This window comes from Triturus cristatus, chromosome 10 (genome assembly GCF_964204655.1).
Source record: "Triturus cristatus chromosome 10, aTriCri1.1, whole genome shotgun sequence".
Taxonomy (NCBI): Eukaryota; Metazoa; Chordata; class Amphibia; order Caudata; family Salamandridae; genus Triturus; species Triturus cristatus.
In genome coordinates this window covers 256,233,150-256,305,238 of record NC_140593.1, presented here as the reverse complement: position 1 = coordinate 256,305,238, position 72,089 = coordinate 256,233,150, and positions in this window count along the sequence as shown.

Sequence of the window (72,089 nt, the reverse complement as noted above, 5' to 3'; positions counted from 1 at the left end):
AGTTTGGGCATTAATTCAGTCCATCAAAGATTCGGGCAAACAGCTGTCCTGCAGTGTCACCGTCCTTTCCGTCAGCATAACGTCAGAAAATCGAGAAAGGCCAGAAACGAACCCGCCCCAACCTCTCTATTCTACCATAATTTATAGTAAAAATCATTGACAAATTGTATCGAAAACGGGTCTTCAAATGTTCTGATCGGTCAATTGAAATTGTCTGACAGGATTCCCACCAAAATAAAGTCTCCGAGGTCATTATTCTTGATTGTTCTGGGTTTTTAGAAGCACATTATTGTTCTTTCAGAAAAGCTGGCTTGTGTCCCAGGGTAACCTTGAAGGGTACAGTCTGGTTAGGGTCATGACGAGGCCACTGTAGCTGGCGTCAGCGCAGGCGCACTTCACCCAAGCCTTGTTCAGTGTCGCCAGTCGGGTTAGGCACCAAAGGCAGCCATTATACGATAGGCCCAAATGGTCAACTTAAACAAAAGAAAAACAAAACGTAATTAATACATGGAAATGACTAAATAAATGTTATTCCCTCACTAATACCCATATGTGTGTGTATTTATCTAGCATTAAGCAACACTCAAGCGGGTTTATACTTACAAAATAAAGCACAATTCACAAATACATCACAAAAGTGACATATATCATGCAATATGCTACTTGTCTATCATTAGTATGCGTACATAATTTAGTTTACGAATTAATAAAGTCATGCAAAGCAATCCCACGTGTATTTCAGTCATTAATAAGGTTGATTAGTTATTTCCACTTCAATCCATTAATTCGATTACGATTAATTAATTAATCTAATTAATAAAAATGCAAAGTGGGGTGGGTATACAACATTTTTTGCATAACCCGCTCCAGCAATCCCCCCTTTGGTGATTTTATCACCATACCACCCAAAAATTTTGTTCTGTTTTACAGAATCTTTAAAATGTTTTCTTGCTCTTAATCATAATTCAGTTTCACCTACGTCTTCTCTTTTTGCTGATTCGTACATACCACTCCTCCAATTCTATTGCCTCAATTTCCCTTTCTTGTTTCTTATCTTTTCTATTTGATTTGTGATTTTTCACTTTTTTCTCTTTTCTTGTTTTTATTATTCTTACAACAAATACAACCTAATCTTATCACTAAAATTATGCAAATTACACATGTTAATGGAAACAATATTTTGCCCACAAATGTACTACCAAGCTTTACTAGAAAATGTTTAATAGCAGCTATTTTCTTTCCAATCTTTTCCCAAACACCTTCAACTTCCAGTGGTACTATTTCATCATGCAATTCAGTAATATTCTTAATATAAATTTTCAGATCTTTGCTTTCGTCAGGAATGTAAGTACAACAATGTTGAACCTTCAGCATTCCACAGACTCCACCCTCTTTTGCCAATAATATATCAAGGGCAAGTCGATTTTGCATTACCATAGCACGCATGGCAACCATTTCAGTGTTTACCAATAAAAATCCTCCAGCAGTGCTTGTTGACAAGCGATCCACTACTGTTGATAATTTTCTAATTTTGTTTGCATTCAGAGTTATTCCCACTGCTGGTATCAATGCTTCGAAAATGTCACCTACAATTTCTGCCTATGATTACTTAAACTATGTACACAATTTTCTCCTCTATCCATATGAACATTTTTCGGAAAGACCAGGCCTACGTAACATGTGCTATACCAATGGTCTGGCAAACGATAATATGCCCTGTTCCCACAAATAAAATATAATCCAGGAAAGACTGGATCTTTACCACCTTTAAATCCCCATCCACCCATGATTCGGTATGTATCATGGCACTCACTATTACCTAGAAAATAATTATCATACACAGTTTGATTCCTTCGAATGCAAAATTTCCCTTTCTGAGGCCAATATAAAGCTATAGTTTGACTAGCTTCTCCTTTCAAATGTTTTTCTTTTTCTATGTCCCAGACTGTTTTCTCTACTTTCCCTTCTGCTGCCTTTCTTTGAATTTTCAATCTCCTTTCTTCAACCATGTCTAAGAATGTCTTTTCCTCCTTCTTCAAACTGCATGTCAAATTGTTTCTAAAAATATACTCTAATGTTAGTTCTTTAGTTTCTAAGAAAAATTCACCTAATACCCTAGCAAGAAGGCACTTGCGCAAAAATGTTATCTACATCTGAAAAATAATATTCTAATTTCCCTGTCTGATAAAATAAACTAGCTATTACACTACATGTTATTCCATACGTTGCCGAGAGGTGATGATAAGTCACTCCTTCAGAAACAGATGCAGGTAACTGCATACATACGTAGCAGTCCCATACGTCCATTGTCTTTACATATTCATACAATAATTTTGAAAACACATTATTAGAAAAATCTGTTATTGACCTGTCATTATGCAAATAATTATTATCTATTCTAGTTGGAACTACCTTTGGAATCTTCCCTATATTAGTTTTGCTCTCACTATGACCTTCTAATGTATCTATAGTGACCTTAAAAGAACTGGCAAGAGCAAGGATGCTCCATAAAAACATTAATGGTCCTGTACAACAACAACACATTTTACACCATCTTTTCATGAATGTACATCTACCTTTCCTACTATCTATGTTAGCCATCTTTGTTAAAATGGACCGTGTCTTTTGACTTAGCCTCTTTTCACTTCAGAACTAGTTTTCTAACCTAAGGCTCTAACACCTATTTGGTTCTACCAGCATCTATCTTTTGATTTAATTTCTTGTTCTCTTCATCAACAGCTTTCTTGATTTATTCAGTTTGGCATCTCATCATTCTTCACTTTCCTTTCGTCATCCAAATACAGAATTTGCTGAACTTCCGTTTCTTCTTCTCCAATGTCGGACAAGAGAACTCTCAGGATTTCCGATTCTACTTCTTCTTCAACCTATTTCAGTACAGTCTCCTCTGGATTTCCTTGACTATCTGCCTCTTCTCCCTTTTCAGGCAGAGCCACGTACGTCCATTCCGGTGACTTATACTTCTGGTTAGGTTTCCTTGTTCTTTTACTCTCTTTATCCTCAGTTATTTCATCTTCTTTTGATTTTTCTTGACTTGTCACTTCATTCACCTGTTCAGCTCTTGGTGAATTCACTCGTGTCAGTCGATATCTCAGTTTCCTTATTTTATTGGGCCAAACATCATCTCTTGCAACTCTTTTTACTTTACTCCCTTTGTCATTCTTTTCATTCCTCCAAGCTCTCTTTCTTAGAACTCGACCTTCAGGTATTTCATTTTCACTCTCTTCAGACTCTGTCTCAACTTGCTTTGTCTTTTCAACGACTTCTTCTTCCATCGCTTGTTTTGTTTTCCCTACTTCTGTCGAATCTCCGACACGCAATCTTCCTGCTGGCTACTTGTCCCTTCACCTAACTGGATGTTGCAGTTCCCTACACCTCCTCGGGGGTCTTCCGCAGAAATCTGTCCCTCTCTCTCTGTACCTGTCCCTTGTTCACTTAAATTTGTTATTTCAGGTGGAATTTCTCTCAGTCTCTCATCTGGTACTTCCTTTTCACGAATTTATTTTATTGTTTCTTCAGTACTTTTTACTCTTTTCTTTCTGTGTTCTTTTTTAGAACCCTGCGCTTCTTGCTCGTTTCCAGAATCGCTGGATTCAGAAATCTGCAATCTTCTTCTCAGAGAGCTACTTCTGGGAACCAAAGCTAGACTTGGTTCTGTTTCCCCCCTTTCAGAGTTTTCTCGTGTCTTTGATCCTTCGTCATCTGATTCAGTACTTGATTCTGATTCATCAAATTATTATTGTCCTGTGCTGTCCACTGGATTTAGAATTCTCAATGTGTGACTTGCATAGATCCAGTTTTTCAGTCCAGCAGACTTCACAGCTGTTGTCGTGGTCAGAATGACTTGTCTTGGTTTTCCCCACTGTGGAACCAAACAATTTCTTCTGTGGACCTTTATCCTTACCCAGTCACCTGGGCTCAGATCTTGGGCTGGCTTCTTTTCAAGTGTGGTGGCATCTGCTCCAACCTGATGAAACACAGAATGAACTGCGTCAGCCAGGCCTTTACAGTATTCCAACACCATGTCATCAGTTATAGTCATCAGTGTGTTAACTGGTATAAACACATGTCTCATCGCACGTCCCATGATTATTTCACGAGGACTCAATCCTGTAGTTCTGTCTGGAATTGATCTAATAGTCATGAGTACCAGAGGCAAGACATCAGGCCATTTCATACCTGTGGCCAAACACATTTTCCCTATTCTATTTTTGATAGTACCATTCCTCTGTTCAACCACACCAGAAGCCTCTGGTCGGTAGGCACAATGTAGTTTTTGCTGTACATTCAATGCTTCACAAATGAATCCTACAATCTCATTATGGAAATGCCCTCCTCGGTCTGACTCAATTGTCACTGGTAACCCGAACCTATGGATGAGCTCTCTCAGCAGTAGCTTGACCACTGTCATCCCATCATTTCTCCTTGTTGGGAATGCTTCCACCCACCTAGAGAATAGGCAGACCACAACCAAAACATACCTCAGGCTGTTACAGGGAGGCATCTCAATGAAATCTACTTGCATTCTGGTGAAATGCCCTCCTTCTCGCCCTATTGTTCCCAGACTCACTACTGTCTTTCTCCCAGGATTGTATTGCTGGCATATTAGGTATCTTTGACAAAGACTTTCTGCTACAAGTCTGAATTTTGCATTGTACCAGGTCTGCTTAAATGACCTGATCATGGCATCTCTCCCTATTTGTCCCTGGCCATGATACATCCGTGCCATGGTAGACATCATGCTGAGGCATAACTGGTTTTCCATCTCGATAGACCCACACATGTTTCTTTTCCCTTGGGGCACATCCTGCTTTTACCCATTGTCTCATTTCCTCATCTCCTGCCTCTTCTTGCAACTGTCTTACCTCTTCCCAAGTTCCTACAATGTTAGTAAACATCAATGAGCAAGAAAACATTTCTCTTTCCTTAGCCCGATTGACCGAATTCTGATTTTGCGCACAATACTGTGCCATGTCATTGGCGTACCTATTTCCTGTGGCGATATAATCACCACCTTGACTATGAGCAGCACATTTTACAACAGCCAGTTGTCTATGCAGCTGTATCGCCTCAAGCAATTTTCCAACCACTTCAGCATTCTTAATAGGAGTTCCACTCGAGGTCAGGAAACCTCTTTGTAGCCATAGTTGGCCAAAGTCATGGACCACTCCAAAGCCATACTGGCTGTCAGTTATCACAGTCACTCTCACACTCTTCCCAATCTTGCATGCTCTAGTCAAAGCCACGAGTTCTGCTACTTGGGCTGACTTTACTCCTTTCAGATAGGACGCTTCTATTACTGCTGCGACTGTGCATACTGCATACGCTGCACTCAGCACTCCTTCATCTGTTCTCAAACATGACCCATCAACAAACATTACAAAATCACTTTTGGGCAAAGGTACATCTTTTATATCTGGTCGTGGTTTTGTACAAAAGTCAAGTACATCCAAGCAATCATGATCTACTTCATCTCTTACTTCCACAATCTCAGCATCAGGCAACAGTGTTGCAGGATTCACATTCAAACATCTTGCAAGACTCACATTAGTTGCACCCAATATGACCTTTTCATACTTAGTCAGCCGACTGTGTGTCATATACTGAGTACGACTCCTTGTTAACAGGATCGCTACATCATGAGGTACAAACACTTTCAATGGATATCCCAGCACAATTCCTTTACTCTGCTCCAAACTTCGACATGTTGCAGCCACCGCTTTCAAACATCCAGGTAAAGCTACAGCTACTGGATCAAGCATTGATGAAAAATATGCAATTGGTCTTCTCAGTTTTCCATGCTAATCAACACAGAAAGTGCACATCCATTTCTCTCGCTGCAATACAACTCAAATTCTTTCTCATAGTCAGGCATACTCAATGCAGGTGCTTCACACAAACCATCTCTCAATTTTCTAAACACTGCCAATTCCTCTTTATTCAATTCAATGGGATCTTTCACATCACTTCTCGTTAATCGCACCAAAGGTTTTGCGATCAAGGAGAAGTTGCTGATCCACTGACGACAGTATCCAACCATTCCCAAAAACATTCTCACTTATCTTTGAGTCATGGGAGCTCTCATTCCTTTTATTATTCTGATTCTGTCTATGGTTATTTTCCTTAGTCCTTTCTCAATGTTATGTCCCAAATACTGCACTTCCTTCTTACAAAACTGTAATTTCGATGGTGAGACTTTAAGTCCTCCATCTGCCAAATGATTCAGCAAGGCTATCGTGTCTACCTCATAAGCTTCACATGTTTTTGATGCCACCAAAAGGTCATCAATGTATTGAACTAATACAGAGCTTTCAGGCATTTCTAGACTCTCCAAAGACTTCTTTAATAGCTGATTGAATAGTGAGGGGCTTTCTGTATACCCCTGTGGGATTCGGCACCATGCCAAGATACGCTCACCAAAACGAAATGCAAAAACTTGCTGACTGTCGTGGTGTAATGGGATGGAAAAGAAAGCATGACACAGATCAATCACCGTATACCATTCTGCATCATGGGGAATCTGATATAAAATCACTGATGGATTTGGTACAATGGGACAACATGATACCACAATTTTATTCACCTTTCTCAGATCTTGCACTATCCTGAATTTTCCATTAGGCTTTTTCAGTCCCATTATCGGTGAATTACATGGACTACTCATTATTTCTCTCAAAATTCCTTGCCTGATCATTTTCTCTATTACAGGAGTTACTCCTTCAATTATCTCAGGCGTCAATTTGTATTGCAGAACATTTGGATATGTTACTCCTCCCTTTACTGTTATTTTAATTGGATCTACATCTCTCATTAACCCTACATCTTCTCCAGTGAAATCCCAAACTTCTGCTTTTACAGATTGTCTCAATTCTTTAGGTAATTCATCAGGGCTGAATACAGCATATGTTTCAGTAACTTCATTTTCTCTGTTAGCTATGGTCATTTTATACAGTACTTCATCATCCGGTGTTTCAAAAGCTATTCCATCCGAAGTACAAAATATAGTGCAATTCATTTTGCACAACAGGTCCCTACCTAATGAATTCACAGGACTGGTGTCACACACCACAAAGCGATGCATTTCTGAAAATTTCCCTATGCTAACTTTCACTGGTTCTGTAAGATATGTTTTAATCTGTCTGTTGGACACACCAACTACTTGGATCGTTTCATCCGAGAGACGAAGATTCTTAACATCAGCTGATCTAACAGTTGATCGAGTAGCACCAGTATCCACTAGGAAAGTAATATTTTCATCATTAACCTTCCCATCTACAAAAAGTGCTGTCTGGTCTAGTTCTCGAGTTGCGCCAAGTACGCACTCTCCTTCAACCCTTCGGCACCGTCAATAGCTCTCTTCTGAGTCACTCTCATCGCATTGCAGCCAATACTGCGAGACAGCGCTAGCGCGTGGCAGCTTATTTACCTGTTCTTCATTGTAGAATCCCGATTCACTACTATACTTCTGTGTGTTTCTGCTCTGTGGAAAAGGCGGTTTTGGCACCTGATTCTGTGGGGGAACAACTTGCTGCTGTTGCTGCATTTGACCACTCACCTCATGCTGCACCTGTGGGTTCAATGATGGATTTTCATTGTTAGTACTCAGGGGAAACTTACACTCGGATTTCCAATGCCCTATCCTGCCGCAATTATGACACGGAAATTCCTTTTTAGCTTCTTCAATATTCCCTTTATACTTCCCAGGATTAAATTTCGGCTTTGACCCTGCTTCTTCCACTAATTGTGCTTCTTGTCTTTCCGCTACCTTTACCTGTGCCCACATTGCCTTCTCTTTTAGCATCCGCTGTCTTGCTTCAATTTCATCACTGAAGTATTTAGCATGTCTCAATACTTCATCTATTCTCTTGTTTTGCCAATCTACCGTATGCTGTTTAATAATTTCACCAATTTCTGGACGTAAACCATATACAAATCTGTACACAAAATGACTCAAATCCTTTTCACTCAGGTTCTCATCTCCGCTAAACTGCTTAAAAGCAAGTATTAGCCTCTCATAATATGCATGTACTGACTCTTTACTTTCCTGAGGTGTTCGATCAATCTTTACCCAATCTGTCTCTTTAGGGGGCACTTTTTTTTCAAAAATACCATAACCTGCTCATATTTCTTGATTACCTCAGGATCTGGAGCTCCTGTTTTAGGATCCCTAGGATATTCCTGGGTTGGCCAATTAATCATAAGTTTGCACTCTGTCCATAGATCTGCTGGTACAATTATGTCAAACAGACTATTCAAATCAATCCATAATACTTTAGACAATTTCACAAATCTGTCTACCTGCCTGTACCACTCGACGGGCTTCTCACGCAGTCGAGGGAAATCATTTGTAAAAGACAAAATATCCTGTCTTGTCCATGGGACATGTACATATCCTCCTCCTGGAATCTCTCTCATAGGGCATTCTGTCACTACCTTCTCCTTTTCTCTTACAGGAAATGCTGAAAATGTCTTATCTGAGGCATCATGGTTTTCTATACCACCTGCTTCTCCATTTATCCACGTCTCCCCATTTTCTCAGCAAAATGATTATGTCCTTAATTTGACCTATTTGTCCTGTGGTGTTCATATTCTCAATGTCCTTTTCAGTGAAATCTACTCGATATGGTTTCTGTAAGGCTTTCACCTTTTCAATGTCAATGCCCATCTCATTTGCCACTTCTTCTAAACTTTCATGTAAGTTTTTTGCTCTCCAGGTCACACTTTTGCACAAAAATAATAATTCTTCATCCTGATAGGTTTTCAATTTTTCTGTTGGGATAGTGCCTACTATTAATTCTTCCAATACCATTCGTAACTTGGCCACATCAATTGATTAGGATTCTTTGTCTTTCCTCTGCAAGCTTCTTAACCATTCACTTAACTCCTCTGTCGATGGTCCTACAGGTTTTTCTACACTTCCTTGTCCAAAATCTTTTTGTGTTTCTGACACTGTCTCTATCATTGTCATACGTCTCTCTGCACAATTCTGATCTACAAATGGATTATTTGTAAAATTCGGTTCCATTACACTCATAGTCTGCCTCCATGGATTCTCATTCTGACTCACTCTTGGTTGTTCTACTGGTTTATTACTTCTGTAAGGAACTGTCAAACAATGCTCACTGTTCTTCTGTTTGTCAAAAATAGGCATTACTGGACCTATTGTTACTAGAACTGTTACCGCTTCTAGATTCTTGGTTAATTCTCCTATTTTCTCAGTTAATTCCAGGGTCGTTTTCGCTAATTCTACAGAATTTTCTCCATCTGTTTTTTCTTCCGACCTCTTTTCTACCTCTCTAGTAGCACTGTTTTTACCCAAACTTAGGGATTCTGGTTCCAATTTTATAATTCGCATTGTTTCTCTCATTGGGGCACTTGGAGTTAATATTTCTGGTTCTGGTCGATACAGAGGTGGATTTTTATAGAACATATCATCAAGAACATCATCCTCGGACTTATTCACGCCATACCCTCTCGACTCCACATTATGCCTCCTTTCTACACACTTTCGTCCTTCATTCTCTCCTACAGTTCTTACAGGGAACACACCCTCAGTCATACTCGCATCCCGCCATCTTCTCATTCGATCATTATGCGTTTCGTGTCCGTATGGTCTTCCAAACAGGTACCTATATTCTCTACCATTTCTTTGTCTCTCTCGTTCATGCATTTCGTCTTCCCATTCGGTCAAAGCCTCAAATTGCGTCGGTCTAGGTCTTGGTTCTAAATTCATCATTTTCTCTCTCAAGTTTCTCAAAACAGCCAAATTAAATGAACCATGCCGGGAAAAGCTAATACTCCGTCTTCCTTCGTATATCTCACCCAGTTATCTAACCAAATACAAGTATGATACCCATATTTCGCAATCATAAAGGATGCGGGGGTTTTCGGTGGAGTAAGTAACTGTCCTTCCCTAGTCTTAACTGGTTTGTCCTTCTTAAACCACTTCTTGATTCTTCCTAACCATGTTCTTTTCTCTTTTTCTGGTAGATCGTAATACATTTTCTTGCCTTTCGCGTATCACTAGTCTCTCTTTACAACTGTGCCGGTAGTCTATCCAATCACAGCGTGACTCACACTAACGCACCAATAAGGAGCATCTACGTCACTGTCACAATCCTCAAATCCCAGCACGACTCACACTAACGCACCAACAAGGAGCGTCTACGTCACCCTGTATTTCTCCACTCCTAGCGCGGCGTACCATAACGCACCAATCCGAAGCGTTTCAAGTTCTGACCGACTGTCCAATCCCAGCGCGTCGTTCTGACGTCAACAGCCGCTGCAGCAGCTCCTGCTCCTGCTTCTGTCTACCCCTCCTTTACAAATCCGCTCCGTGAGTTTTTGTTTCAATTTCTACACTTCTGTTAGTAACAATGTAGAAACATCTCCATTGTCCGCTTCACTAACCAAAGAACAGCAAAAGACCTTTCTCACGAGAATTCCGTCTTTCCCGAGAGCAGCGCTTACCTCTGCCCTACTACGGAATCATTACTTCTGTTGATAAAGTAGCACATCCCTCTACTTCACCCTTCTATCAAGCATTAGCTAATTGTTTCTCTAGTATTTAAGACACATAGTTGGAGACCCAATGCTCCTGAGAAGTAAACCCAGAGTTTCGCAATTAACTAGGCCTGGGCATAGTTCGCGAAGTAGCACTTCGCGAAGCTACGCAAAGTGAAGTTCGCACTACGCGAGCTACGCGTAGCACTTCGCGAACTGCGTAGTACCTTGTTTGCACTGTGCCAGATGTCGTTTTCAATGATTGCACAGTGCGGACAAGCAACCGGCACTGTGCAATCATTGAAAATGGCATCTTGCACAGTGCGAGTTGTAGTTTTCTGCTGCTCGAGTAGATTTTTACTCGAGCTTCAGCTTTCTCAACGCGAACTGGTAGTTTCTCATCGCGAGCGGTCGCGAGCATACACGACCACTCACAATGAAAAACCTGACCTCCTCGCGTTGGGAATCTCGCCGGGAGGTTTATTTTCCATGCTCGCGATCGCCAACTTGAAGTTGCTGATCGCGAACAAGGAAAAAGTCTCGCCGGGATGTCATTTTGCTTGCTCGCGGTCGCCAACTTGACGTTGAGGACCGCGAGCAAGCAAAAAATGACCGCAGCACTACGCAACACTACGCTACGCGTGTTCGCACTGTGCTACGTGCAGTTCGCGTAGTGCGAAGTAGCGCGAACTTCGCAAACTACGCGAGCGTAGCATAGTGCTTTGCCCAGGCTTACAATTAACCCGAATGCCTTTACATTCACACTCGTTCACACAAGAAAAATTTAGTATATTCACACAGAATCCTGTCTTTCCCGAGAACAGCGAACAGTCTGTTCTACTACGGAATTATGATATACGTTAACAAAGCAGCGTTTACCTCTCCTTTGCCCTTCTAACAAGCTCAGTGAGTACCTATTACCTTTCCAGTGATAAGCGTTATCGGAATGCCAGTTGGATCCCTGGTACCTAAGACCAGAACTTCACAGGTAACCTTCGCTATCATACACTCTTTTCTCACACAGAAAATGTCTCTAATGGCAACACACGACGATGCTACGGAATCGAACCCAGACAATGCATCGTGCAACTTCAATTGTCACACGTTTCCCCTGTGTACCTACAGGGCAACAACAATTCTTACCTCTGCCCTACTACGGAACTGATACAAACTTCCGACTTCCTACATCCCAGAAGCCGTGCAAACAACATATAACTCAACGTAACTCAACATAGAGTGTTAGTACATAAATCAATACCAATCAATAAGCAATGTACAAGCAATAATCACCAAACCAAAACAATAACAACCATCATCCTGCTACCAGAAAAACTGCTCCAGCGTAGAGTGCAAAATCCCTCCCTCCGTCACAGACCAAAGATCTCATATACACACATTATCCATACGTTCGCTGGTGGGGCCCATAACACCAACATTCACTCACCATTAATCCGTGTTTTTCTTGGGAGACGATTGTCTTCCAAACGCTGGCATGAAAGGAAATACCACTTTACCCTAATGAGTGACCAATCTACACAACCTTCCGATACTCATTAGGCCCTGAACTTCACCTTTAGTATTCCTTTCATAAATCGGGATGGATCAGTTAGTTGCAGGTTTAGCTTAATTTCTAATCCTCCAATTAACCTTTTCATTAATACATTTTCAATGAATAAACAACCCAACTCATTTTCTGAAATTAATCAGTTTTAATTTTTTATCCAAATAATGCAATTAAATCGTTCATTTAATCAAGTTGCCATTCATATTTACCTATTCTGCCTAATTGTCGTCCTCTATGTCAAATCTGGCAGTCTCGCAAATCTATGCCCATCAAATTTAGTAAATTCAGTTCATCAGGAGTTTGGGCATTAATTCAGTCCATCAAAGATTTGGGCAAACAGCTGTCCTGCAGTGTCACCGTCCTCTCCGTCAGCATAACGTCAGGAAATCGAGAAAGGCCATAATTTATAGTAAAAATCATTGACAAATTGTATCGAAAACGGGTCTTCAAATGTTCTGATTGGTCAATTGAAATCGTCTGACAGGATTCTCACCAAAATAAAGTCTCTGAGGTAATTATTCTTGATTGTTCCGGTTTTTAGATGCACTTTATTGTTCTTTCAGAAAAGCTGGCTTGTGTCCCAGGGTAACCTTGAAGGGTACAGTCTGGATATGGTCATGACGAGGCCACTGTAGCTGGCGTCCGCGCAGGCGCACTTCACCCAAGCCTTGTTTGGTGTCGGCAGTCGGGTTAGGCACCAAAGGCAGCCATTATACGATAGGCCCAAATGGTCAACTTAAACAAAAGAAACACAAAACGTAATTAATACATGGAAATGACTAAATAAATGTTATTCCCTCACTAATAGCCATATGTGTGTGTATTTATCTAGCATTAAGCAACACTCAAGCGGGTTTATACTTACAAAATAAAGCACAGATCACAAATACATCACAAAAGCGACATATATCATGCAATATTCTACTTGTCTATCATTAGTATGCGTACATAATTTAGTTTACGAATTAATAAAGTCATGCAAAGCAATCCCATGTGTATTTCAGCCATTAATAAGGTTGATTAGTTATTTCCACTTCAATCCATTAATTCGATTACGATTAATTAATTAATCTAATTAATAAACATGCATAACCCGCTCCAGCACCATTGCCTCACAGTGCGGCAGACGTATCCACTCCGGCACCTGATGTGTCAGTGGCACACAGTGCCTCAGCCGGTACTGCAACACCCACAGGTGGGGCAGAGCACACATCCAGGGACGAGGATATGGATGGGTTTATGATCAGGAGGCACTAGCATTCATTTCTGCCTCCTGGCCTGTTTCTGCTTGGTGCCACACATGGCCTCATTACCTTCCACTGACCCCCGATAAACTTTGATGCACTCACCTAGGACAGCGACATGGACTGCCATATCCTGTTTGATGACCAATGACATGGCGACCAGACTGTGGAATGTACCCTTCCTCTTCCACAATACTTGTCATCCCTGGATGGACTCTGGCTGGCCCTCCACGGGCCCATATTGTGTAGTGTGCTCAGCATTGCCCTGTACCACTCCAGCTGCAGAACTGCACTGGATGTGCAATAAACATCCAGTGACGCAATGCTGTGTCATGTCTTTCATCATTCATGTATGAATGTGTGGATGAATGTAGGGACAGTGATTTCCCTTGCGTCAATGATGCTCATCCTGTGGGATGCCAGTCAGAGGGTGCTACCTTGCATATTGTGTACCAGCTCCGAGGGGGGGCCCTCATTGTTACCCGGCGCAGGCATACTCGCTGGTGGTGTGCAGGTCACTGGTCTAGTTGTCAGCATGTCACAGCCACTCCCTGAGGGCAGGTTTGCATGCACACCACACCCATCTGGCACAGGCATCACAGGCCATGTGACTCCGCCAACATAAGGGGCCAACTACGTCACATTCCCCTCTTCCGGTGGTGACTGGATGATGGACGCTCCACGGTTCCCAATCATAAAGGGCCCATGAGTTGTTGCGCACAGGGTTAGTGGCACCCGAGGCGTTTCAGCTGTCACAGGCCTACCACCATGTGACACTGACTGGGGTTGCGCAGGGTTAGTGGCACCCGGAGCATTAAGGCCGGCATGGGACGGTGACTTTGGGTGCACTGAGTTAGTGGTACCTCAAGCTGCTGAGCGGGTGTGCACTCGGTGATGATGCCCCATCCCGCGGTCCGGACAGCTCAGATTTTGTGTGCCCTGCTGGACCTCAGCATAGTCCAGAGCCAGCGACAGCGCGTGCCTACCGCCACGTGGCGTTGCTTCCGGGATCCCAGAGTTAGTGGCACCCAATGGGCTGAGCGGTTGTGCTGCCTGCGATGATGCCGGGTATACTGGTATGTCCTATGCCATGGAGTAATCAAGACCTTGCACCAAACGTGAGACCTGGTGGCCTGTGGAGCGGGGCTGCATGGATTGGCGGGTGCTATGTCCACGGGCCCCGGGCTTGTGGCTTGCAGCGGCATGTGGTGGGACCTCCTGTCTGCCTGCCGGTGGTGGAAGGTGAGCATTTAGGCCTGGGTGTGCATGGGCGGGCATTCTCCGATGGGCAGCGGAAGTGGCTGGGGTGCCTCTGCCTGGATGTGCATGGGCAGGCAATGTTGTCTTGTGCAATTGTGTGTACTGTGCCAATCATGTATCTGGACTCTGTTTCAGATGAGGGCTCTGTCTCGGATGTGTGACCTGGTGTTCTGCTATACATACCGGCAAGTGGTTGGAGACACACCAGTGGCAGAAGGTGAGCAGTGTGACCTGCTCACCTGCTGCCACTGGTGGCAGGGGCGGCACTCTCTCCCTCTCTCTCCCCTTCTCTTCTTCTTCTCTCTCTCTCTCTCTCTCTCTCTCTCTCTCTCTCTCTCTCTCTCTCACCCTCTCTCTCTCTCTCTCTCTCTCTCTCTCTCTCTCTCTCTCTCTCTCTCCCTCTCTCCCCCTCTCTCCCCCTCTCTTCTTGTCTCTCTCTCTCTCCCTCTCTTCCTCTCTCTCTCTCTCTCTCTCTCTCTCTCTGTCCTTTGATGTGCGCAGGACACACCTTCTCATCATGATTTTTGTCTTGTAGGCTGTGACCTACGGATTGTCCCGAGGGGAGGCGCCATGTGTCTCCATTTCATTTCAGTGTTCATTTTAATAAAGTTTCATTTGTTGCTTCGAAAGTGAATGTGTGATGCTCAATTTTGTGACGACACATGCATGTCACCAGTTGTGATTGTGCGACATCAAGCAGATTATTTTGTACATGTTTAGGTGTAGCTGATGTGGCATGTCTTTGATTGGGGGGTGTCGGGGAGGGCGGATCCTGGGGGTGGTGGTGACGGGTGTTGTGGCCCTCTTGGGTGTTTGAGCCACACGACCAGTGGCTCCATGGCATCTGTTACCCTTCCGATGTGGCTGTGGGCTGGGCTCCCTTTTGTGGTGCAGGTTGTGGTTCGACTTTGCACCAGGTCAGAGCAGGTGTTATTTTCCTGCTGCTAACGCACCTTATGCCCTGTTTTGTGTTCTGATTGCAGTTCTAGCTGGTCGTTGAGAATGTTGTGGAGTGGTGTTGTCGCGTATTTTGGCACGGGAACGCCCCCTCTGCATTTCATTAGCGATAGTTGCGTGGTTCATCTGTGGTGATGTTTTTGGCGTCTGCTATCGCGGGTAAACTGGTGCTGTGGGCTGTTAATACCAGCTTGTGATTGGGGTGATAAGTTTATTTCAACTTTGGCTTCGATAAAGTGCTGTTAATTCAGCGATAGATCCTTGTAAATATCCCCCTAGGAGTCTTATTTACAAAGGAGCACAACGGAAAATATGTCTAGAAACTAGTTATGCCTCATTTTACATTTTAACACGCTAACTCATAGTGTAAAGGTCTGCTCAGTCAGGGGCCATATCATGAATGTGTGCTTAGATCAAGTGCTCACCTCTGTGCTTTTTAATGCTATTGCTAGGATACATTCCGACTTAAATGCATGTGCTATAGACATTGTCAGCTGTGCTCTGCAAAAACGCTCACGTTCATTATACTGCCCCAGGAACTGTATTGCAGTTTCGGCCTCTTGATGTAGCACCAGAAAGTATACCAGTAGCTAACTAATTCGTTTTGTGTCTTCGGTAACAGAACCTACCACTTTGGGCCTCATTTATATTATTCAAATACTGAAACTTCAAACAAACCCAATATATTTGTAAAGTGGTGCAATTGCACAGTTGGACTATCAACTATTCTACACTAACTAAACTATTTTATATTCAATTTTTTGCACAAGACTGCCAGTGCCAGCTTTTTTGTTCTCATATATATTTAATGTGCTTCTTTTTGCAGGACAGTTGCCTTTATCTCATATTCTTGGAAATGAGTGTTTGTGGCCTTCCTGGATCTGCAAGGGATGCAAGAGGAGTTTTTGTTTTGGCAAGAAATCTGGCACTGGTTCAAGTTATGTTGATAAAGTGTCTCTTTGTAGAGAGAGGAGGCTGCGTCCAGAAATTGTTGTTTCAAAATCTGCATGTTTTTTCGAGGGGGTTTATGTCTTGCTTTTATGGGAAGCAATGAACAAACAACTCGGTGGGAAACAAAATAGTACATTTTTGTTTAAGGAAAGTAGCATTTTAATTCTTAGGTTACAAAAACAGTCGTTTTAAAATGCTGGTGGTTGGCTTCATTTCGATTTGTTGTTGAATTGCTTACTAGTTGGTTGAATGTACTAGGAAATTTGGGAAGCCTCTAGGATGAGGAAGGATGTGACCCTGCTTGATAATTCAAAAGATTTAAATACTGAACATGTTTATATCAAACTAGCAAGCTTAAGTCAGTGTTTTTTAAATATCATAAATCTGATATGGCAATATAGTACTTTCTTGCATGAGTTAACTGTTAGGTATGTTTTATATTACATGTTTATTGGAGAGTAGGTAGCTTGAAAAATGTGTTATTTGAAAGAGGGAAATAGTCATTGAAAATAGTATGCGCATTATTGGACTATACTGCTTGGTTCTTTATATAGTAAAAAGAAGAAAATAATACTTAAATATGTAGTTAAGAATGTTAAAAAAAAACACTTTTATTGTTAAAATACGGATTCTCACAAGGAAGCGATTTCTGGTGCTGGTCTTTTCAACGTAAAGCTATCAATGGCCACATATTTGGTTGAGAATGGTTAGGTTTTGTATAACGTTCCTGAACATATTGTTGATAAGCACCGGACAGGGATAGTGACAGTATGAGCTTCTGTGTCTGCCGTGTTTACCACATAATTATGGACTTTCCTCACTTGTATATCATTTGCCTCAATACTCGTATATTTCTAAACAAACTGAAGTTTCCAGCTCGAATGGCTCAAAGCAATACTGCCAGGGAATGCGCCTTTTTGAAATAATTAGATAGATAATCCTGCTGCAAAATTTGGTCCTCCATTGCCGCATAACCATAGTAGCAGTGACGCTGGTTAAGCTGTGTAGAGTGGTTTGGGAACTGTCAGTATGGTGATGAAACCCACATTTTACTGGGATCCATGCCATATTTTCCATATTTATGGACAGTTTGAAATTTGATTTTTTTATACTACTGCAATCTGATTTTGTGCAATAAAAGCAAACACACTTAATCTATGTATCTATGTATCTATGTATCTATCTATCTATCTATCTATCTATCTATCTATCTATCTATCTATCTATCTATCTATCTATCTATCTATCTATCTATCTATCTATCTATCTATCTATCTATCTATCATTCTATCTATCTATCTATCTATCTATCTATCTATCTATCTATCTATCTATCTATCTATCTATCTATCTATCTATCTATCTATCTATCTATCCCTGTCTGTCTATCTACCTGTCTATCTGTCGCTGTCTAGGTTTGGGGGACGAGCAGTCACAAATGAAGCATCTCGACTATGGAATGATCTTCCACCTGCCCTGAAACTCTCTGCTGTTCTTTTACATATTAGAAAAGAGCTTAAAATGTGGCTTTTTCCAAAAACCTTAGAGCTTGTTTTAGGATGTTTTAATCCAGTACTATACAGTTGACTAATGTCACATTGTATGGTATCCCCTCTCTCTCCCATCATTGAGTACTGGACTGGTGCAAGGTGCCCACTATAACTAGTGGACAGCATATACCAGGCCAACTTTTCACAGGTAGCACCACGTTTTGAAATCCCAAACTCCAATATGCTTAATGAGTGGGCAGAAAGCAATTTGGAAGCCTCTATGAGGCTAGCTAAAATCCTAATTAAATATGCTCAGATTGTCTGCGAAGCTCTGCTCAAAGAGATTGACAAAATAAATGAAGAGCTGAGCAAATTACACAGCAAAGAGTATGTTTCAAAAATTAGAAATGAAATCAAACTAAGACTGAAAAAGCAAGAAGATACAATAAAAATAAGGAAGACGTTCAAATTTGCCAGAGATAAGGCAGATTATGAAACTGGGCAAATATTCACGTTCTCGAGAAAGTTCGATAACGACAAACGCCAATGGTTGACAACAACAAATTTAACAGGGCAAAATGTGAGCAGTACTAACACTAGAGATGGAAACATGGCAGCATCCACCTCGGACCTCAGTTCAGTGATAAGTGAGATAGAATCAGAGGATGGGGGTGCAACATCAAATAACGTGGGGAATGATATGGGTAGATTACCATTGACTGAGGAGCTCAATGTTTTAAATCTGGATCGCCGGCAAACATTGAGGCCGCAGAACCCCCAACGTGTACCAGAAAAAGGAGAAAGCAAAGAAGATGGGCAAGGAGGAAACGTAGCAAAAACAAGAAACATAAGACAACAATGGAGGAAAAAGTTAATCAAACTGATAATACTGTTATAAACCTGTCAGACACGACGCTGAGCCAAGCGAAAATCCAACTACTATCATCAGGGTTATCTTTTTGCCCTGAAAGCAATTTTAATTATGGACAAATAAGAGTTGACATTTTTAATTTCATCTGAAAATTGAACCTCGCAAAGTAATTTACTATCAAGGAAGGACTGGACCGAAGAATTAAAGGATCCCAGAGTACTAATTCTAATCAGGAGAATCTACAAGTATGGCACTTTTTAATTGTTTGCTTTCATAGTACTATTTTAAGATAATGTATTAATTGCTCGTTTTTAGAGTACTATTCTTAGATGATGTTCCATTTATAATGTTTATTTTTACCAAATGGCACACGTGCACTTTATCCCTGAAAATTGTCAAGTCCTGTAAACTATTTTAAAAATTGAATTAATAATTTTGGATTATCCCGAACTGGAAAAAGTCAATTGATTGTGGTTAATTTTATGCATTGTATCCAGGAATGTTCAATTAGGTAAAGTGTGTGGTTTGTATTTATTTTTGTCCTTTTTTGTAATGGTTTTAATTAATCAACAAATAAATAAATCAATCAAATCCATTTACACCCAACTCTACCGTTATGCCTATGATGGCAAGAGACGCCATTGACATATTTCATGATTAAGTAACAGACGATTTGAAAAAAGTGTATTTTAAAACTAGACAAAATGTCAAAAAACAAATATATCAAGGGCAACAGTATGATAAGTTGATGACAAAATTGAAGGATAACAAAGATATTGTCATCACTAAGTCTGATAAAGGTGGGAATATAGTGCTGTGGCCAAAACAACAATATTTAACAGAGGCCTACAGGCAGCTGGATGACACATCGTGCTATGAGCGTTCTAACATTAAGCACTGTAAAGCATTAAAGGAGAGATTGAAAAAAGTTCTGATGCAATGGAAAAGAGAGGGGCTGATCACCAATTAGGAATTTGCATTTTTACACAATGAATATCCGGTATTTCCAACAATCTATTTTATACTGAAAATACATAAAGGAATTTCCCTGACGCCTGGAAGACGTATCATTTCGGTGAAGAACGGCTTATTTGAAAGAATATCTCAATATGTAAATTTCTTTTTGCAGAAATATGTCCAACAGTTGCCAGCCTTTATAAAAGGCACTGGGGACTTTTTAAACCAGAGAACAAGTTAGAAACAACATTACATCGAAAAGGCACTGCAGGCAACTCAACTCTACATGCTAATAGCTTCCACCCAAGGCACCTAATTAATAGCATGTCCTATGGTGAATTTTTATGACTCAAGAGGAAATGCAGTTCCAAACATGACTTAGAGAAATACCAACAAGAAACCAGGGCGAGATTTTCAGGAGAGGATACAACAATAGGATATTAAATCAAGCGATTGAGAAAGTATGTTGGCGAAAAGCAATAGCTGTTCAAAGGCAATGCAACATAATATCAAGGAAAGGGATTATGAGTCACCAGGAAAACAAGCTGAGGGCAATTGTTAATAAAAACTGGCCAATAGTACTGATGCAGTTATGGGCCTAAAAATGCCAAATAAACCTTCCCTCACATTCCGGCGAGCTCCCCTCATGACAAACACACTGGTTGAGAGCAATCCAGAGATTAGTCAAACTACCACTTGGCTAGCTCCCAGAAAGGGCTTCTATAGGTGCAGCTCCTGCAGGGCATGCACATTTGATGTCACCACCACTCACTATACTGCACCAGTCAGCACAGAACTAGTGCCTATAAGGCAGAATTACAATTGCCGTACAGAATTTGCAGTGTACGTACTTGAGAGCACCTGTGGGTTACGATATGTGGGGAGCACAAAGCTACATGTGTACATGAGAATACTCCAACATGGCCCATCTAACGGATCGCTAACGACCAAATTTCTTCTGTTTGAGGACACAGCTAATTTCGAGTCTTTTCTTGATGAAGTGCGTCCTCAACTTGCAAAAACCTTATATATGAAATTTAGATATGGTGTATTGAATATAAATGCAAATACATCTCGTTGGGCAGCTAATTATGATGGAACTGACAATGATTTGTGCACTTTATGCCCAGATAAAGTCAAAGAAAATGATTTGCATGTTTTACTCTTTTGTCCTGCATATGTTAAGCCTAGGAAAAAATGGATTATACCCATTTGTAAAAACCTAGGAACACGATCTAGCAAAGAAGCAGAAAGAATACTAAAGACCAACACAGCTCAAGTAATTGTTTGCGGTATAAGTAAATTCTTACTAGCTGTAAGCTTCTTAAGGGCTAAAGCAGGACTAAAGTTAAAGTGAACCTGATTAAGCACCTTGGGGAAATCATTGATGAATTTACTTTGCGTATGCTGAAGGGAATCACGGAGTTTTATTACTGCAATAAGGTATTAATTTGGAATAATTATTGAATTGTGTTTTCTTTTTCTTTATCTAACACATGGAAGAACAATCAAATGGACGATGTAATAGGGCTTGCCAATACATCATATCCGCATTTTAATCTTTTGATGCCTTTTTAATATATTTAAAATCATATTTATATTCTTAATTATAGGGCGTTCGGCTATTACAAGCCTCTTTCCATTTATATTTTTCTCATAATTAATTGAAATGGTATTGATGCACTATTTGTATTATGTGTCATATGTACTATTGTATCTTTTATGGTTTAAAAGAACCGAAATAAAGATTTTCTGATTCTGATTCTGAATACTCCAACATTTAAGGACTATTGTCAACTCATTTCAAAGCTGAACACAACACTGACCTCAAATGTCTCACTTATTTTGTAATAGGAGCAATACCACCGCTCAGAAGGGGAGGTATTAGAGAAAAAGTACTAAGGAGAAAAAAGTATTTTAGAACTGGACTCCAAATTCCCATCAGGGTTTAACAATGACAAAGATTTGCACAATTTCTTATAAGCATCTATGTATTTTATATTTTTATATATTTTTATGTGTGTGCTATATTTTAAACATTGGCAGCTTCAATCGTACATTTTGAATATGGCATTTTACAATAAGAGCAAAAGTGAAAATAATATTTTAGAATAAATAGGATGTGAGAGCAAGGGTGCAATAATATATGCAAATGTTGGCGAAATGCATTGTATATAACATACGGTCAACTACATAAAATGACGATTTCCTATTCCAGTTGATGCAATAAGGTACATTGTAATTGATGTATCTCCAGTGAATTTGAAAAGAAGGGTCCTCTTAGGCCAATTAAATGCTGAACCTTGTAGTTTTAATTCTCTGCACTTTATAGGATTAGGCACTTAGCACTTTGGGTACCACTATGCACTTTATTGAATGTTTAGATATTTATGCACAGCACTTTAATACAAAGAAACAATAAAATCAATATATGTGCCTATGTTTGTCTCCAATATATGCATTTAAGCAGAGATGTAAAACGAGGAATAGACTGTACAAAAGGAGAAATATGATATAAATAAATTACACTCCTTTGCCAATAGCATCATAAGTATAAGTGGTAGTAGAAACTAATATGCACTAAGCTGACAGGTTGAGTATTTGCACACTACATATACGAGCTGTCAAGAATTTGTACTATGCAGACAAAGTGTTACGTTTCACATAGGTACCCTAATATAGGCCCTTATAATGTCATACACCTTCACCTACATTATCTCACTTATACTACACAGTAACGAGCCTTTAGGATTGAACCTTTACCTAGTTCTAGTCCTGGGCGCAGAAGGAGGGTTTTCTCCTGAACAATAGCGTTCTATAACTTCATCAATGGACTCATACAGTATTTGTGAATATTCATAAGGGTTCTTGGAAATGAGGCCAGGCAGAGGCTACACCCCCTGCATAATATCTACATACAAGGTTCTTCCCATACGTCATCCTCAAATCCAACAATGGCTGATACACAAAACAAGGGACAAAGAAACCCTAGATACTTTCTGTATAAATACAGCACATCTTGCTAGGGTTGGTAGAGGGAACCGAGACTTCCAGGCCAACACACTGACCAGAGAAGCTGAAGTTCCTGCATGCAGACGCTCCAGATAACAGTGGTCTAACACATCCCTCACGGGGTGTCCAACTCGAGACCAGGACAGGGTCCCACACTCTCTCACTTCAGATAAAGGGGTTAGACTAAATCCTAGAGTGATTGTTGGCTTTACACCTACCCACATGCTAGGTATACTTAGGTACATCTAGATAGTCATTGTAGGAGTACGCGCATACTTTTAGCATGCATTTTATACTCATGTATGTATTCATGATTATTGCAAGATGGTAGAACTGTACTATCCTTTTATTTTCACTATACTGCTAATCATATATATATATAATCACATCTATTTTACACTGGAAGAACTACTGTGCAATAAATTCTTATTGTAACTCGCCCGACTGTTTCTTCTTTGTCACTCTCTTCGACCGAGTAAGTGAGCATGAGTGACTGAGCGAAAAGTAATATTCAACAATATATAGACCAACGCGCTCCGTTGTAATCTGAGTTTTGATTCCTTGTAAATGGGTAGGTGGTGCTGGAAGTTGAATCCTCCTGAGTGAGAGGATAAAGATACTTAGACAGTGCGCTGACCTCACGTAGTGAAGGCTGTCCCCCGTCAGCATTCGAATACAAATCAAACGTGATACTTTTTTAACTGAAGTTCCTTGTGGTTTTCATTTATTTTTCATTTAGTATTTTTCTTGACAAGGTCCTGTGTTATTCCATCATAACAACAATTTTAGAATTCACTTCACTTGGATATTTACATTGTGTATCGGTATGCCCAATGCATTTCGGGCAATAGCCCTTCATCAGGGGGTTTGGTCTATTAGGATAAAAAAAAAAGAACCTGGGTATTTGTACAACCATTGATGTGGTCCTGAAAACATTAATCTATGATGAAGCGGATTAGTGGTGAAGAAGACGACCGAGGTGATAAAATTTATGCTGAGTGGTGAATTCTTGCTTGACTGTAGTGACAGTACTTTCATTGAGATAATGGTGACCGAAAAGAAGTTGAAAATGTAAAAAGTGATGTAAACTAGAAAGAAAAACGTGTGTATTAATCAAAAATGGTGTTTTCATGCAATAAGTTCCCCAAGTGGCTAAATGACGTGGATGAGTCATGCACATGACTTTTCAACCAGATTATTTAACGTATTGTGTTTAAAAGCTGGTGTAAAAAGGAAAGAAACGAAGACCGGTGTCTCTAGTGAAGCAATCTCTAATTGCAGATAATACAATAAGGAAATGTGGCAAATAGCGTAGGGATGTGAAATCGATGTCAATAGTACACACTCACGTAACAAACCGTATTCAGTGAAAAACGACACTTGGAACAATTCGGAGCGTGTCTCTGCGAAAATATATTGACCATGGCAAGAGTAAATACGCAGCGTGTCTCATTAGTGCATTCATCTGTGTAATAGTAAAAGATATGTATGGCACTCATCCCTGTTTCTTGTACACGAAAAGTCGATAGCCGGTGCTCAGATTGGAAGAAAGTAGAGAAGACGCGCGTGCATTGTTAAAAACGTATGATTAACCTGGAAGTGAAAAAACGTCCTCACCCAACGAACATATGATTAACTCGGAAGTGAAAAAACGTCATCACCCAACGAACATAGTGAAAAAAGACTACACCAACGTGTAATACACGCGTGCCAACAAAAAATACTATATCAAACCTAGTATTTGTGTAAGTGTATCCACAATTAAAAAAATATTATACTGATTAAATTAGATGGGCTAAAATTCTAAATCAATCTGCATAGCGGGTAACAAATATATCTTTTTTACAAAAGTGTGCATGATGATACTGCATATGTGCTGGCAGTGTCACATACAAGAAAGGTTGAACACTGTCTAGATTTCATATTGCACAATAAATCAAGTCAACTGCACAGGTTTTCATAATTATACCCAATGTACTCAGACCTAGAGGAAAGAATAAATTCAAGAGAGTGTTTGAAATCAATGATTCGTGAAAACCATAATTAAGATTAATTAAAACCAAGAAAAAAGTGTAGAAATATGGTGTAACAAGCAGGGTATGTATGATTTTAACAAAGTAACACGGATAGCATTTTCCTGTAAAATTAAGGTATGCGCTTTACAGGAACACTTTACTGGATTCTGAGTAAAAACAAATGTAGTAGAAAATTATTGTGTCTCAATGGATGAACATGCTTAGTATTCAGGTACTACAAGATTAAGCAATTATCAGAGAAAACAACTAAGGTCCATTTGTTTGTTTAATGCCCTGGGATTAACAGTGTCCATGAAATTAATCCAAAATATCTCTCTCTGTAAGAGAAATTGTGTGTTATCACGTCCTGGTAATATGGGTACTTGTTCCAAAACTATGAACCGTAGCTGACTAATGTTATGTTGCACATCGTTGAAATGTGTGGCTACTGTTGACTTGAAATTTTTAGTTTTGAGCAAAAAGTAGTACATTATTTCCACAATCCTGGGGGATCAGGGTTCTCATGTTCTGAGGTTGCTAGAAACTATTCTCTCCCCGATAAAAGGAGATTCTAGTGGCACTGTGAGCTAGCTAAAACAGAAAGGCTAACATTTTTGGTGGGGGTGCTCAGAGCCAGTCTGCCACCAAACCTACAGTTTATGTTATTCGGAACGCTCAGATCCTGTATCGGTAATATAGGAACTACACGACTTGGCGCCGCCTACGTTGGTTGGGCACTTATTTAACAGTAGAATCTGAGTAGTTCAGTCATGCTATTCTCAGAGACCCCTATTCACAAAACACCAGAGACAGCTGGAGTGGGTGGGCACAAACTCCGCCACAGCTGAGTAGGCGAAAAATCCTATTTATTGGCTGCTGGTTAATCAAGCATGAAGGACATAGTGTTCCTAAAATTGTGCAATAAAACCTTATCATAGGTACCTTGAACAAACTTCTCCTTTACAAAAATGACTGAGTCAGGAAATAACCCAGTAGTGGATCTGCACCTCTCAGCAGGAGAAGAAGATACAAACGCAATTTAAATTGTGCCTAAATTCAGACATACGATCACCCTGAAACTATTAGAAAATGGTTTACAAGCTAGGGGTGGCATAGTAGCTTTCGTGATTGAGGCACAGAAATCAAACAAAACAAATGTATTTTATTTGTGGGTCACATTCCCAGCAGGAGATGCGAGAACACAGACATTTCACTCTTACACAGAGGGAGATGCACCATTGGAATATGCCCCGTTCGAGGATATAGAGATTCCACTCACGTACCAGGAACACTTATACTGGTTTAAAGGCACCCTACCCCACATAAGAAGTAGAGTAAGATTAGGCCCGCTAGGAGGAGAGGGATCAACATGGCCGATATTAGCGGCCTACACACCACATTTTGACATTGAAATAATGCCACAAGGAGACTTACTCATACAACACAAAGATTTAATTAAAATTTACAGAAACCTGACGCAATTCGTCATGAGGACTTTCACAGTCCAACCAGCAACAGTTGCAACAAATGGAACTCAACCTCAGGGTACAGCAACTAAAACCACACCACAAACGTTATATGCGGTAATGGGCAAAATGTCCACGAAACGTGAACAAATGCCAATCTGGGTAGCTCAGAAAATAACTCAGCTCGAGGCAGTATTCCCAAATATTGCCCCGTATGAAAAACACAGAATTCTAACAATCTGCTTCCCCCTGGGGATAACACCACAAGTAGAAGATTGTACCACTTGGGGTACAGTCTTTGCTGCAATTTATACCAGAACTTATGGTATTTTTTCGTTAGCAGTGGTACGTGATGTATTAAGACAAATACAAAAAGAGTGCAGAGCAGAACCTTCTCTGAACTTGGGGATGAAGTTGGTAGATAACTATGACCAGGTATCAGCCATAATACTAGCTAATATTAAAAGGGAAGCAGCTTCAGTGGCAATCCACCAACGCCTAAGGGAGTTCAGCCCGTTAGATCAACAACACTAACTACCCAAAATAATTGAAACTGCCTATGCAGAATTAGGCAGAGACAGTTTAGGTGAGAAAGCTTTAAAACCACAACTGATGGGCAGTCCGGAAAAGGACACTTCCAAGCAGACACCTGCTTCTTCCAAAAAGAAGTGGGATAATAAAACTTTAAAAAGAACAGATCTCAATCCAGAGGCAGATCTCCTCCACAGGAGCCCTCTGAAAAGAGGAACAACCTTAGGAATAGGGATAATATTAGGAAACCTGACAGGTATCAGGATACTGATGTATATTCCTCTAGTTTCTTTCAGGGTCCATCGAAAAACTCCGAGAGGGAAGGATGGTCAGAAAGACAAGAAGAGTGTAAAAAGTCCAGAGACAAACAGCACGCTTGCGACTATACTTCTAAAAAAGAAGAAAAGCCAAAATCAAAACCTCAGTAGAAGAAGAAAGTTGCAGGCCTGAAGATCAGACATGCCCAGAATTCTGAGAACACAACATGTGAATGGGGAGTGGGCTCAGACGATACTAGACAGTGCGGCAGAAGTAACAATATCTCACCAGAACCTGATGGAATTTCTGGTGGCAGCCAACTTGAATGATTACATCACGATTGAAACACCAGATACGAGCTTGAGCGTTCCACATAAATTGCATGAAATAACACTCTAGATGGAGGGGGACAAGCCCAGGAAAGTTAAAGGTCTCTTTTGGGAGAACGCATCATCTGGTTATGACATCCTATTAGCTGAACAAGATTGTCCGCCAGAATTCGCCTTAGCGGAGAAACTGTAGTTTTTCCAGCCTTTTCTGACCTTGTTCCCATTCATCTTAAACGCACAAATGCCTGGGAGTGGGTGTTGCCCTAGCTCCAGTATTGTACAAAAATCATGCCAGATGGGATGAGAATTCAAAACACCACGTGATCCCGCTAAAAGTTTCACCAAATGACAATATCCAATAAAGCAAGAAGCTAAAAAACAGGTCAAGGAGATCTTAGATCAACTTGAATACCAAGGGGTGATTGAAAATGGCACCTCATCAATGAACAATCCTTTGTTTCCTGTCATGAAACCTGACAACTCATATCGTCTAGTTTTAGATCACAGACATTTAAATACATGCACAGAGACATTTGATTTCCAAAATGCACACAGTGCCGCATTAATGAATAACATTGTGTGGAAAAAATAAAAAACTACACTTGATATCTTAAATGGATTTTTCGACCAAAATATAGTGGCTGAAAGCAGGTATTTGACCGCATACTCAGCGTTGGGGTCCCAGCGACATTTTTGTCGTCTCCCCCCACCATAATTATGGGAATCGCCTCTGAGGGCTAAAAATTCAATTTAAAAAAATCAAAAATCGCCCACCTCAATGTCCTGTTTTTAGGATATGAGCTTTCAAGTGAAGGGAAAAGTCTGGCAGCTAACTTCTTAGAAAAATGTGTGCTGCTCCAACCTCCAAAATCATTTAAAAATTTACAATCAATACTGCGGATTACGTGTAAAGAATAAAAACTTTCTACGACTTAATAGAACCTGACTTTTCAGTTAGACAATGGACACAGGAACACACAAACATCCTACGTTCACTACAAGAAGACATGATCGCTTCAAAACTCTTACAGACGCGGGTAAACGTATGCAACTTACTGATCCGTGTAATAGCCTGTCAATGCTGGTAAACTTACTTCACCTTCAATGAAGGCGAAACAGTACTGTTAGATCTGGGAGTCTCTAGTTGGCAGAGGTGGGCACCAATGTCCAAATAGGGACCCTTGCTTCTAGTCAGGGTAAGGGGGATACACCCTTTGGATAACCCCTGCTCACCCCCATGGTATCTTGGCACGAGCATACAGGCTTATCAAAGGCAATGTGTAAAGTATTTGTACCAACACTCACAGTAACACAGTGAAAACACCACACATGGACTCCACACCAGTTTAGAAAAATAAAGTATTTTAATCTAAATTACACAAGACCAAAACGACAAAAATCCAACATACACTGTTCCAAAATAGGTCTTTAAAAAGAGTTCAAGGGTTTGCACCAAAATAATCCACAGCAGCGCCACTTTTAGCCCAAAGTACCTGTAGATGCGACAAAAGTTCCCAGCGGCAGCTGCAGTGTCAGAAAACAAGCGATGCGTCACTCCTGAGACCCTGGGGAGGCAATGCGACAACCCCGCTGCACGCAACGGGCGGGTTGCGTCCAGTCCGGTCTGTACGGGGAGCTTGTATGGATTCGGGTTTGAAGGTTCTCCAGTAGCGCTTACTGGAAACACCTGGTGGGCTAGTTAGCTCCCAGGGCCCCTCAGGATTGAAGGGGAATTATTTCCCCAACTTAAAACGCCTCAGGCCCTGTCCCTTCCCTTCCCCACTGTGTAAACGCGCCCTGTGGCCGTTCTAAGTTGAGAGATTAGGTCCCCCTTGAACCCTAAGGGTCCCGAGGGTCAAACTAGCCCACTAGGTACCTCCAGTAAGTGCCACAGAGCTGCGTTGCATAGAGGTGTAAAAAGGGGCGTGGCCTCAGAACACCTGTCTGCAACGCAGCTCCCTGGAGCATACTGGAGATACCTGTTGGGCTAGTTGGCCCTCAGGGACCCTCAATATTGAAGGGGAATTAATTCCCCAACTTACAACTGGCCAGGGGGCATGTTTGCAGAGTGCTGCAAGGAGGGGGCGTGGCCTCCGGCGCAATGCCGGTCTTTTATTTATTTAATTTTTTTAAGGAGTAGGGCTGTGTGGCCCCCCTTCTTTTTCTAATGTATTGGCCCTGGGGATCCCATCCCCCAGTGCCTGCACCCTAAATTTTTTTGTTGAAAAAAATAAACTTGGCCCTCCCAAGGCCTTTATCGGCCCCGGGGACCCCAACCCCCTGGGTCATGGCCTTTTTAAAAATATATTTATAGAAACACCTAGGACATGCTGGACAAGCCGTATGTACCTATCACCATGACGATTTGCGTGATAATCATTAAAAGGCGACTATGCATACAATGAATCCACGTGGAACATATTTACACCGCTAGTTAAGCTCTGACGTGTCTGACGCCCTACCGTGCCTAATCCCGGTGCCCCCGCCGGTGGGTTCTCTCCAAGTAGACACCCTTGTCGTTTATTTATACAAACATGGATAGCTATTGACGGGCACATTTAATACACATGCACACCAAACCATTCAAAGGGAATTCGACAAAAATTTAACCAAACTATGCAAGAAACCCCCCTCACGGTTAATAAAACACACACCCACCGCCGGATGTGTAATACTTTTTATTTTGATCTCTGGAAAGGAGACGAACCTCACTTGAAAGTCACAGAGTGCTCCTGGCTGAGCCCAATGCTGTGTTACACCCACCAGTGCCCGCCGAGTGCCACACACCTCTGTGTTGTATTCCACCAGCTAGTGCGTATGCTATGACACTCTCTAGCCCATGTGCACTCTAACACCACCCCGTGAATATGTCATGCCACACTTACCTTTGCACGGGTTATATTGCCCCATCTAACATGCCTTCCTCGATGCCTATGTTATAACGCACAGCGCTATGTCATACATATTACAATCTGGGATCCATATCTTTGTCACAGTGCATATGCAACGTTACACTCCCCAGCACATATTTTATATTACAACTTTAGAGACTAGTTAGGTTACACAACACTGCCCCGTGCATATTACACTCCAAGGCGCATATCGCATAGCACGCGCTGGTGCCTGTGCTATCTCGCGCTCTCCAATGAATCTGTCATTGCGCACAATGTATTGCATATTATATTTCACACCCGGTTCATCTTATATCACACTTTTTGGTGCATAATTTATACCATATACTATATCTTGTTTTCATTTTCAATCGTGCTCTCAGGACTATGTTCTATGTAACACTGCGTCTACCTACCCTTTTCACGGGCATTACATTTTGCGATGGGGGTGGAGGGTCAGGGGGTGTTTCTGCCAAGTGAGCCCGGAGTCACAGTCACAAACGTCCTCTTCTTCCTGAATAAAAGTGAGATTATGATGCATACTTGTTCATATTTTAAGTAGTTCGCAGAGACACACATTTTAAAAACAATAAAGTTCCTAATACCCACCTTCTGTGAATAGTTAGCTTGCTGCCCCATCCACCTCCTCCCTATCCTCTGTTGTCTGAATCCATGGACTAGCCTCCTCCCTCCTGCCATGCATGGTCTGATGTGCTGCCACTGCCCTCCATTTAGCATGATGTACCAGTCCACTCCTCCTGCCCTCCATTGCCCAATTCTATGGCCCATCATTGACCTCCTGCTTAGCCTCTGTGCTTAGATTGACCTCCGATGTCTTTGTGCATGCCCCTGCTCCATCCTTTTTGCCCACCATGTTCCATGGACCTGCCACTCCTATCTAATCTGAGTGCTCTGTTGAGCTGCCACTCCCCTCCCACCTGCCTAGCATTGTCAGATGACTGTAACCTGTCCCTGCCACCTCCACCCTTCTGTCCACATGCCATGCCCCTATCCCCTTCTTCCTGTCCTCCATGGTCCATTTTACTGCCACACCCCTCTGCCCTCCCTGGTCTGTTGTGCTGCAACTGCTCCTCCTGCCTGCCCTGCGTGGTCTGTTGTGAGGCCCCTTCCGCTGAACTCTATTGTCTATGCCCAGGTCCTGACCCTCCCTTCTATCCTCCATGGTCCTTTGTGCATGCCCCTGCACCCTCCTTCTTGCCCATCATAGCCATTGTGCTGCCACTAACCCCCCTGCTTGCCATGCATGGTCTTCTGTGCTGCCATGGCCCCTCCCACCTTCCCTGTGTGGTCAGCTAGCTGCCCATGACCCCCTCCCACCTTCCCTCCATGGTCCGTGTGTATGCCATCATAGTCTCATTGTTGCTCTCCATGGTGTGTCTTGTTTCTAGTGCCCATCATGCCTGACCTCCATGGTCATCTTGCTGCTCTTGCCCTGCCCCCTTGCCCCCAGCCCTCTGTTTCCATGTGCAGACCCCTATTCCCTCCCTCCTGGCTTGTCTGTTCCATTGTAATGCCCCTGATCTGCCCCTCCTGCCCTTTATGGTCTGTTATGCTGCAGCTTTCTCTCCTGTCTGTCCATTATGGTCAGCTAGCTACCATTGCCTCTTTCCCCTCTGTTCTCTGTTGTCCATGTGCATGGTCCTGTCTCCTCCCTATTGCTTTCTATGGATTGTTGTGCTGCACTCCCGTCCCGCATGCCCTGTGTGGTGTATTGTGCTGCTGCAAACCCTGATGCCTAACCTGTAGGGTCAGTTTGGTGCACCTCTCCATGTCCCTCCTGTCCTCTGTTATCCGAGTCCATGTCCCTACCCCAATTCCTCCTGCCTACCATGATCCAATGTACCATACTTGCGAACATTTTGAACTTGGTAAGAGGGATTATTTTGAAAAAAACTGCGGTATTGATTTTCCCCGTTGAGTTACATTGAAAAAGAGGAGATTGTAGACAGGAGACATCAAATAAAGCCCATTTGAGCTTAAAAACATTGGACGTTTCCTGGCTGAAACAGGTCTGTTGGCATGTGTGGTTGTACTAGCACTGCCTCTTCCTTCTGCCCACAATGGTCTATTATATTGCCACAGCCTCTCTTGCCAGTCCTTTATTGTTGTTTTGTTGCCCCTGCCCCCCTTTCCACTGCCCTCCATAGTCTGTTGTGCTGCCACTGCCCTTCCTGCCTGCCCAGTGTGGTCAAATTGTTGCCTCTGCACTCTCCTACCTGCCTTCAATTTTCAGAGTCCGTGCCCCTGGCCTCTGCATCTCAACAGTATCCCAATGAACATCTAGATTGCTAACATTCTTTATTTATTACAAAAGTGTGGTACGCCTGACGTCATCTTGATGTAATCAAAACTGTAATACCTAGAGCATTTCCTTTAGAAATTACATATATGAGAGGGTCTTATTTGCATCAAAATTATGGTTAGTGCTCTACAAAACCAAAATGAGGACATATTTTCTGAGTTTTCAAATAGCGACAAAGAACTTTAAAATTATTTGTAATCTTTATGTTTTTTTTATCCAGTTGACCACTTGATTAAATGTTGCACCTAGGGGAGAGGTTGTGGTGTTACTTCCAGAGCTGCAGACTTTGCAACTGGGGAACCAGGTTGGAGTTTCTGCTTCAGCTCAACATTCTGTGATTCTGGTCAAATCACTTAATCTCCCCATGTTTACAACCAAAATTAATTTGAATTTGTGTGATGTAACCAATGCTCATGTAAAGCACTTCTACCTGACAAGTCTACACTATATAAAACTGCAAATACACAAAAAATAAGTGTTTTGCACACTTCTGTCATTGGGCTACATGTGGGCTACATCTGGGTGATATTTGTGCTGCATTTGGGCTTTTTTGTCTCTGGTGGCCATCTTGGGAGATTTATTTGGTATGAAGTTTCCTAATTTCCTCATTTACTGCAGTCTCCTCAGTAGGAAATGCTTTCAGTTTTTTTACTTTGATTCCATCAAGAAGGTATTCAGATATGTCACACATTTGCCATAAATTCTGAATGTTAGCACTCTAGTTGCTCATTAGATCACTGTAGTAAAGCTACTGCTCACCAACCCTGGGCGTAGTTCGCGAAGTAGCGCTACGCGTAGCTACGCGAAGTGCACTTCCCGAGCTACGCGTAGCACTTCGTGAACTGCGTTGTACCCTGTTCGCACTGTTCAATATGCTGTTTTCAATGATTGCACAGTGCGGACAAGCATCCGGCACTGTGCAATCATTGAAAACGACATCTTGCACAGTGCGAGCTGTAGTTTTCTGCCGCTCGAGTAGATTTTTACTCGAGCGGCAGCTTTCTCAACGCGGACTGTTAGTTTCTCATCGCGAGCGGTCACGAGCCTACGTGACCACTCGCAATGAGAAACCTGACCTCCCCACGTTGAGAATCTCGCCGGGAGGTTTATTTTCCACGCTCGTGATCGCCAACTTGATGATGCTGATCGCGAACGAGGAAAAAGTCTCTCCGGGATGTAATTTTGCTTGCTCGCTGTCAGAACCTCTTTATTTTGCGAACCACACAGGAGTAGAATGACGCAAGTTCCCAATGCCCTGCTCAGAACCTTCCCCACTTGGTTTCTTTAATTCCACCTTAGTAGGTAAGTACCGAGGGGGGAAAGGGGATGGGACAGAGAAGAGACAGCTCCCAAACACTGGAGTTCGGCAGGAACCTTCTTCCTCACTGGTTATGTTGCTGAAAACAAAACATGGTTTTAATGGCGAAACATTTATAACTTACTTGCATTTAAATCTAGATAACTTATCTTACCAGGAAGTGTTTTGGGATTTGCCCCTCTTCTACTTCTCTACTGTGATTAGTGTGTTTGCAGAGAAGCTTTAACTCTATTCCTTTTCTATCCTCACAGGAAACGCTACGCTTTTCACTGTTCTGTGGGAAACAAGAAGACAAGGTAAGTGTATGTCTTAACTGTTCTTATACTGTGAATTGTGTTCTTTCCCTTCCTCTGGAATACTCACTGGAAAATTATAGAGTTGTAATTTTAATTGGAGTCTATAAGTCTTTACTGTTCCAGTATTGCATTTACTTTTTTCTTTAGGAACAATGCTGATTTGGCTTATTTTCCATTAACAAGAAGAGACTCCTAATGTTGTTATTGGATTATCAACTGAGAAGGTGATTGTTAATAGGAAGCGTACTAGCAAGCGTATGCTGTCCTTCTATCGAATTTTAGGAAATTACTAAGTGGAGCGAGCGAGTTAACGTCTTTGCTTGTCTGCCTCAAGACGTGTCTTCAAACTAGTAAGCGCGTTTAATAATTGCCAGCTGTACTTTAAACAGTGCGCTTCGTGCTTTTAAAACAAGCTCGCTCATTTATTTGTATTTTTTCCGTCAAGCGCAAGGCGCGTTTTAGAATGAGCTCGCTTATCCTTTGGTAAGCTTTCAGTCAATGTGGAAGCGCGTTTAAATATTTGACTAGCTCGACTCCTAGAATTCCTCTGAGATAATTTTGAACCTGCTACACGCGCGTGAATGAATGTACATGCGCGTTTAGATTTAATTCTTCTGAACTTAGCACGAACACACCGTGCCTGGCTGCATTAGTTTTCACCTTTTTAACATATGGAGAGTTATCTTAAAACGCGACGAAATTACTGAAATCGCCAGCGTTTTCTTAACAACTTTTACACAGATTAACTTTTTGTTTTCAGTTTTAGCTTCTGCTACAGGTTTTCATTTGTTCTAAGTCGTTCTACAATATTATTCTGCAGACTAGTTATTATTATATCAGCCTTTTCCCCTCACAATTTCTCTTCTGGAAATTCAAAGCTCTTATCTGAAACACTTATTAATATTTGTACTTTCCCACTAACCTTAGGTTTATACCGGCGGAACTAACCCCGAGATAGACGCCACTACCCTGACTAGCTTTCTCGACGCAAGAAACAGGTGCTGCTCCTGAAGAATCTTCGGTGAAGTGCACCATGGAATGTTTGAGCACACCTCACCAACTGTAATTCTCTGCAAGACTAGACTTCTAAACAGCAGTATGCTGTTGCAGCCAGTTGGCAGCCATGTTGGAATTTCTACGATGTCAACAAGCACTCCAACTCAAAGGATTGACTGTTTTCTCAGTTTGTAAAGAGAGCATAGATACCACGGAAGCAGAAGGAGGAGGAAACCTTCCGTGATTCCTGACAGTACCCCCTCCCAACGGGGTTTCCTCCAGTCTGGGTTTAGAAGGAAATTGAGCATGGAAGGCTTTAATTAATCGGGGAGCATGAACATCAGTACTTTTTTCCCAGGAACGCTCATCAGGACCAAATCCCTTCCAGTCAATGAGATAAAAAAGTTCATCACGGATAAATTTGGAGTCTACAATCCGTTTAACTTCATATTCAGTGTCACCATGCAGAATTAAAGGATCAGGAGGAGAACACCTACGTAACCTGGGATGAACTGGTTTTAGGAGGGAGACATGAAAGACCGGGTGAATCTTAATGGAACCAGAAAGAGATAATCGATAGGTAACAGGATTTATCAACTTCTCAATTGGATAAGGACCCCTAAAACGAGGCTGGAATTTACGTGGGCCCTTCAGTCTAAGATTCTTAGTACACAACCAGACTAAATCTCCTACCTTAAGTTGAGGGGCCTTCTTACGTTTGAAATCAGCGAAATGTCTGTAACGAGCTTTTGCTGTAGTCAAATTGTGGGATTCAGAGTGGTGGAGGTTAGTTAGCTGTTGAGCAATGTCATGAATAGCAGGAACCTGCACAGTGTCAAAATTAGCATGAGAATTGGGATGTCTGCCTGAATTTATAAAGAAAGGCGTGCAACCAGTAGAGACATTAATAGCATTATTATGGGCATACTCAGTGGTCCATAAATGGTCAGGCCAATCACCCTCCTCATCTAACAAGTATAACCTAAAGTGTTGTTCTTGATTAATGCGTTCAGTCTGACCATCAGTTTCAGGGTGGAAACTAGTAGAGTAACGATGGTCAATGTTAAGACCTTTGATGTAGGCTTTCCAAAATCGTGATAAGAACTGGGAGCCCCTGTCTGAAATGAGTATCTTAGGTATCCCATGAAGGCGAATAATGTGTTGATTGAAAAGTTGTGCTAGTTGTTTGGAAGTGGGAACACCCTTAAAGGGTCCAAAGTGTGACATTTTACAAAAGGTGTCAACAACAACAAGGATAGTGTCATAACCATGGGAAGAAGGGAGATTAACAATTAAGTCTAAAGAGACCGTGTGCCAAGGATATGGGGGGGTTGGCATGGGTTGCAAGAGTCCGTTAGGGGCCTGCCTATCAGGTTTTCCTCGTGCACATAGGTCACAGCTTAAAATATATTGGCGAATGTCACGGCACATTCATGGCCACCAAAAGTTTTGTCTAAGTAAGTCTTCAGTTTTTAAAATGCCCTTATGACCAGCCAGTGGATTGTCATGACTTTCTTGCATTGCTTTGAGCTGGAGGTCCTTGGTGGGTAGATATAGAGTGGAGCCATGATAGGGGAGACCATTGGAAATGGAACGTAGCGGATCTTCTGAGACGCAAGTCTGCATATCCGGATATGACATCAAATTGCGGACATGATGTTCAAAGGGTTCCAAAGTTATCGCTCCAATAAATTTGTCATCCGGTATGATTGGTTGATATGCAATGACAGAGGTTTGATTTTCTGTATCCAATTGTGAGAGGACATCGGCTTTCCCATTCTTGGAGCCGGGACGGAAGGTGATAACAAAGTCAAAGTCCGCGAAGTGCAGGGACCACCGCAACTGATCTGAAGCATCCATCTCCAAGTAGAAGGGTTCAGAGTGGTCTGCATGCAATAGAACAGGTGCAGTGGTGAAACTGGTTTTCATCGATCGAAATGCCTCTTCCGCCTCATCAGACCACAGAAAAGAAACACCCTTCTTCAGAAGACGAGTCAAAGGGAGTATTTTGGAAGAGAATCCGTGAATGAATCACCTATAAAAATTGGAGAATCCAATAAAACTCTGGAGTTCTTTGACACTAGTAGGAGACTTCCAATCTGTAATGGCTTTCACCTTCTGTTCATCCATTTGAACTCCATTAGGCGACAATACAAAACCAAGAAACTCCACAGTATCTGTATTAAAAAGACACTTCTCCAATTTGACATATAGGGAGTTTTCACGTAAGCGTTGTAAAACCGCTCTGACCTGGTCATAATGTTCCTCCGGTGTGTTTGAATAAATTAGAATATCATCGATGTAGACTATAGCGCAGCAATCGATGAAATCGCTTAGAACATCGTTGATAAAGTATTGAAATGCCGCAGGCGCATTGCACAGACCATACAGCATTACCAGGTACTCAAAGAGTCCGAATTTGGTCCTGAACGCAGTTTTCCACTCGTCACCTTCTCGAAGCCTGATTAGATGATATGCTCCACGTAAATCTAGATGAGTGTAAATCTTAGCTTCCTTTACCTGATCGATCAAGACTGAGATAAGGGGTAAAGGGTACCGATTTTTTATGGTAATTCTATTGATTGCCCTAAAGTCAATGCAAGTCCTGTGATCCCCCCCTTCTTAGGTACAAAAAAATGGGGGAAGAGACAGGTGACTGGGAAGGTTGAATAAAACCATTTGCCAAATTCTTGGTGAGATATTCCTTCAAGTGGAGATTTTCCTTTTCGGTCAAAGCATATACCCTGCTACAAGGTAGGTTGGCTCCAGGTTCGAGGTCAGTCTTGCAGTCATAAGACAGATGAGGAGGTAACGTTTCGGCTTTGACTTCATCAAAGACATCCACAAACTTCTGGTAAGGTGCTGGTATTTCAGGTGTTTAAATAACACAGATTGTGCCTCCGCTGGTGCATTGTTGAGTGACCGCACTAGCCTCAGTAGTAGTTGTCATATCTCCAAAACAATGTTTTGTGCAATATTCAGAAGTCAATTGAATAGTTTGAGCTCCCCAATCTATCAATGGGTTGTGTTCTGTTAACCATGGTAGGCCCAAAATTATTTGGAATTGGGGGGCGTCTATTAAGTTAAACTGTAAGGTCTCTTGATGTCCTTCCATGGTGGTCATGTGTACTATTTCTGTGTGACTTGTTATGGGTCCGGAAGTTAGTTCTGTACCATCCACGGCTCGGACTTTCTCACTTTTTTCCTTGGTGATCGCTAGTAATCCTTTCTGAACAGCAAATTTGAGGTCACAGAAATTACCCGTTGCTCCCGAATCAACCATGACATTAACTCCAGACAAAATTGTATCTCGAAATTTCAATGTCACAGTCAGCACTAGATGTGGTGAAGAGACTTGTAAAGTGTTAGCCACTTGGTGACTTGGTGGAGTTATTGCTACTTTCGCAACCACGGGTCCAACTCCGTCTACCCGTGGTGCCTCTCGTTTTCCTTCTCCTTGACTGGCAGTTTGGGACTTTTTAAGCAATTTTTGACGAAATGTCCACTCCCTCCACAATACAAACACAATTTAATTAATCTTCTCTTTTCCTTTTCTTCCTTGGAGAGAGGGCCTCGGATGACTCCAATCTGCATGGGTTCCACTCCCGTAGAACTCTCTGTTCGGGTTGACTCAATCTTGACTCGATCTAAACGTGGAACACTGGATCGAAACTCCCTTCTCCGTTCTCCTTTACGTTCATTTTGCCGATAGTCAATTTCAAGAGTCAAATCCCCAAGGGCAGAAATGTCAGTAGGTCGATTTGGGATTTGGGATAGGGCATCCTTCAGTTCGTCTTGCAGACCCCTGTAAAAAACTGCTGCTCTTTTATCTTCAGGCCAATTGATTTCTACTATTAATTTGTTAAATTGGGCTAAATAGGCCACGAGTTCTCGATTCCCCTGTTTTAATTCCAACAGTTCATTGTCCGATGCTTGCGATGCTGTTCTTCGATCAAAAATGCGGAGAAATTCTTTTTTTAAATCATCTAAACTGTATAAAATTGGGTCATCTTTAGACACAAGTGGCATAGACCAAGCAGCGGCGTCCCCACTAAGGTAGGACAGGATGAACGCCACACGGGATTGGGCATCTGGAAAAATTGTTGTTCGGCACATAAAGTGCAGTGAACACTGGGTCAAAAAAATGTGTGCCTTTTGTGAGTCTCCATTGAATCTTTCTGGTGGGGCTAGAGGAATGACTGGCGATAAGGAGTGAATGACTTGATTTGGAGCAAAGGATGAAGCGCTAGAGCCTGGGTTCTGTGTAGTGAATAATGTAGAAGTCTGAGTGGCTCCCTGAACAGGTGTCCCAGTTTTAAATGTAATTATCTCTTGCCTTAAAATCTTATTTTCCTCCCTGACCGCCTCTAAATCCCTTTGTATTGTACTTAATATCTCGCCTAATTTTTTTAAATCTAAACCTTCCGCCATTCTACTCAGGTGCTAGTACTAACGTGGGCACTTCACTCTGTCAGAACCTCTTTATTTTGCGAACCACACAGGAGTAGAATGACGCAAGTTCCCAATGCCCTGCTCAGAACCTTCCCCACTTGGTTTCTTTAATTCCACCTTAGTAGGTAAGTACCGAGGGGGGGAAAGGGGATGGGACAGAGAAGAGACAGCTCCCAAACACTGGGGTTCGGCAGGAACCTTCTTCCTCACTGGTTATGTTGCTGAAAACAAAACATGGTTTTAATGGCGAAACATTTATAACTTACTTGCATTTAAATCTAGATAACTTATCTTACCAGGAAGTGTTTTGGGATTTGCCCCTCTTCTACTTCTCTACTGTGATTAGTGTGTTTGCAGAGAAGCTTTAACTCTATTTCTGTTCTATCCCCACAGGAAACGCTACGCTTTTCGCTGTTCTGTGGGAAAAAAGAAGACAAGGTAAGTGTATGTCTTAACTGTTCTTATACTGTGAATTGTGTTCTTTCCCTTCCTCTGGAATACTCACTGGAAAATTATAGAGTTGTAATTTTAATTTGAGTCTATAAGTCTTTACTGTTCCAGTATTGCATTTACTTTTTTCTTTAGGAACAATGCTGATTTGGCTTATTTTCCATTAACAAGGAGAGACTCCTAATGTTGTTATGGGATTATCAACTGAGAAGGTGATTGTTAATAGGAAGCGTACTAGCAAGCGTACGCTGTCCTTCTATCGAATTTTAGGAAATTACTAAGTGGAGCGAGTGAGTTAATGTCTTTGCTTGTCTGCCTCAAGACGTGTCTTCAAACTAGTTCTTCTGAACTTAGCAGGAACACACCGTGCCTGGCTGCATTAGTTTTCACCTTTTTAACATATGGAGAGTTATCTTAAAACGCGACGAAATTACTGAAATCTCCAGCGTTTTCTTAACAACTTTTACACAGATTAACTTGGTTTTCAGTTTTAGCTTCTGCCCCGTTTTTTCATTTGTTCTAGGTCGTTCTACAATATTATTCTGCAGACTAGTTATTATTATATCAGCCTTTTCTCCTCACAATTTCTCTTCTGGAATTTCAAAGCTCTTTTCTGAAACACTTATTAATATTTGTAATTTCATACTAACCTTAGGTTTATACCGGCGGAACTAACCCCGAGATAGACGCCACTACCCTGACTAGCTTTCTCGACGGAAGAAACAGGTGCTGCTCCTGAAGAATTTTCGGTGAAGTGCACCATGGAATGTTTGAGCACACCTCGCCAACTGTAATTCTCTGCAAGACTAGACTGCTAAACAGCAGTATGCTGTTGCAGCCAGTTGGCAGCCATGTTGGAATTTCTACGATGCCAACAAGCACTCCAACTCAAAGGATTGACTGCTTTCTCAGTTTGTAAAGAGAGCATAGAGGCCACGGAAGCAGAAGGAGGAGGAAACCTTCCGTGATTCCTGACACTCGCGGTCGCCAACTTGACGTTGAGGATCGCGAGCAAGCAAAAAATGACCGCTGCACTACGCAACGCTACGCGTGTTTGCAATGTGCTACGTGCAATTCGCATAGTGCGAAGTAGCGCAAACTTCGCAAAGTACGCGAGCGTAGCGTAGTGCTTTGCCCAGGCTTACTGCTCACCAGGGAAGTCTGCTGCTGGTTTTGAAAGTGCATGTTTCAGTCTGCATGTCAGAATTTTTTAATGAAATAGAAGAGGATTTGAGAAGTCACTCAAAATGTGCCCTAATTTTTCTTTCTGCAGCACTAATCATACTTTCTATGGCAAAATGAACCCCCTCATTTTGTTCCTTTTCAAATTAAATGTTTTAAGAGTTACCACTTTATTCCAATCAAGATGGCTTCAGTTGTGCAATACGTTTGTCATAAGTAGGACTGTTAGCGCTCTAGTTGTTCTTTAGAACACTCTGGGAAGCTGCAGTAGAACACAAAGGAATCAACTGACAGTCTCTGCCCTTGTTGGATGTACATGTTTTACTGAGAATGTCAGACTTCATTCTCACATGACTGAGAAACATAATGTGAATTTACAGAAAATATGCTCTCAGTTTAGCTTATAGATCACCTTCCAAACTTCTGTGGGAAAAGCATGAGAAAATAGTTTTCTCTCAAACATGATTCATGATATCACAGCAGAAGGCTTTTTTCACATGGTAAAATCACCTTAGAACACACCACAATTCCTAAAATGAGTATGGTACCATCAACAAATGATTTATAATGTAACTAAAGTCTTAAAACCTTCTATTTACTGCAATGCTTTTTAATGAGGTGCTATCATGTATATTGGTCCCAAGATGGCTGCCAACACTTCTTGGATGAAGTACTGACAGCCAATCAGATCTCACAATGTATGGTTAGGCTCCGCCCATATCTATCTATCTTTTTAACTCTAATTTTCTCAGGAACTACTGAATGGATTTACACCATTTAAGCAAAAGGCACGAGTCTGAACTGAGGACTACCTCTTTGCCAAATTTGGTGTAATTCCGTTTAGCAGTTCGGGCTGTAGCTGCGTCAACAGGTCCTATGGGAAAATGCATGGGGAAAACTCATTTTGGGACCCTCCTTTTTTCTCAGCCCCCGCTTGACGAATCACCGTGAAATTTTCAGGATAGGAGGGGACTGGAGCTGGCCAAAAGTTTTGAAATTTTCGCGAAGATTTGTCAATCGGCACCAACGTCATTCCAAATAGAATGTTGCGGATTTCCTATGGAAAATAGGTCCTAACTATAACTACCTACTGGCGACTGCCAGTAAGTAATATATATTCACTGAAAAAACCATAGGTTTCAGGGGCGTTATAGTTAGTTGGACATTTCACTCATCCAAAACCAGTGAAATTTCTCCGTTATAGCTAGTTCAGCTAACTATAACTCACACCCCCGCAATGCACTGCTGATGACGTCACATATTACATCACTCATGACATGGTCAGGGACATCACTGATGACATCACTGATGACATCTCAAATGACATAATCCATGTGATAATTTGATGCATCTTCTCACACCCTAACATAACCTTTGATACACCCACTCTAAATTACAGATTACCATTCTTAAAACCATAGACACTCCAACACCAATAACTACATACCCACTCACTGATTCTTAGGTCTACACACACATCCACTCACTCACCCATACAGTCACTCATATTTACAGTCACTCAGTACAGGACTATCATATGCACTCATACACCTATATGTACACTCACACACTGCCACTCATCCATAGAGGTACTCACACACCTAGTCAGTCGTGCAAGTAATTAATCACACTCCCATTTACTCACCTATACAGTTATACACACACCAGATCACTTATTGATACAAATACTAGCTCATTCTTACGCTCTTATACAATCACTGATACAAGCACACACTCATCCATACAGTCACTCTCACAATCACACACTCTAACTTATAGCCATTTAAATACTCTCACACACATATATACTGCCTTTCACATATGTAGTTACTCACACATGTACCGCTGAGATATACATTGACTCACTAACACACCCATACACACACTCACCAACCCATACAGTCCATCACAGATGCATTCTTGAAACCATGCACCCAGTGAATCACCCACCCACACATCTATGCACAGAGTCGCACACACCCCACCCACACAAACACTCAGGCACCCATACAGATACTCAGACAACCAATCAATAACTCATATAGACACTCATGTAGCTATTCGCAAACCCATGCAGCCGCTTACACACCAAAAGACAGACGGATACAGACATTCACACAGTTTAGTCACTAACACATGCATTCAGTAAGATACGTTTAATCACTCACTTATAGAGTCAGTCACGCACCTACTAAATCATCCATTCAGACACTTATACACCCACTCATTCTTCAAAACAGCTTGGCATATATATAAAACAAAATTGAACTTTACAGAAACATTCTTTTTAGAACGCATGGTCATTTACCACGCATGCCTTTACAACAAATTTTGTTGTAAAGGTATGTATGGTAAATGACCATGCGTTCTGAAAAACATGTAGATGATCCACGTTGTTGTAAGGAAACAGAGGCTGTTCCGTTTCCTCATAACAACGTGCACCGCCCCTCAGAGATGACGTGAAGCAGGAACCACGAGGAGAGAGGAACCACGAGGAGTGAGAGGTAAGGGGGATTGGGCATGGGGTGTTTTTTTTCCCCTAGGGTTTGGGGTAGTGCAGTGGTGTTTGGGTAGTGTAGGGGGTCATGCTGGGGGTAGTGTTTTAGGGTTTAGGGTAGTGCAGTGGTGTTTGGGTAGTGTAGGGGCAATATATATAACAAGGAGAAAGAAAGGTATCAAGGAAATAATACATCAAACATTAAAGAAGAGAGCACATTTAATTACCCCTTCATGAGTATCAAATATTCATTTTGAGTGCATCTGACATCATTTTCAAAATATCACAACAACAGGCGCTTATTCAAAGAAAGACACAATGACATAAATCACACAACATCAATTCTGTACAAAACACACAAAATCTACTACACATAACAATTAACCTACATACAGATTTTTTACATCAGTGTCCCCTTCTAAATTGCAGGCGGACCACTGGGAGGTAGTCGAACACAGGGGGAAACACAGGACAAAGAGGGCAAAAGTGGCCCGAAATATTACAAGTGTTTCAATAACAATCAATGAATCACTAAGACTCTGGTGACTCCTCCATCCAATGTCTGTCGACGTGACCACGTTTCAGCCAGAATAAATTTGTGGCCTCTTCAGGACAAAGGTTGAACAATAAATGTATCTTCCTAATTTTTTATCTTGCGTGACTGCTCAAACAATGCACACCAAATTTCTGCCAGCCAGGAGGAACTTCGAGGCGTTGCGCGCGCTTATGCACAGGTGCTATTCAATAGATTCGACCACCGGTTCTCCACTGTGTTTTAGATCGAGGTCGGGTCGATCTCCACATGCAGTCCTCGCTCCGACGTCAGCCACACATGTGGCTGACGTCGGAGCGAGGACTGCATGTGGAGATCGACCCGACCTCGATCTAAAACACAGTGGAGAACCGGTGGTCGAATCTATTGAATAGCACCTGTGCATAAGCGCGCGCAACGCCTCGAAGTTCCTCCTGGCTGGCAGAAATTTGGTGTGCATTGTTTGAGCAGTCACGCAAGATAAAAAATTAGGAAGATACATTTATTGTTCAACCTTTGTCCTGAAGAGGCCACAAATTTATTCTGGCTGAAACGTGGTCACGTCGACAGACATTGGATGGAGGAGTCACCAGAGTCTTAGTGATTCATTGATTGTTATTGAAACACTTGTAATATTTCGGGCCACTTTTGCCCTCTTTGTCCTGTGTTTCCCCCTGTGTTCGACTACCTCCCAGTGGTCCGCCTGCAATTTAGAAGGGGACACTGATGTAAAAAATCTGTATGTAGGTTAATTGTTATGTGTAGTAGATTTTGTGTGTTTTGTACAGAATTGATGTTGTGTGATTTATGTCATTGTGTCTTTCTTTGAATAAGCGCCTGTTGTTGTGATATTTTGAAAATGATGTCAGATGCACTCAAAATGAATATTTGATACTCATGAAGGGGTAATTAAATGTGCTCTCTTCTTTAATGTTTGATGTATTATTTCCTTGATACCTTTCTTTCTCCTTGTTATATATATTGTCCCTTATACCCAGGTATCATAGGGTGAATTGGGTATAGCCCTGTTGTTTATGACTGGGTAGTGTAGGGGGTCATGCTGGGGTAGTGTTTTAGGGTTTAGGGTAATGCAGTAGTGTAGGGGGTCGTGCTGGGGGTATTGTTCTAGGGTTTAGGGTAGTGCAGTGGTGTATGGGTAGTGTAGGGGCCGTGCTGGGGTACTGTTTTAGGGTTTAGGGTAGTGCAGTGGTGTTTGAGTAGTGTAGGGGGTCATGCTGGGGGTAGATTTAGTGTTTAGGGTAATGCAGTGGTGTTTGTGTATTGTAGGTGGTCGTGCAGGGGGTAGTGTTTTATGGTTTAGGGTAGTGCAGTGGTCTTTGTGTATTGTAGGGAGTCGTGCTGGCGGTAGATTTAGGGTTTAGAGTAGTGCAGTGGTGTTTGGGTAGTGTAGGGAGTCGTGCTGGGGGTAGTGTTTTAGGGTTTAAGGTAGTGCAGTTGTGTTTCTGTAGTGTAGGGGTTTGTCCTGGGGGTAGTGTTTTAGGGTTTATGGTAGTGCAGTGGTGTTTGGGTAGTATAGGGGGTGGTGCTGGGGTAGTGTTTTAGGGTTTAGGGTAGTGCAGTGGTGTTTGTGTAGTGTGGGGGTAGTGCTGGGAGTAGTGTTTTAGGGTTTAGGGTAGTGCAGTGGTGTTTGTGTAGTGTAGGGGGTAGTGTTTTAGGGTTTAGGGTAGTGCAGTGGTGTTTGTGTAGTGTAGGGGGTAGTGTTTTAGGGTTTAAGGTAGTGCAGTTGTGTTTCTGTAGTGTAGGGGTTTGTCCTGGGGGTAGTGTTTTAGGGTTTATGGTAGTGCAGTGGTGTTTGGGTAGTATAGGGGTGGTGCTGGGGTAGTGTTTTAGGGTTTAGGGTAGTGCAGTGGTGTTTGTGTAGTGTGGGGGTAGTGCTGGGAGTAGTGTTTTAGGGTTTAGGGTAGTGCAGTGGTGTTTGTGTAGTGTAGGGGGTAGTGTTTTAGGGTTTAGGGTAGTGCAGTGGTGTTTGTGTACTGTAGGGGGTCGTGCTGGGTTCTAGTGTTTTAGGGTTTAGGGCAGTGCAGTGGTGTTTGTGTAGTGTAGGGGGTTGTGTTTTAGGGTTTAGGGTCATGCAGTGGTGTTTGGGTAGTGAAGGGGGTCGTGCTGGGGGTAGTGTTTTAGGGTTTAGGGTAGTGCAGTTGTGTTTAGGTAGTGAAGGGGTCATGCTGGGGGTAGTGTTTTAGGATTTTGGTAGTGCAGTGGTGTTTGTGTAGTGTAAGGGGTCATGCTGGGGATAGATTTAGTGTTTAGGGTAGTGCAGTGGTGTTTGTGTAGTGTAGGGGGTCATGCTCGGGTAGTGTTTTAGGGTTTAAGGCAGTGCAGAGGTGTTTAGGTAGTGAAGGGGGTCGTGCTGGGGGTAGTGTTTTAGGGTTTAGGGTAATGCAGTGGTGTTTGGGTAGTGTAGGGAGTCATGCTGGGGGTAGTGTTTTAGGGTTTAGGGTAGTGCAGTGATGTTTGGGTAGTGGAGGGGGTAGTGTTTTAGGGTTTAGTGTAGTGCGTCCAACCAGCCACAATATCCGTGGACAAAGGGTATCCTGACTCTTTTGAATGCTCCGCCAAGTGAATAATTTGGGTCAAGTGCCCTACCACGTCCAAGACCTATCAATTCCTTTCTTGGGATCCCTCATATACTTGGAGAAAATGGTACATTGTTTCTCATCAATTTCAGGCATGTGTGCCACCTTCCCCTTCAGTGAGGGCCTGGGGCATTATCCCCTCATCCTATTCTTGACCTCCCTTTCAAGGGGTTGATGGATTTTCCCCACCACATACTCTGCCACTTTGGTGTCAGGGGTCCACTCCGCTGACCTTGGATGGTAAATTTGGGTAAGCTCAAACATGTCTGAGTGGACCCCGTCCCCAACCCGGGACTAAGAGGAGTGGGACTCTGGATGCCAAGGAGGCCCCGAGTCCTTATCCTCATCGGATTAGAAATCATCCTCCGATACACCCTCCCCCTCTAAGGGAAACCCGCCATCGGGGTCTACAATAGTGGTGACAGCGTTGCAATTTTCTCCGGACTTCTCCTCCTCCCGGCAGGGTGCATGTTTTAGTGTTCGCGCATTCTTGAGGAAGGTCTCCGTAAGTTTATCAAATCCTTCCAAGTGCCCTGCGTTATGCTTAATGGCCCATTTATTCCCCATCTGGGCGCTACTGGGACCCGCCACCACCAGATCTGGGTCACTGAACACCCCAGGGATGCTTTTCACCAGCTTATTTACCTGATCCCTAAAAGGAGCCAGCGCCCTAGAAATAGCCAGAGAGAGGGCTTGGTCCACTGCTGGAGGGAGAAGTTGCGGGGCCATTCCTCCTCCACTTCCTGGTAGAAGGAGTAAAAATGGTCTTCTGGAGAAGACATGATAGCATAGGGTGTGAGCACAGAACAAATGCCCTTAAAATCTTTAAGGCAGCCCCCTCGCCGGTGCTCCAACAGCTGGGCTTTCCCCGATGCTGTTATAAGAATAGACTGAGGCGCAATACCAATTACCACCACCAGGTGGCGCTGGTCACAAACGTGGCCATGTGAGGAAATCACTGCGTAGCGGTGTCAAAATTAGGCGAGGGTTTGATCGGGAATCAAGCGGACGCTAAAGGAGTTACCGGATTCCCAAACGGGCATAAAGACCAGCAGGAGTGCTTGGCGGAGCTGCCTCGCTCAGAGCAGACGAGCCTGATAGGATCTCACCGCGCGCAGAGCGCACAGCGGGAGAAACTGCGAGGGGGAGAACGCTCTCGGGCAAGAGCCTGCTGCGCAGGGAATATGAAACAATACCAAGGCAATAATGCTAATAACATGCACAAGAAACCGCTATACAAACAGCAACAACATCAGATTAAGCCAAGAATGTAAGGAATGCACTTTACTGATGAACAGTGAAGAAAGAGGAAGCGGAAGGGACGTCACAATATTATATACGATGGACTTTGATATAATTGGACTATAGTTGCCTTGGAGACTAGCCCCCTAATGGTTCATGGGTTGTATAGTCTTTTGTTTAATGATTGTTGTGTTACGTTTTCTTTGAACTGCTATGCAAATAAAGTGAGGAAAGATATGCATAATCCTCGCTTCCGTCCTGCCATAGAATTCATTAAACTTTATTCGATCTGATTTAGAAACATAGGTCATAAAAGTGTACATAAAAACAGTAAATCTTCTTTCCTAATAGAATACAGTGAGAATTAATTAAAAGCAGTGGTAAAAACGGGTGTTTCAAAGCCCGGCTCAGAGCATCTTCAGGATAACAGAATCGTAAAGTTCAATGTATCGCAAGATCAATCTCATTTACTTCGTGCAAAATATGCAATAAAGGGTCCAAGTAAGATGTAACGCTCCAATGCCTGACCACTCTGCACTATATAAACTCCAGAAAAAATAAAAATAAAAAGTGTTTTGCACACTTCTGTCATTGGGCTGTATGTGGGCTACATCTGGGGAATATTTGTGCTACATTTGGGCTCTTTTTTCTCTGGTGGCCATCTTGGAAGACTTATTTGTTATGAAGTTTCCTAATTTCCTCATTTACTGCAGTCTCCTCAGTAGGAAATGCTTTCAGTTTTTTTAGTTTGATTCCATCATAAGGCATTCAGATGTGTCACACATTTGCCATAAATTCAAAATGTTAGCACTCTAGTTGTTCATTAGATCACTGTAGTAAAGCTACTGCTCACCAGGGAGTTACTGGAAGTCTACTGCTGGTATTGAAAGTGATTGTTTCAGTCTGCATGTCAGAATTTTCTAATGAAATAGAAGAGGATTTGAGATCTCACTTAAAACATGCCCTAAATTGTCTTTCTGCAGCACTAACCATAATTTCTATGACAAAATGAACCCCCTCATTTTGTTCCTTTTTAAATTACATGTTTTAAGAGTGAACAGTTTATTCGAATCAAGATGGCTTCAGGTGTGCCATCATTTTGTCATAAGTAAGACTATTAGCGAGCTAGTTGTTCTTTAGAACACTCTGGGAAGCTGCAGTAGAACACAAAGGCATCAACTGACAGGCTGCTCCTGTTGAAAGATAACAGGAAGACATTTGAGATCACACTTGAAACATGTCCTAATTTTTCTTTCTACCGCACTAACCATAATTTCTATGACAAAATGAACCCCATCATTTTGTTCCATTTTAAGTTAAATGGTTTAAGTGTTTACCAGGTTATTCCAATCAAGATGGCTTCAGGTGTGCCATACTTTTGTCATAAGTAAGGCTGTTAGCGCTCTAGTTGTTCTTTAGAACACTCTGGGAAGCTGCAGTAGAACTAGGCCTGGGCTAAAATTCCGTTCCGCCTGCGTAAATTGCGATAATTTGACATTTTCGCGTTCAAAGGAGAGCACGAAAATGTCAAAATTACCGCAATCCGCATTTTACCGGAAATTTTTTGCTTGCTCGCGCTGTAAAATAATACATTCTCGTGTGCGCGTTATCGCCTTACCTGAATCCACACATTCGTCGACAAGTTTTCCTGATCCGGTCGCGTTCTCCATGAGATGTTGGATTGTTGGTAGCCATTTGCGCTGTCTCGCGACAGTTCGCGCCCGCAGTAACATCATTCGTCGCGCGATCACGTCTTTCTTCTTGTGATCATGCACCACGAGACAAGTGAAAACAAGATGGCCACGCCCGCGAGCAACCGCATGGGTAAGTTGGCGAGCCGCGACCTCGCAGAAAATAATGCAAACGGGCGGAAAAAAACTTCCGCCTCTTCGCGATATTGCTGCGTGTTTGGGGAGATTTATAAAATTTTCGCGATAATTTGCGAAAGTGAATTTTGCAAATTCCGCCCACCTCTAAGTAGAAAACAAAGGCATCAACTGACGGGCTGCTCCTGTTGAAATATAACAGGAAGATATTTGAGATCACACTTGAAACATGTCCTAATTTTTCTTTCTACAGCACTAACCATAATTTCTATTACAAAATGAACCCCATAATTGTTTTCCTTTTAAATTAAATGTTTTAAGTGTTACCAGTTTATTCCAATATAGATGGCTTCAGGTGTGCCATACGTTTGTCATAAGCAAGGCTGTTAGCGCTCTAGTTGTTCTTTAGAACACTCTGGGAAGCTGCAGTAGAACACAAAGGAATCAACTGACAGTCTCTGCCCTTCCTGGATGTACATGATTTACTGAGAATGACAGACTTCATTCTCACATGACTGAGAAAGATAATGTGAATTTACAGAAAATATCCTCCCATTTTAGCTTTAGTTTTCTCTCAAGCATGATTCATGATATCCCAGCAGAAGGTTTTTCACTGGGTAAAATCACCTTAGAACACACCACAATTCCTGAAATTAGTATGGTACCATCTACAAATGAATTCTAATGTAACTAAAGTCTGTTATCACCCTTTATAGTTCGCCTTTTGGTAACCCTCAAAATCTTCGATTCACTACAATGCATTTCAATGGGGTACTATCATGTATATTGGTCCCAAGATGGCTGCCAGCAATTCCAGTATGAAGTGCTGACAGCCAATCAGATCTCACGATGAGATGTGTCATTAGGCTCCGCCCAGATATTGAAACTTTTTCTTTTTCTAATTTCTCATGAACTACTGAACGGATTTACACCATTTAACAAAAAGGGATCTTTCTGAACCAAGTGCTACCTTTTCACCAAATTTGGTGTAATTTTGTTTAGCAGTTCGGGCTGTAGCCGTGTCTAAAGTTAACTATGTAAATTAACATGGAGAAAACACATTTTGGGACCCCCTTTTTTCTCGGCCCCTGCTTGCCGAATCACCCCAAAACGTTTAAGATAGGAGCTGACCGCAGCGCCCCACAAGTTTTGAAAATTTCACGAAGATTCGTCAACCAATGTCAAAGTTATTAGGAAAAGAATGATACGATTTTCCTATGGATAATAGATCCGAACAATAACTACCTACTGGCGACCGCCAGTAGATAATATATATATTTAGTATACTCTGTATATATGTGAAAATGTGTCGGTCCACCTGTTTATCTCGGTGGCACGGAAAAAACTGGGTGGAACTGACGTCAATTTGGCGACGAGGTCCTCTTATGGCTCCTATGACGTCATAGCCATGCTATTATGGCATCGTCATCGACGTGGTAGAGCTAGGAAAGAATTTCCGTGGAATGCTGGCACAGGGGATATTCACCTAAGTGTTCAGGCTAGTCCTTTGGGAGCAACTGTTTATGTTGCCACTCCAGAAACCGAAACCAGTGATCCGAGGGCAGAGGCCCTGCAAATGGCACATGAGGTGGGGAGCCCAGTCGTGTGCACTGGCGGGGCAGCAAAGTGACAAGCACCATTACCCACAGAAAAGGTAACGAGGGCACTCAATAACACAGGATCTTCTCTTTGTATCTGGCAGGAACAACAAGGTTAAAATGCCTTAGTTCCAAAATGTAGAATTAGTGCTACAACGGTGTTCAAGAGGACCTGCGATGGATGTCGCTTCTGCCTTCCGTACACTGGAGGCGGCACATGCGTCACGCGGTACGGTCATACTATGGTGAGACGCACACTCGTGGACCTCTCATAGCTCTGCTCCACACTTCGGGGACAACGCTTTCCATTAGCTGTAATTTCTGATGACGTGTCGTGCCGGCACCATCCAACAGCAGAACCCCTTTAGATCCAAAAAGACTCTTCCATTCTCTCACCGGAAGTGAAACTAGGCCACGCGGACATTTTCACAATACAACAGCCGGCAATGCACTTTTTGGTAAAAAAACCACATTCCTTCCTCATAATTTATCAAATAAACAACTCACTGAATGACAGGGGGCCAGTTTCATTGGTAAATAGCCGTTACAACGACTTTTTTACTTTGTGATACCATTACAACGCATGCATTACCAAGCATGCGTTGTACATCGCAAAGTCATTACCACGCATGCCTTTATAATGAATGTTGTTGTAAAGGTATGTATGGTAAATGACCATGAGTTCTAAAAAAATGTAGAATATCCACGTCGTTGTAAGGAAACAAAGGCTGTTTTGTTTCCTCACAACGACATGCACCGCCCCTCAGAGACAACATGAAGCAGGAACCATGAGGAGAGAGGGGCCACGAGGAGTGAGAGATAAGGGGGGTTGGACATTGGGTGGTGGTTACTTTTCTAGGGTTTAGAGTAGTGCAGTGGTGTTTGGGTAGTGTGGGGGTTGTGCTGAGGGTAGTGTTTTAGGGTTTAGGGTGGTGCAGTGGTGTTTGTGTAGTGTAGGGGGTCATGCGGGGGGTAGTGTTTTTGGGTTTAGGGTAGTGCAGTGTTGTTTGGGTAGTGTAAGGAGTCATGCTGGGGGTAGTGGTTTAGGGTTTAGGGTAGTGCAGTGGTGTTTGGGTAGTGCAGGGTGTCGTGCTGGGGGTAGTGGTTTAGGGTTTAGGGTAGTGCAGTGGTGTTTGGGGAGTGCAGGGGGTACTGCTGGGGTAGTGGTTTAGGGTAGTGCAATGGTGTTTGGTGAGTGCAGGGGGTACTGCTGGGTATAGAGTTTTAGGGTTTAGGGTAGTGCAGTGGTGTTTGGGAAGTGTAGAGGGTACTGCTGGTGGTAGTCTTTTAGGGTTTAGGGTAGTGCAGTTGTGTTTGGGTAGTGTTTAAGGGTTTAGGGTAAAGCAGTGGTGTTTGTGTAGTGTAGGGGGTAGTGTTTTAGGGTTTAGGGTAGTGCAGTGGTGTTTGTGTAGTGTAGGGGGTCTTGCTGGGGGTTGCATTTTAGGGTTTAGGGTAGTGCAGCGGTGTTTGTGTAGTGTAGGGGGTCGTGTTTTAGAGTTTAGGCTAGTGCAGTGGTCTATGGGTAGTGTAGGGGTCGTGCGGGGGGTAGGGTTTTAGGGTTTATGGTAGTGCAGTGGTGTTTGTGAAGTGTAGGGGGGTGCTGAGGGTAGATTTAGGGTTTAGGGTAGTGCAGTGGTGTTTGGGTAGTGTAGGGGGTCATGCTGGGGGTAGTGTTTTAGGATTTAGGGTAGTGCAATGTTGTTTGGGGAGTGTAGGGGGTATTGCTGGGGGTAGAGTTTTAGGGTTTAGGGTAGTGCAGTGTTGTTTGGGTAGTGTATGGGGTACTGCTGGGGATAGTGTTTTAGGATTTAGGGTAATGCAGTAGTGTTTGGGTAGTGTAGGGGGTCTTGTGGGGGTAGTGTTTTAGGGTTTATGGTAGTGCAGTGGTGTCTGTGGGGTGTAGGTGGTAGAGTTTTAGAGTTTAGGGTAGTGCAGTGGTGTTTGTGTAGTGTAGGGGTCGTGTTTTAGAGTTTAGGGTAGTGCAGTGGTCTTTGGGTAGTATAGGGGGTTGTGTGGGGGGTAGTGTTTTAGGGTTTATGGTAGTGCAGTGGTGTTTGGACAGTGTAGGGGGTCATACTGGGGGTCGTGTTTTAGGGATTAGGGTAGTGCAGTGGTCTTTGGGTAGTGTAGGGGGTAGTGCTGGGTGTAGTGTTTTAGGGTTTCGGGCAGAGCAGTGGTGTTTGGGCAGAGTAGGGGGTCGTGCTGGGGGTGGTGTTTCAGGGTTTAGGGCAGAGCCGTGGTGTTCGGGCAGTGTAGGGGATCTTGATTGGTCTGGTGTTGCAGGGTTTAGGGCAGTGGTGTTTGGGCAGTGTAGGGGGTCATGCTGGGGATAGTGTTTCATGGTTTAGGGCAGTGCAGTTGCGTTCGGGCAGTGTAGGGGGTCGTGCTGGGGGTAGTGTTTCAGGGTTTAGGGCAGTGCAGTGGTGTTCGGGCAGTGTAGGGGGTCATTCTGGGGGTCGTGTTTTAGGGATTAGGGTAGTGCAGTGGTCTTTGGGTAGTGTAGGGGGTAGTGCTGGGTGTAGTGTTTTAGGGTTTCGGGCAGAGCAGTGGTGTTTGGGCAGAGTAGGGGGTCGTGCTGGGGGTGGTGTTTCAGGGTTTAGGGCAGAGCAGTGGTGTTCGGGCAGTGTAGGGGATCTTGATTGGTCTGGTGTTGCAGGGTTTAGGGCAGTGGTGTTTGGGCAGTGTAGGGGGTCATGCTGGGGATAGTGTTTCAAGGTTTAGGGCAGTGCAGTTGCGTTCGGGCAGTGTAGGGGGTCGTGCTGGGGGTAGTGTTTCAGGGTTTAGGGCAGTGCAGTGGTGTTCGGGCAGTGTAGGGGGTCATGCTGGGATAGTGTTTCATGGTTTAGGGCAGTGCAGTTGCGTTCGGGCAGTGTAGGGGGTCGTGCTGGGGGTAGTGTTTCAGGGTTTAGGGCAGTGCAGTGGTGTTCGGGCAGTGTAGGGGGTCATTCTGGGGTGGTGTTTCAGGGTTTAGGGCAGTGCAGTGGTGTTCGGGCAGTGTAGGGGGTCATGCTGGGGCTAGTGTTTCAGGTTTTAGGGCAGTGCAGTGGTGTTTGGACAGTGTGGGGGTCGTGCTGGGGCTAGTGTTTCAGGGCTTAGGGCAGAGCAGTGGTGTTCGGGCAGTGTAGGGGTCGTGCTGGGGTATTGTTTCAGGGTTTAGGGCAGTGCAGTGGTGTTCGGGCAGTGTAGGGGGTCGTGCTGGGGTGGTGTTTCAGTGTTTAGGGCAGAGCAGTGGTGTTCGGGCAGTGTAGGGGGTCATGCTGGGGTAGTATTTCAGGGTTTAGGGCAGTGCAGTGGTGTTCGGGCAGTGTAGAGGGTCACGCAGGGGGGGTGTTTCAGGGTTTAGGGCAGTGCAGTGGTGTTTGGGCTGTGTAGGGGGTCATGCAGGGGGGTGGTGTTTCAGGGTTTAGGGCAATGCAGTGGTGTTCGGGCCGTGTAGGGGTTGTGCAGGGGGTGGTGTTTCAGGGTTTAGGGCAGTGCAGTGGTGTTTGGGCCGTGTAGGGTTCGTGCAGGGGGGTGGAGTTTCAGGGTTTAGGGCAGTGCAGTGGTGTTCGGGCCGTGTAGGGGGTCGTGCAGGGGGTGGTGATTCAGGGTTTAGGGCAGTGCAGTGGTGTTCGGGCCATGTAGAGGTCGTGCAGGGGGGTGGTGTTTCAGGGTTTAGGGCAGTGCAGTGGTGTTCAGGCAGTGTAGGGGTCGTGCTGGATGTGGTGTTTGAGGGTGTAGGGCAGTGCAGGGGTGTTCGGGCAGTGTAGGGGGTCGTGCTGGTGGTGGTGTTTGAGGGTTTAGGGCAGTGCTGTGGTGTTCGGGCAGTGTAGGGGGTCGTGCTTGGGGTAGTGTTTGAGGGTTTAGGGCAGTGCAGTGGTGTTCGGGCAGTGTAGGGGTCATGCTGGGGGTGGTGTTTGAGGGTTTATGGCAGTGCAGTGGTGTTCGGGAAGTGTAGGGGGTTGTGCTGGGGCTAGTGTTTCAGTGTTGAGGGCAGTGCAGTGGTGTTCGGGCAGTGTAGGGGGTTGTGCTTGGGCTGGTGTCTCAGAGCTTAGGGCAGAGCAGTGGTGTTCAGGCAGTATAGGGGTCATGCTGGTGTTTGAGGGTTTAGGGCAGTGCAGTGGTGTTCGGGCAGTGTAGGGGGTATTGCTGGGGGTGGTGTTTGAGGGTTTTGGGCAGTACATTGGTGTTCGGGCAGTGTAGGGGGTCATGCTGGGGGTGGTGTTTGAGGGTTTAGGGCAGTGCAGTAGTATTCGGGCAGTGTAGGGGTGGTGCTGGGTCTAGTGTTTCAGTGTTTAGAGCAGTGCAGTGGTGTTCGGGCAGTGTAGGGGGTCGTGCTGGGGTGGTGTTTCAGGGTTTAGGGCAGAGCAGTGGTGTTCAGGCAGAGTAGGGGGTCGTGCTGGGGGTGGTGTTTCAGGGATTAGGGCAGAGCAGTGGTGTTCGGGCAGTGTAGGGGTTCATGCTGGGGGTGGTGTTTCAGGGTATAGGGCAGTGCAGTGGTGTTTGGGCAGTGTAGGGGGTCATGCAGGGGATGATTTTTCAGGGTTTAGGGCAGTGGTGTTCGGGCAGTGTAGGGGTGTTTGTGCTGGGGCTGGTGTTTCAGGGTTTAGGGCAGTGGTGTTTGGGCAGTGTAGGGAGTCTTGCTGGGGTGGTGTTTCAGGGTTTAGGGCAGTGCAGTGGTGTTCGGGCAGTGTAGGGGTGTTCATGCTGGGGCTGGTGTTTCAGGGTTTAGGGCAGTTGTGTTCGGACAGTGTAGGGGGTCCTGCAGGGGGTGGTGTTTCAGGGATTAGGGCAGTGGTGTTCGGGCAGTGTAGGGGGTCGTGCTGGGGGTATTGTTTCAGGGTTTAGGGCAGTGCAGTGGTGTTCGGGCAGTGTAGGGGGTCGTGCTGGGGTAGTGTTTCAGTGTTTAGGGTAGAGCAGTGGTGTTCGTGCTGTGGTGTGGGGTCGTGCTGGGGTGGTATTTCAGGGTTTAGGGCAGTGCAGTGGTGTTCGGGCAGTGTAGGGGTCGTGCAGGGGGGGGTGTTTCAGGGTTTAGGGCAGTGCAGTGGTGTTTGGGCTGTGTAGGGGGTTGTGCAGGGGGTGGTGTTTCAGGGTTTAGGGCAGTGCAGTGGTGTTAGGGCCGTGTAGGGGGTCGTGCAGGGGGTGGTGTTTCAGTGTTTAGGGCAGTGCAGTGGTGTTAGGGCCGTGTAGGGGTCGTGCAGGGGGGTGGTGTTTCAGAGTTTAGGGCAGTGCAGTGGTGTTCGGGCCGTGTAGGGGTCATGCAGGGAGGTGGTGTTTGAGGGTTTAGGGCAGTGCTGTGGTGTTCGGGCAGTGTATGGGGTCATGCTGGGGTGGTGTTTGAGGGTTTAGGGCAGTGCAGTGGTGTTCGGGCAGTGTAGGGGGTTGTGCTTGGGCTAGTGTTTCTGTGTTTAGGGCAGTGCAGTGATGTTCAGGCAGTGTATGGGGTCGTGCTTGGGCTGGTGTTTCAGGGCATAGGGTAGAGCAGTGGTGTTCGGGCAGTGTAGGGGTCATGCTGTGGCTGGTGTTTGAGGGTTTAGGGCAGTGCAGTGGTGTTCGGGCAGTGTAGGGGGTCTTGCTGGGGGTGGTGTTTGAGGGTTTAGGGCAGTACATTGGTGTTCGGGCAGTGTAGGGGGTCATGCTGGGGGTGGTGTTTGAGGGTTTAGGACAGTGCAGTAGTATGCGGGCAGTGTAGGGGGTGGTGCTGGGGCTAGTGTTTCAGTGTTTAGAGCAGTGCAGTGGTGTTCAGGCAGTGTAGGGGGTCATGCTGGGTGGTGTTTCAGGGTTTAGGGCAGAGCAGTGGTGTTTGGGCAGAGTAGGGGGTCGTGCTGGGGGTGGTGTTTCATGGATTAGGGCAGAGCAGTGGTGTTCAGGCAGTGTAGGGGTTCGTACTGCGGTGGTGTTTCAGGGTATAGGGCAGTGCAGTGGTGTTCGGGCAGTGTAGGGGGTCATGCAGGGGATGATAGTTCAGGGTTTAGGGCAGGGCAGGGGTGTTAGGGCAGTGTAGGGGATCTTGCAGGGGGTCGTGTTTCAGGGTTTAGGGCAGTGGTGTTCGGGCAGTGTAGGGGTGTTCGTGGTGGGGCTGGTGTTTCAGGGTTTAGGGCAGTGGTGTTCGGGCAGTGTAGGGAGTCTTGCTGGGGTGGTGTTTCAGGGTTTAGGGCAGTGCAGTGGTGTTCGGGCAGTGTAGGGGGTCTTGCTGGGGGTGGTGTTACAGGGTTTAGGGCAGTGCAGTGGTGTTCGGGCAGTGTAGTGGGTGGTGCTGGGGGTGGTGTGTCAGGGTTTAGGGCAGTTCAGTGGTGTTTGCGTAGTGTGCAGGGCATGCGCTGCATCGCTAGACGAGACCTAAAAAGCATTGCACCAAGATGGCTGCCAACACTTCCTGGATTGAAGTGTTGGCAGCCAATTAGAGCCAAGCTTGTGCTTGTGTAGCTAGGTCCCGCCCAGATATATGGATTTACACCATTTAAAAAAGGGTGCTTTCTGAACCAAGCACTACCTTTTTGCCAAATTTGGTGTAATTCCGTTTAGCAATTTTGGCTGTAACCGTGTCTAAAGTTTCCTATGGGAAGAATAATTTTCCGACCTCTATTTTTTAAATTTCTCAGAAACTACTGAACGGATTTATACCTTTTATAAAAAGGTCTCTTTCTGAACCAAGGGCTACCTTCTTGCTAAATTTGGTGTAATTCCGTTTAGTAGTTCAGGCTCTAGTCGTGTCTAAATTTTCCTATGGGAATTAACATGGAGAAAACACGTTTTGGGACCCCCCTTTTTCCTCGGCCCCCGCTTGGCGAATCACTCCATGGTACTGTAAGACACTCCACCCTTCCACTCTACAACACTTTACTCCACACGCCTCCACTCTACACCCGACTCTCCACTCTACGATATTCCATGCCACTCTATGATACTCCACGCCACTGTATGCCACTACACTCTATGCTTTTCTACTCCACTCTACTCTTATCCACTCTATGCCACTCTGTGTCACACTATGCCACTCAATGCCATTCTACTCTACTTCACTCTAGGATACTTTGCTTCACTCTATGGCACTGCACTGCACTCTACGACACTTGACTGCATGACACTCCATCCCACTCTATGACATTCTACCCCCTCCACTTCTACACTTCACTACACCACGCTCTATGCCTCTCCACTCTACAATCCTCCACTCCCTGGCACTCTATAAAGCTCCACTGCACTTCACGTCACTCCACTCTGTGCCACTCTATTCCACTCTACACTACATCACACTACAACACTCCACAACACACTATGATACTCCATGACACTCACCTCTATGTCACTCAATGCCTCTCTACTCTAAAACACTCAATGTCACTCTATGCCAATAACAATACAATACAACAATTTGATATCGCGCACTAATCACCCCATTCATCTCTACTCTGCTTCACTCTAATCTACTCTACTCTACTCTACTCCACAACACTGCACTCTACTCCACTCTATGTCACTCCATACGACACTTCACTCTACGACACTTTACTTTTCAACACTCCTCTCCATCCTATGCTACCCCACAACTGTCCTCTCTACTCTACGCCACTAATTGATACTGTAAGCCATACCACTCTACCAGACTCTACTTCATTCTACACCACTCTTCTCAACTCCACTCCACGCCACTCTCTTCTACACCCTTGACTTTGAGCCTTGCTGAATAGCAGCCACGCTGCAAAGCCAATAGCTCTTGCATGGGTGAGACCTGTTGGCTTTGCCAATGCTTGTGTAGGTCTGGTGTTAGCCAATACCTGATTTTGCTAAGGTTATATGTATAATATTTAAAGGAGCTTTCAGACACCCCTTTTCATCCATTAGTCTGTTGCTGTGCCATTCATATTCCACTTCCGTCCACTACAGCATACAGCACGGGGCAGTGGGTCAGACCACTTCAGGCACTGGTTAATAACACTTTAAGTGGCTGCATTTCACTCTTCCACAATGAGCACAACCACACACAAGCTAGTTGCCTTCAGTGCCAGTGGTTTTGTTTTTACTTTATAAATACCTTATGGTTGCCCTTGTGGTTAGAGTCTGATGTGATAGCATGAAAATTTTGGTGTGATCACAGGGCACTTTCCATCTTTGTCAGTTTCTGTCTCCTGCCTATGCTGCTGTAAATTCCTTTTGGAACATCCTTTGTTTATCTGAGGACTGCTATTTCACTACTCTGAAGAAGTTGTGGCAAACCAAGCCTTTTGAAAGTTAACAGTAATGCAACAGTGGCTCACACAAACTCTGAATGTAAGCTCATGAGTGTGCTCTCTCTGTGTAAAGCTAACTCGGTTTTCCTTTCTTTTTTCCCTTGCTGCCTTCTTTCTCTCTTGCCTTTCTTATCTCTTGTCCGCCTACTTTCCTTCCTTCTCTCTCATCCTGTTTCCCTGTTTCCCTCAAGAGCAAAAGGCTGGCAGCCAATGCCAGAACAATTGGCTTTTTAGGTGAGTCCTTTTAATTTTACTATAAATATGTGTGTAACATAGTTACCTTAGGAACATTTTATCCAGACGTCATCAATTAGTCTGTGGTTGTGCCATTCCCATGTATTCACCCACTCCAGCATCCCTCAAGGGCCAGGGTGTCTGCCCCCTTTAGCCATTGGCTGACTTCGCTGTCAGTCAAGGCATGCCACCCTTCGACAAGGGGCACATCTCCACACAAAGCAGTCTCCTTCGGGGGCCAGGGAGTACCAAGGTAATGCTTTCTGTAAGATACCAGAAAAAAACCATTTTGTCTTTTGTTTTAGATTGATGAAGGCCTTTCCAGCGTTCAGAACAATAAAGTTTTGCAAAAACCACGACAAGACTAAGCAAGAATTGGCGAAAGGTTGGCAGTCACTGCCAGGCCTATTGGCTTTACCAGTGTTTGTTGGCTGGTTGTGAGTGAACTTTAGAGCCCTCCCCTCAATGACTGACCGAGATGCTCCCCCGTGTGCACTTCCCTTCGAGGGGCGCACCGATCCCCTCCCTGCTGCTGCCCTTAACTCACCTCGAGGGAGAGAACCGCATCTCTACACAGACAGCCCAGCGCCTGGACGCCACTGCCGAGCTGTGTGGAGCTAAGACGTCGTACGTCACCGAAAGTTTCAGAGTAAGATTTACACTCCGAGCGGGAGTAGACTGTTTAAATCTGGCTCTGCAGTAACTTTAGACCGCTGTTCTGCTGCTGCCGGTTAGCTGAGTGGGTTCAGGTGCCAGATGCTCTGTACGTCAGCAGTATCCACTCTGAGGGCCGAAAAGCCAACATTTCCATATTTATTGTATTATAGCCTTTATATAGCGCTTCACACCCTTACGAAGCGTCTTTCCGGATGACTGAACTCCGCAAGGCGCACACAACTCCACACAGGCCTGCTACAGTGCACAAGTGTCCCTTGTGCTGCCTGCATATGCCTGCTGCAGAGTGTCAAACAGTCAGGGCCTTGCACGGTGCAACCGGTGCGCTGCAGGCCCCTGCCTTGGAGGCTGCACCGGTCCTGCTCTGCTCCACCGGGTCCCCAGGCCTGTGATTAGCCTGCTCCGGAACAACCTCCAGAGCTGCGCCACCCCTGGTCAGGGTGGAGCGGTGTAAGGATCAGGGGCCCTCAGCAGTGAGAGGGCGGGCAGCAGCCTTAGAGCGCCCCCATGAGGTGGGTCACCAGTACCTTCTCACGGGTGCATTAGGAGCACTCCAGCTGTACCCTGAGCTCGCAGGACATGTCTTCAAGCGCCAACGACAGAAAAGCACTCTCAGCGCTAGGCGTCCCTGGAGAGCAGATCCATGGCAGACCATCTGAGAAAACTGAAACACATGCTTTACAGGAATAAAAAGGACCCCTTCTGTATTCACTTTTTTCCCTATTAGAATGGTGTGAAGGCTTAGCGCTAGGAAACCCTCCGGTGTTACTGCAGGCTCTACAAAATGTAATTATTATACTTGACCTAGAGCTTAAAAAATGCGAGAATGGTCTACATCAAAGAGCCACCGTGATGCCAGTAGGGATGACTGGCACAACACAGATGCCCACGAATCACCCTGCAAGGCACATCGTATGTGCAGCTTCCTGCAGCATCACATCCAGGGCCCCACAGCTTGCTGCTGCACCACAGCTTGCTGCTGCGGCTGCTGCCCCTCTGGGAAAGCTGGTTCTGTGGCCGCCTATATATTTGACCCCCTCCCTCCCCCAACTGGACAACTCATAACACAGACCACCCCGGTATGACCCCGCCTCTAGCACACTAGCGGCCAAGAAATTAAATTAAAATTGACAGCCTATCACAACTATAATGTAGTGCCTATCACTCGCGCCTTCTCCTGCATCACACTCCTAAGCGCTGGACCCCAAGACAAGCTGAGAGCCCCTCTGTGCTCTCTCAAGTGAGACACCAACACGACTCCCACTTGTGATAACTACTAATGCAGCGCTGCCATCAAAGCACTCCGCCATGGTGTAGCGCCCGTGGACCGGAGTGCAGTATTGTGCATCCATCAGGCAGCACCGCCAGCGGGCCGGAATGCATTAATGTGCAGGCAACAGGCAGCACAAGGGACACTTGTGCACCACCAGCGGGCCGGAGTGCAGTCATGTGCAAACATCAGGCAGTGCAAGGGACACTTGTGCACCGCCAACGGGCCTCTGTGCAGTCATGTGCATGCATCAGGCAGCGCAAGGACACTTGTGCACCGCCAGAGGGCCGGAGTGCAGTCATGTGCATTCATCGGACAGCACCACCAGCGGGCCGGAGTGCAGTCATGTGCATGCATCAGGCAGCTCAAGGACACTTGCGCACCGCCAGCGGGCCGGAGTACAGTCATGTGCAGACAACAGGCAGCACAAGGGACACTTGTGCTGCAAAATATGGAAACATCTGCGATGAAAGGAGAATGGGCAGCCCCAGGTGACCCCAGACACACTCACCCCACATGTGCCGCATAGGGGAGCCTGTGTCTAGGTTCACTCGCCTCCTCCCTCCGTCCGCCTCAGGTTTCAATAATGTAGTGTTGTACTGAGGAAGCGTTGAGGTACTAGAGACACCGGGACATGTTTCCAGTATCAGATGAGATTTTATTCTTCAGGGAAAATTACCCACAACCTCTTATGATCCTATGAATGGAACCCACTCGTTTTAAGCATGTTTTTATCATCATTTTTATGTAGTTCCTCCCTAGGCCCCTGCAATTACAATATTGCATGCCCCCGGGAATTGGCCCACCCGGGAGCTAAATAATTAACGAAGCGGGAGAGACCACGCTTTGTTTTTTTATTTATTTTCGCCCAAAATTCACGCTGGGTGTGCGAATCTCGCCGTTTTAAAAAGAAAATATGCTTTTTTTGGCCCTGTGGATCCTTGTGGAACCCCCTGAGCAGGCCTAGAGGGTCAGGGTGTTTCTACCCTGCCCCCTTTTCTTGTTTTTTAACCTCTTTTTCACTGTTGGCTGCCAACACTTCCTGGTTTGGAGTGTTGACAGCCATTTAGAATTTAGCTTGTGATCGGGAGGGTCTGCGGATCCTTCGTGCCTCTAAATATCGAAACATTTATTTTTGATTTTCTCAGCAACTACTGAACGGATTTACACCATTTTTGAAATGTTCACTTTCTGAGCCAAGCAGTACCTTTTTGCCAAATTTGGGGTAAATCCGTTCAGTAGTTTTGGCTGTAGCCTTGCTTAAAGTTTCCTATGGGAAATTGATTTTCCGACCTCTATTTTTTGAATTTCTCAGAAACTACTGAACGGATTCACACCATATAAAAAACACTCTTTCTGAACCAAGGGCTAACTTTTTGCCAAATTTGGTGTAATTCCGTTCAGCAATTCGGGCTGTAGTCGTGTCTAAAGTCTCCTAAGGGAAATAACATGGAGAACTTTCAGGATAGGAGCTGACCAGAGCGCCCCACAAGTTTTAACATTTTTGCGAAGATTCGTCATCCGGCGCCAAAGTTATTGGGAGAACAAAAAACGCTTTTCCTATGGAAACTAGGTCCTAACTATAACTACCTACTGGCGACCGCCAGTAGGTAATATATATATATATATATATATATATTAACTGAAAAAAACAAAGGTTTCAGGGACGTTATAGTTAGAAATTAGCATTTGAAAAACCTTAGAAATTCACAGAAAAAAACACAGGTTTCAGGGATGTTACAGTGAGTTGGACATTTCACTTGTACAAAACCAGAGAAATTTGGCCGTCATAGTTAGTTGAGCTAACTATAACTCACTCCCCCACAATGCACTGTTGATGACGTCACATGACATCTCAAATGACATCACTGATGACATCATCCATGTGATAATCCAATGCACCTCCTCATACCCTGATATAACCTTTGATACACCCCCTCTAAAGTTTTCAAAACCATAGACACACCAATACCAGTTACTACATACCCACTCACTGATTCCTAGGTCTACACACATATCCACTCGTTCACCCATACAGTCACTCATACATGCAGTCACTTATCAATACAGCTCTATCATATGCACTCATACACCTATACAGACACTTGCCTCCTGAGGGTCCCAGGTGGCCAACTAGCCCTCCTGTTACCTCCAGAAGTCCCACACACTTGGATTGCTGAGAGTGATCCGAGGTTACGCCTCCTTTTTATACCACTCTGCAAACACGCCGCCTGGTGCACTTCTGCTTGGGGGATGAAGTCCACTTCAGTCCTGAGGTCCTCAGGACACGAGGGGACCTTATCACCCCACCAGCAGTGCGCCAAGAGGCGTGTTTGCAGAGTAGTGTAAAAAGAGGCATTGCCTTGTACCACCTCTCAGCAATCCCACTGTGTGGGGCTTACTGGAGGACCCTGGTGGCCTAGTTGGCCCCCAGGGACCCCAAGCATTCAAGGGGACTTAATCCCCCAAATTAGAACGTGCCAGGAGGAGTGTTTGCAGAGTGGTGCAGGAGGGGTCCGGGTCTCCGGTGAGATGCTGGCTTTTCTTTAAAAAAAAATATTTTTAGAAGGGGGCTATGTGGCCCCCTTCTTTCAGTATTTTTGGGCCCTGAGGACCCCATCCCCCAAGGCCTGAGCATTTATTTTTCTTTCATTATTCAAATGGGGAGAGGGCTGCATGAACCCCGTTCCCTGGGCCACTATTGGCCCTGGTGACCCCATCCCCCGGGGCCTGGCCTTGATTTTATAATATTTTTTTTCCAGGAGGGGGGTCGCGTGGTCCCCCTCCCCTGGGCCACTTCTGGCCCTGGGGACCCCATCTCCTGGGGCCTGGCCAGCCTAGTTTTTTGGGGGGAGGGGACCGCAAGGTCTTTCACCTGAGGCCTTAATTGGCCCTTGGGACCCCATCCACTGGGGCATTGCCTTTTTATTTTGTTTTGTATTTGTATTTTCAGAAGGGGGGCCCGCATGGCCCCCTTCACTAGGCCACTTCTGGCCCTTTGGACCCCATCACAGCCGCCTGGCCTCAGCTTTTGGGACCATGTCCCTGCAGGCTCCCCACCTCCTGCGGGAGCCAGCATTGCTTCTGGGCAAGGGGAGATGCTAACATGCAGCTCCCTTTGCCCAAAAGAAATTCTGCTTTGCTTCTTGGAAGTGAGAGCAGGTTTCCTACTCTCTCTTCTATGAAGCACAGCAGTGTTTGCTATGACAGGGCAGGAGCCGTGCTCCCGCCCTGCCATAGCAAACTGCAATATCCCGGGGCTGGGCACCCCGGGACATTGCAGGAGCCAGCCCTGGGGGTGGCGGTCCCCAGGGCCATATAGGGCTCCAGGAGAGGGGTCACGCAGCCCCCTTCCCAGCAAGTTTGAAGCGCCCGGGGCCATGGGGCACTATGGACCCCCATATTTACATATTCAATGTCCCGGGGAGGTGGTGGTCATCAGTGATCTCATCAGTGATGTCACTGACCAAGTCAGGAGTGATGTAATATGGGATGTCATCAGCAGTGCATTATGGGGGCATGAGTTATAGTTAGTTCAGCTAACTATAATGGCTGAATTTCTCTACTTTAGGATGAGATAAATGTCAGCCTGACTATGACGTCCCTTTCAGTGAATATCTAAGGTTTTTTAAATGCTAATTCCTAACTAAAATGTCCCTGAAACCGGTGGTTTTATTCAGTGAATTTCTAAGGTTTTTAAAATGTTAATACTAACTATAACGTCCCTGAAACGTATGTTTTTTTGTCAATGAATTTCTAAGATTTTTACATGCTAATTTCTAACCATGCCTACATAGTTAGGCCATGTACAGAAAGATGAAGAGAGGCACAGTAAGAAGCAAGAAAAGTGCAGAAAGAAGCAAGAGAGGTACAGAAAGAAGCAACAGAGGTGTAGAAAGAGACCTATTTCAACGGTACCCTTCCACAGACTCATACAAAGTAGCCTAATCACTAATCCTTCTCCGAAGATGTCTTAAACCTCAGTTTTCTCTTGAAAGTTCACTATTCATCGACTGCTCAGAATGTTAGGCCTACCAAATGTAAAACAGCAATCCTAACTATATTACTGTTGTAAGTCCGACCAAGTTTGTGAAGGTATGCATGCATATGTCTCTGCTTTTACCTAGTGGCATGTTACATAAAAATAAACATACAAATAATTTAATACCTGTGTTTCACACAGCATACTCTGTAAATTTGTATACAAAAATAGAAGAAGCAAGAAAAGTGCAGAAAGAAGTAACAGAGGTGCAGAAAGAGGGGAGAGGGGTGCAGAAAGAGTCAAGAGAAGTACAGAAAGAAACAACAGATGTGCAGAAAGAGGCAACAGAAGTGCAGAAAGAGGCAACAGAGGTACAGAAACAGGCAGCAGAGGTGCAGAAAGAGGAATGAGGTGGACAAATAGACAAAAGAGGTGCATAAAGAGGGGAAAAGAGTGCAGAAGGATGCAACAGAGGTGCAGAAAGAAGCAAGACAGATGCAGAAAAAAGCAGGAGAAGTGCAGAAAGAACCAACAGAGGTGCAGAAGGAGGCAAACGGTGTGCAGAAAGAGGCAAGAGAAGTGCAGAAAGAAGCTACAGAGGTACAGAAAGATACAGGAGAACTGCAGAAACTGACAAAACAGGTGCAGAAAGACAGAACAGGTGTGCAGTCAGAGGCGAAAGAGGTGCTGAAAGAGGGAAGAGGGTGGAGAAAGAGGCAAGAGGGGTGCAGAAATTTGCAAGAGAGGTGCAAAAGAAGCTAGAGCAGTGCAGAAAGAACCAACAGAGGTGCAGAAAGAGGCGAGAGGGTTGCAGAAAGAGGCAACAGTTGTGCAGAATGAAGCAATAGAGGTGCAGAAAGAGATAAGAAAACTGCAGAAATATGAAAGAGAGGTGCAGAAAAAGACAAGAGAGGTGCACAAAGAGGGAAGAAGGGTGCAGAAAGAGGGAAGAGGAGTGCAGAAAGAAGCAAGAAAGGGAGAAAGAAGCAAGAGAAGTGCAGAAAGAAGCAACAGAGGTGCAGAAAGAGGCAAAAGGGATGCAGAAAGTAGAAAGAGAGGTGAAGAAAAAGGCAAGTGAGGTGTAGAAAGAGGGAAGAGGGTGCAGAAAGAGGTAAGAGAGGTGCAGAAGAAAAAAGCAAGAGAGTTGCAGAAAGAAGCTAGAGAGGTGCAGAGAGAAGGGAGGTGCAGAAAGCAGAAGAGATGTGTAGAAAGAGGCAAGAGAAATGCTGAAAAAGAAATAAAGGTGCACAAAAAAGCAAGAGAAATGCAGAAAGAAGCAAGGGAGGCACAGAAAGAAGCAAACGTGGTTTGCACACCATTAGTACTAATTTAACACCCACATTTAGCAATAAGTAGCAGGTGACCATTCCAGGTTTGCAAAGGGCCTTCCACCACGCTGTAACACTTTGTGCTGCATTTATGGTAAGGTTTCAGCCATTCGAGCTAGAAGCAAGTTTTTTTTGTTCAAATCTGCAGATTATGCAGCAGATGATGGATTATGTGGCAAATGCGGAAAATGTCTAATTATGCAAAAATTGGTGCAGCCGAAAAGTCGCATAATTCGGGGGGCCCTGCTCATACCCCCGACTAGGTCCAGAAGTGCTCCTCAGTGGTTCCTTCTTTTTTTGTCTCATTGAGTTTATAGTTTTGCTTCTATGGAAATGAGTAAGACTAAACCTGAGGTGACCATTCCACAACACAGACTACCATACCACATAATTACTCTCCATAACACATAATCCCACTCTACATAATTCCTATACACTAAACACCACATACTTTCTATCAAGATAATTTCACTGCACAACATACCACATAATTCCACTACACACAACGTACATCCACTCCATTCCAAAAAGATTAGTAAAAAAACTTTTACATTTTCAACGCCAATAGCCTTAACTTTCGCAAATGTGAGACCTATTACATTGCCAATGCTTCTTTAACTAGTAATTGAATTTACAGAGTGGTGGAGAAAGGGGGCTGGGCCTCCGACCAGCGCTTAGGAATTCCACTGCATAGCACTTACAGGAGGTACCAGGAGGGCTTCTTGGCCCCCAAAGTCCCTCAGTAGTAAAGTGGACTTCATCCCACAACCAGTAGTGTGCCAGGAGGTGCATTCCCACTGTGTTGGACTTACTGGAGGTAACAGGAGGGGTAGTTGGCTCCGAAAGATATCCTTGGGGCCAACTACTGTAGTGGAGACAGAGATCCGGGTACACACATTGCTATGTGTCCTAAGCGAACTTTTCCAGACACAGAGCAGAGCTGATCCTGTGATGTGATTCACCTAAGCTGATCTTTACGGTATGGGGTTCCCCATTCAAACCAAGAAACCTTCTATTAGTTTAATAATACTAGCTTTCTTATGAAGGGAGGGTGACTATAATCCACTATCATTTATAACATGATTTCTCCCTTCATTTTATATGGTATTGTAACAATACTGATGGTTTTATTTTTAATCATTTGTCTGCTTATGTTAGCCAAAGTACTGCATCTTAGGGCACGTAGTTAAAAATAAAGATTTTAAACTATAATGTGCCTCTGATTACTCTTGTTGTGGACTGATATGAGAATAATAACGAAAAGGTGTTTCTGATTCCCACCATCCCTGAGAGTACTCTAAGTCGCTTGTTCTGGGTTGTCTAATCATTGGTAGCTTCGAGATGATACGGAGAACGAATGAGACACTGATGCTAGTCGGATAGGGGTTCTGGGTACTGAGGTGAGTTTTTGGTACACCACAATTCACTGAGGTCCTGGTTTCCTGCGCATAGTTCTGTGCATGAGCTGAATCCCTGCAACATGGCGCACCTAACGTTTGGTCTTATGATTTGAGACGCCTTAGTAGTGCTTATATTAAGTCCACAACGCCCTCACTCTTGTTTCCTGATAGCGGGAGTGACAGTTTTAACCTACCTAATAGTTACTATATAGGTTCAATCAAGCTTGTCAATTAAAAAGTTTTTTTTATTTATACCCTTTTTGTGCTACTGTTAATATAGATTGTTTTTCTTCTCTGTGTCCTTATGGCTGAAGTCGCTATTGCAGCGCATAGCCGTGCACCTCTCTGGCGTCATTTGACGCAGTTCGGGGTGCTTGACGATGGGATGTCTATTATCTTTGTGGTGAGTGCCGATGCATCATATCCCAATGAGTTGTTTTACACTTGGGTTACATTGCCGGCAGTGAGTGCGAACAATAATACGTTTATCTCTTACACTCCTATGGCAGTCCCGGCGGATTATTCGCCATATAGGACGCAGGAGATTCCTGTTTCTGCTTGGCAGCATCGTATTTGGTTTAATGGCGCCCTCCCCCACATGGTTACACTGGTTCGTTTGGGCCCTTTTTCCATTCCAGGGGCACTTGACCGGTACTGGCCGATTTACACCTCATCCTCGTTATTTACATGCCACGGTGGATGTGTTACGTCAACTCCATACAGCCCTGATTACAGTACATCGGGCTTTGGTACAATATGTTTCATGCAATTTGCAGGTAGGGGCACCTGTTGTTGCGGGGCAACCAGCTAGCCCGGCCGGGATTGTTATTAGTCCAGTCATGGTTAATTCGGTAATGGGCAAGCGCCCCCAGAATAAGGACGATTTGCCTTATTGGCTTGCTGAGAAATTTGACCAGCTGGAAGCAGTATTTCTGAACTCTGCTCCTGTGGAGAAACACAGGATACTAACCATCAGTTTGCAGAAAGACTTAGTCCCAGAGGTGGCCGATTGTGATAACTGGGGCAAGGTTTTTGCAGCGGTCTACTCAAAGTGCTTCGGCACCCTGTCTATGGCCATACTGCCCTCCATGATCAAACGTGTTCAAGATCAACACGGTCCGGAGGCAGCGGTAGAGTTGGGGATGAGGCTTGTCGGTGTGTTCAACGTAGTTGCCACTCTCATCCTTGGTAACGTCAAGGGAGATGCGGTTCACTTTCAAGTGTCGAATGCTCTGGCCCTGGTAGACGACGTCGATAAACCCCAAGAGTTGCCTAAAATTATTGTGGAGGCTTATAGGACCATAGGCCGCAGTAGTTTAGGGGTTAAGCCTTCTGTTCAGACCACAGTTGTGCAACAGCAAACTAAGATGGGTTCGTCTTTCAAAGACAAACGTCCAGCTTTTCCTAAACAAAATTGGAGAGCTAAGAAACAAGGGAAGCAGCAACAGAAACAGGGCTCTCGTCCAGCGTCGCCTGTACTGGCGACTGGTGAGCGCACATATGAATTGCGCGATCGCACTAGAATTAGGTCTCCTGATAGATTTCAGGTTAATGAACAATGTTCTCCTTGTTCTTCACAGGAAACATCGGTCTCACAGTCCGGTGGAGGAGAACGTGGCAAAGGTCGGGGTGCCCAACAAGGACGTGAGCAACCCCGTCAGCCTGACAGTAAAGGCAAGCTGGACGAGTTTGCACGTCAACGTCCCCCGTTTCAGAAGAAGAAAGTTTCTGCACTAACAGCGAGGTATGCCACAGATAGTGAGAACGCAGCTTCGGAACCTGACATGGGCACTAACGCTGCTCCACAGCGCAGCGGAGGTTACAGTAGTGCGGCAAGCACTGCGTCCATATCTGGAGGCGACAGCAACTGACAGGTTCGTTACTGTAGAAACTGCGAATACTAGAGTGGCTCCCCCTGACCGACTATATGACATAGTCCTTTTAATAGAAGGTGACATACAACGTACCATAAAAGGGATTTTTGGGAGAATCTGACCTCTACATATGACATTCTATTGGCAGAGGTGGACTGGCCCCCAGCTTTCATTTTGGCTGCTCCTAGAGGGGAGGAGGTAATCCTCCCATCCTTCGTGCACACTGTGCCAAAGGATCAGGCTCAGAAATTTGTGGAAGAGTGGGCTCAGGTGCTTGCTCCGGCTTTGTACCGTACTCAGGTTGGGTGGCATAAATTGTCACCAAGCCATGAGATTCCTTTACGGTCTATGCCCCAGCCACAACCCCAATATCCCATGCGCCATGAAGCTAGATCTCACATCGCAGAAATCCTTGAACAATTGGAATATCGAGGTGTTATTGAGACTTGTGTGTCATCCATGAATAATCCTCTATTCACTGTAACTAAACCTGATGGGTCGTGCAGCCTAGTTTTGGATTACCGACATTTGAACTCTCATTGTCGGACTTGTGCTGTACAGAATACCCACAGTTCTGCCCTCGTTGATAGTCTTGTGAAAAAGAGGATTAAGACCACACATGACATAGCCAATGGCTTTTATAGCCATAATCTGTCCTCTATCAGTAGTTAATGGACAGTCTTTACATCTGGCGACAAACAGAAACAGTTTAAAAGATTAGCCATGGCCTATAAAAATAGTCCAGGCGTCTTTGCCGCACTTATAGTCTCTCTGTTAGAGAGCATTGACCCTGATGCGTACTCGTATATTGAAGATATCTATCTCACAGACGACGAATTATGGCCGCATCTGTGTCGCGTTGACCGCATCATTGTATATGTTTGTGGACTTCGGTTACAAATTCAACTTTGCAAAGTCACACATTGGAGAGTATACAGTGTTGTTTTTGGGCTATGAACTCAACAACGAAGGCCGAGGATTAGCCCCACACTTTCTGGAGAAGTGCGCATGTTTGCGTGCTCCGACAACACTGAAGAAGCTACAATCTTTGCTGGGTTTTCTGAATTTCAGGCGTACTTACATTCCCGATTATGCCCAGCGTATCAAACCGCTATATGCCTTGGTACAACCTACTTTTTCCAAATCGAGCTGGCTGTCAGAACATTCAGCTATCTTGCAATCTTTGCAGGCTGATCTTCTTGCTTCGAAGTACTTACTGACACATGATAACCACACTAACTTGGTGATAAGAATTGTGCCTGGTGCAGTGGGTTCCACGTACTTAACGTTCAATGAGGGCGACACAGTCCCAATTGCTTACAAATCACACTTGTACACTTCGGCTGAAATGCGTTTTTCCACTGTCGAGAAAGTTTTGACTGCAGTGCAGATGGCGATTCTGAAAGAAAGAGCTCTGTCGCAAGGGAAACGCATGTTGGTTGTCACACCGTATCCTGCTCTAGAGGCAGTGATGAAAGCCAGTGTGCCTA